The sequence below is a fragment of the Oryctolagus cuniculus genome, chromosome 4 (assembly GCF_964237555.1).
Source record: "Oryctolagus cuniculus chromosome 4, mOryCun1.1, whole genome shotgun sequence".
NCBI lineage: Eukaryota > Metazoa > Chordata > Mammalia > Lagomorpha > Leporidae > Oryctolagus > Oryctolagus cuniculus.
Window position 1 is genome coordinate 65,223,598 of NC_091435.1, and position 72,089 is coordinate 65,295,686.

The 72,089-nt window shown below is 41.0% G+C and overlaps 1 pseudogene; it reads left to right on the plus strand.

Moving 5' to 3' along the window:
- The first annotated feature begins 35,760 nt into the window (after positions 1-35,760).
- LOC100353040 (EKC/KEOPS complex subunit TPRKB pseudogene) lies at positions 35,761-36,283 on the plus strand (annotated as a pseudogene).
- Positions 36,284-72,089: the final 35,806 nt, after the last annotated feature.

Here is a 72,089-nt window from a genome sequence, read left to right on the forward strand (position 1 = left end):
GGTGCTGTGGCGCAGTGGGTTAATCCTCTGCCTGTGGCGCCGGAATCCCATATGGGTGCCCGTTCTAATCCCAGCTGCTCCTCTTCCCATCCAGCTCTCTGCTGTGGCCCAGGAAGGCAGTGGAGGATGGCCTAAGTGCTTGGGCACCTGTGTGGTAGACCTGGAAGAAGCTCCTGGCTCCTGGCTTCAGATCGGCCCAGCTCTGGCCGTTGTGGCCATTGAAAAGTGAACCAGTGGACAGAACATCTTTCTATCTTTCCCTCTCACTGTCTATAACTCTACCTCTCAAATAAATAAGATCTTTTAAAAAAGATTTATTTATTTGAAAGTCAGAGTTACAGAGAGAGAGAGAGAAAGAGAGAGGGGGAGAGAGAGAGAGAAAGGCAGAAAGAGATCATCCATCTGCTGGATTTCTGGATTGTGAGAATTTTTTTAAAAAGATTTATTGATTTATTTGAAAGAGTTACAGAGAAGCAGAAAGAGGTCTTCCCTCCACTGGTTCACTCCCCAGATGGCTGCAATGGCTGGAGCTGCAATGATCCAAAGCCAGGAGCCAGGAGCTTCTTCTGGTCTCCGATGTGGGTACAGAGGCCCAAGCACTTCGGTCATTTTCCACTTTTCCAGGTCATAGCAGAGAGCTGGATCAGAAGCCGAGTAGCTGGGACTTGAATCAGGGCCCATATGGGATGCCAGCACTTCGGGGCCCATATGGGATGCCAGCACTTCGGGGCCCATATGGGATGCCAGCACTGCAGGTGGTGGCTTTACCCACAGTGCCGGCCACATAAGAATGTTCTAATTTTTTGAGGAATCACCACACTGTTTTCCCTAACAGTTGTATCAGTTTACATTCCCACCAACTATTTGAAAGGGTATCCATATCTATCTCTCATCTCTTGAGATTTTTTTATTCATTTCATTTCTTTTTTTTTTTTTTTTTTTTTTTTTTTTGACAGGCAGAGTGGACAGTGAGAGAGAGAGACAGAGAGAAAGGTCTTCCTTTGCCGTTGGTTCACCCTCCAATGGCCGCCGCGGCCGGCGCACCGCGCTGATCTGATGGCAGGAGCCAGGTGCTTCTCCTGGTCTCTCATGGGGTGCAGGGCCCTAGCACTTGGGCCATCTTCCACTGCACTCCCGGGCCACGGCAGAGAGCTGGCCTGGAAGAGGGGCAACCAGGACAGAATCTGGCGCCCCGACCGGGACTAGAACCCAGTGTGCGGGCGCCGCTAGGTGGAGGATTAGCCTATTGAGCCGCGGTGCTGGCCCGTGAATAAACAGTTTTTCAAAAGGACAAACAAATGACCAATCAGTACATGAAAAAAATCACATCACTAATCATCAGGGAAATGTAAATCAAACCACAATGAGAATTCACATTTCTTGAACTAAACTGGCTTTTATCAAAAAGATAAAACAGAATACAAGGTTATGAGGATGTAAAGAAAAAGAAACATGGATATTTTTGGTTGGAATGTAAGTTACTATAGCCATTATGGAGAGACATCATGAAGGTTTCTTAAAAAAACTAAAAATAGAACTGCTAGATGATCCGGCAATCTCACTACAAGGTATATGCACAAAGGAATGAAATCAGTCTATCAAAGAGACATCTGCACCTTCATGGTTATTATAGCAGTAGTCACATAGTCAGGAAAGGGAAACCACCTAAGTGTCCATCAACTGAGGAACAGATAGGAAACATTTGATACATATATAGGATGAAGTTCTGTCATTTACAACAGCAGAGAAATAAGCCAGACAAAGAAAGGTACCTACTGAATATTCTCATGTGTGGAATCTGAAAGCACCAATCTCATAGAATTTGATAGTAGAATGGAGGTTACTGGAGGCTATGGAGAGTATGGGAGATGAAGGGATAGGGAAAATTGACTTATGGGTACTAAGTTATTGCTAAGTTATTGCAAAAAGAAGCATTTGGGAGTGGAAAGAATGGGGCATCAAAGAAGGAGGTACCTTTCTCTGAAAGGAAGAGAAAACTTCCACTTTGAATATGGCTTTGTCTAAATAAGGTCGGAGTTTGTGAACTCAAGAGGCTCCATAGCCTTGGCAACTCATGACAAGAGCCTAGGGTGATTACTGATGCCATAAACAAGAGTGTCAATTGTTAAATCAACAAGAGGAGTCACTGTGCACTTACTCCCCATGTGGGATCTCTGTCCTTAACGTGTTGTACTATGTGAATTAATGGTATAACTAGTACTCAACAGTACTTTATACTTTGTGTTTCTGTGTGGGTGCAAACTGTTGAAATATCTACTTAGTATATACTAAGTTGATCTTCTGTATATAAAGATAATTGAAAATGAATCTTAATGAAGATGGGATGGGAGAGGGTTAGGATGTGGGATGGTTTATGGGTGGGAAGGTGGTTATGGGGGGAAAAACTGCTAAAATCCAAAAGTTGTACTTTTGAAATTTATATTTATTAAATAAAAGTTATCTATACAAAACAAAACAAACAAAAAAAGAAGTATTTAGGAATTCTACTGCGCTGTAGGATGACTATAGATAACAATAATGTTACACATAAGGTGCAATGTATATCACATTAACAGAGGGATGAGTTTTTAGTGCAGTTTTTAAGATGCTGCTTGGGATGCCTGTAACCCAAATTGGAGCTCTTGGGTTCAAGTTCCATCCACTTTTTTTTTTTTTTTTTTTAACTTTTATTTAATGAATATAAATTTCCAAAGTACAGCTTATGGATTACAATGGCTCCCCCCCCATAATTTCCCTTCCACCTGCAACCCTCCCCTTTTCCGCTCCCTCTCCCCTTCCATTCACATCAAGATTCATTTTCAATTCTCTTTATATGCAGAAGATCAGTTTAGCATATATTAAGTAAAGATTTCAACAGTTTGCGCCCACATGGAAACACAAAGTGAAAAACACTGTTTGAGAACTAGTTATAGCATTAAGTCACAATGTACAGCACACTAAGGACAGAGATCCTACATGAGGAGTAAGTGCACAGTGACTCCTGTTGTTGACTTAACAAATTGACACTCTTGTTTATGGCATCAGTAATCACCCTAGGCTCTTGTCATGAGTTGCCAAGGCTATGGAAGCCTTTTGAGTTCACCGACTCTGATCATATTTAGACAAGGTAATAGTCAAAGTGGAAGTTCTCTCCTCCCTTCAGAGAAAGGTACCTCCTTCTTTGATGACCTGTTCTTTCCACTGGGATCTCACTCGCGGAGATCTTTCATTTAGGTCATTAGGAGATGGCAGACGATGGATGGCTCAAGAGGCTAGACCTCTGCCACCCATGTGGGAGACCTGGATTCAATTTCTGGTTCCTACTTCTTCCCTCTGGCCTGGCTTAGTCTCACCTGTTGTGGACCTTTTGGGAATGAATTAGCAGCTGGAAGACATCTCTACCTGTTTGTTGCTATCTCTTTTCAAGGAGGAAAAAAGGTAGAAGAGAAGATTTTTTAATGTTTCACCAAAAAAAAAAAAAAAAAGGATGACAAGTGTTTGAAGAGTTGTTTTTTTTTTTTTTTTTGGACAGGCAAAGTGGATAGTGAGAGAGAGAGACAGAGAGAAAGGTCTTCCTTTTGCTGTTGGTTCACTCTCCAATGGCCGCTGCAGCCGGCGTGCTGCGGCCGACGCATGGCGCTGATCCGATGGCAGGAGCCAGGTGTTTTTCCTGGTCTCCCATGGGGTGCAGGGCCCAAGCACTTGGGCCATCCTCCACTGCACTCCCTGGCCACAGCAGAGAGCTGGCCTGGAAGAGGGGCAACCGGGACAGAATCCGGCGCCCTGACCGGGACTAGAACCCGGTGTGCCGGCGCCGCTAGGTAGAGGATTAGCCTAGTGAGCTGCGGCGCCAGCCTGAAGACATTCTTATATTTACCCTAAATTAAACATTATAACTTTATGTATATATCAAGATACCACTTAGTGCTCCATAAATATGTGCATTTAATGATTCAGTTAAAAATAAAAGAAAACAAAAAAAGTATAAATCCTTCTTGAGTACAGTGGTAGCACCAGATGATGTCAAAGGCAGACAAAAGGTGTTCAACTCAGTATGGAGTTTAGGGAAAGATTACCAGAGGAGATGAAAACTTGAGTTAATCATTGAAAGTTAGCTGGGGATTAATGGAAAGGGGATTTGTAAGCAGAAAAGACTAATGTGCAAAAGTTCATGGGGAGGGGAAACCCAGATCACTGGAGTGCTGCTAGGGATTTTTCAAAGCTCTCCTGGAGCTGGTGATGGGAGAGGTCCGTTGTCTCTGGAGGTGGAGTTGTCACTACGCCCAGTAGCTGAGAGCTAAGGTTTTTGTTTTTTAAAACAGAATAAATCTGGTTGAAATCTTGGTTTTGTCACTGGCACTCTCTGGACTAGAGAAGATTAATTCACTTTTTACACTCAATTTCCTTGAATTCAATTTATAAAATTTATAAAGTGGCAACAATAAGACATGTATTGTAAGAGCACCATGATGATTAAATGGAGGCAAAATGAGGCAATAAATATGTGGTTCTGAACACAGTGCCTGGTAGATTTCAACCAAAAAGTATGCCTAAGAAGACAAGTTTTCCAACTTTGCTTTCTCTCTCTCTCTCTCTTTCCCTCCCTCCCTCCCTTCCTTCCTTCCTTCCTTCCTTCCTTCCTTCCTTCCTTCCTTCCTTCCTTCCTTCCTTCCTTCCTTCCCTTCTTCTTCTTCTTCTTCTTCTCCTTCCTTCCTTCCTTCCTTCCTTCCTTCCTTCCTTCCTTCCTTCCTTCCTTCCTTCCTTCTTTCTTTCTTTCTTTCTTTCTTTCTTTCTTTCTTTCTTTCTTTCTTTCTTAGATTTATTTATTTGAAAGTCTGAGTTACACAGAGAGAGAAGGAGAGGCAGAGAGAAAGAGAAAGAGGTCCTCCATTCGCTGGTTCACTACCCAAATGGCTGCAATGGCAGGAGCTGCACTGATCTGAAGCCAGAAGCCAGAAGCCAGGAGCCAGGAGCTTCTTCTGGTCTCCCATGCAGGTGCAGGGGCCCAAGGACTTAAGCCACCTTCTATTGCTTTCCCAGGCCATAGCAGAGAGCAGGATGGGAAGTGGAACAGCCAGCACTCAAACTGGCGATGTCCACCACAGCGCCGGCCCCCCGCTTTTTCTTTTTCAATTTTAATGGCTACCTAATTCTGATATTGCAGTCAAAGCATTTTTTTTAAAAAAACATTATTTTCAGATAGGAACATTTCAAATAGTGCAAAAGGGTATTCAGGGAAAAGTAAGGGTTTTCTCAAACTCTAGTTACTATTCTGCAATTTATTTTTGCTAGAGGCAACCAGGATATACCAAGTTTTAGTGTACTTTTTAGAGATATTCTGAAGCATATTTATTTAAAATAGTAAAAAAGAAATTGAAACAATCAAAATGCCCATTAGCATGAGAAATGTCAGTGAAATAACCACTCTTTGGATGATATGCCCAAATTAAAGAAAAAAGCAGTTTGCAAAATGATGTGATTATTCTACTATAAAACTCAGGGACTTTTTCATTTAGAATACTATTGTTTTCTAATTTCTCATTCTTAGTTTTCACTCATCTCTTAGTGGAAGAAGGCATTGGTAATATTATTTTCTTTTGCTTACTTTGAACAGCCCAGTTTCTTCAGTATTTAAGAAATTTATTTCCATGTTATTTTAAAGTTGGGGTTGGGGGGAGAGGGAGAGGGAGAGAGATTATCCATCTTCTAATCTGTTGATTCTCCCTCCAAACACCTGCAATAACTAGGGCTGGGCTAGGCCAAAACCAGGAGCCAGGAACTTAATCCAGATGCCCCTTGTGGGTGTCAGGGACTCAAGCATCTGAGCTGTCTTCTGCTGTCTCCTGGTGTGTAACAGCTGAAAACTCCTGAGTTGTCAGGACTTGAACTCACCGCTGACCCGGAGCATCAAAAGCTGTGACTTAACCACTGTGCCAAATTCCCGCCCTTTCTTCATTTTGATTTTTTTGAATATAAAAACATTTATGCATACTCTACTAGATCTGTTTTCCAAGAAGTAGTAATTAATATATACTTTTTGGATATATATTCCACATTACACGACACATTCACTGATGCACTCACTGAGGTCTGGGATGGTATAATTTTTTAAACACGTAATAGTTCACCAGTGAAATATATTTACTTTTTACATTTCTATGATATGTTACATGAAGGTACCTCAAAAAGTTATGGAAACATGAAATTTTAAGTGTGAGCTTATTTTGTTGCAAAAAGTTTTTTGGTACAAACTTTATAATATGTGGAAAATATATATTATGCAAAAAGTAAGCATGGATTTCAAGTTTGTTTCACCAAATTAACTCATACATTTTGTTCCACTTTTCTATTAACTTTTTGAAGTTTCTGCGTATTTCCATAGCAAAAACATCACCACATTTAGCCTGGTACAGTACCAGCGCAGGTTGTGCTGTCAAATAACTTTCTGTCAAATTTACAAAGATATTTATCACTGTTAAACCTATATTCAGTGATTGTATCCTAGATGTAGTTCTTATGTCCATAAGACGTTGAAATAGGTAGCTTCATTATTCAATAAATAAATAAATATAATGTCCGTCTTCATTTAGATGTTTTGCTTTGTTGTCAAGGGCATTTTTCTCCCTGTCAAGGTGCAGTGTGGGAAACTCAGTGATTTGAAGAAATAATTACGCTTTCTTTTTCTTAGCAATCCTGCTATGTCAGTAGGGAATGAAAACAATCATTAAGAACATTTGAAAAGCATAAACTATATAAACAGACCTGGTGCAATCTGAATCCCAGTTCTACCATTAGTTGGCATACTGAAGAAATTTCAGCAGGGACTCATATAAATCAAACTGGAATGCAAGTAGATTATACACTTGGAAGCTGATTTGCTTTAGGAAGTAGGAATGGAGTAGGGACTGGAAGAGAACAAAGGAGGCAGTTAGATGCTAACGCAATCATACACTGCCTAGCAACATTTTGGTCCTCAAAGAACTGTGGATACTTGGTGGTCCCCTGAGATTAAAATGGAACTGAAAAATGCTTATCACCTAGTGAAGTCAAAGTCATTATAGATGGTGCAGTTTAATGCATTACTCACATGTTTGTGGTGGTGCCAGTAAAAGCAGACCTACTGCACTGCTAGTCACACACACACAAAATAGCACATACAACTATGTACCATTCATAATACTTAGTAAGCAACTATTTATTTGAGAAGTAGAATTACAGACAGAGAGAGGGAGAGACAGAGAGAAAGGTCCTCTATCCACTGGTTCACTCCCTGAAGGGCTGCAATGGCAGGAACTGGGTCCATCCAAAGCCAGGAGCCAGGAGATTCCTCTGGGTCCCCCATGTGGGTGTAGGGGCCCAAGCACTTAGGCCAGCTTCCATTGTGTTCCCAGGCCATAGCAATGAGAGCTGAATCAAAAGAGGAGTAGCCAGAACATGAACCAGCATCCATGTGGGATGCCAGCACCTCAGGCGGAGGCCCAGGCAACTGCACCACAGTGCTGGCCCCTTATACATTGATTGTATTGTTTTTTCATCATCATTTTAGAGTGCACTTATATAAAAATATTAACTATAACATCAGCCTAAGGAAGGAAGTTCCTTCAGGAAAAGTCCAGAAGGCATTGTCATCATAGGCGATGAAAGCTCCATGCATTTATATTGCCCCTTAGGACTTTCCAGTGGGACAAGATGTGAAGTGAAAGACAGTGCTATCAACAACCTTTACACTGCATAGGCCTAGGCTAATGTGTGTGTTTGTGTCTTAGTTAAAGTGTTTAAATGAAAACTTTTTTTAAATAGAAAAACTTCATAGAATAAGGATATAAAGAAAGAATATTTTTTATTGTTTTACAAAATGTTTGCATTTTAAGTTGTTATTACAAAAGAGTCAAAACATTTACAAAAATTAAGAGGTTTAGGAGGTAAAAAGTAAGGCAAGGTTAATTTATTTTTTTAATTTTTTAAAAGATTTATTTATTTATTTGAATGTCAGAGTTACACAGGGAGAGAGGAGAGGCAGAGAGAGAGAGAGAGAGGTCTTCCATCCGCTGGTTCACTCCCCAGATGGCCACAATGGCCGGAGCTGCACCAATTGAAGCCAGCAGCCAGGAGCTTCTTCTGGGTTTCCCACATGGGTGCAGGGGCCCAAGGACTTGAGCCATCTTCTACTGCTTTCCCAGGCCATAGCAGAGAGCTGGATGGGAAGTGGAGCAGCCAGGTCTCGAACTGGCGCCCATATAGGATGCCGGCGCTTCAGGCCAGGGCATTAACCCACTGAGCCACAGCATTGGCCCCAGTTAATTTATTTTTGAAGAAACAAAATTTTAAATAAATTTACCATATCCTAAGTGTAAAGAATTTATTAAGTGCACAGTAGTGTAATGTCCTCCACCTTCCCAGTCACTCAGACCTCACTTTACTTCCAGAGCAACTTGCAGTCCTGCAAGCTCCATTCATGATACATGCTCTATGTACATGTACCAGTAAAAAAGATTACTTATATATTTATTTCAGACAGACAGAAGCCCAAAATTCTGCAATAGCCAGGGCTTGGAGAGGCTGAAATCAGAAACTGGGTAATCAGTCTGGTCTTCCAGATGGGTGGCAAGAACCCAAGGTCCACATTGGCAGGAAGCTGGAATTGAGAAAGACAAGGGGGCTGGCTTGCGGCATAGCCACTGAAGCAACTGCCTGAGATGCAGATGCTGGCATCTCATATGGGTGCCAGTCCAAGTCCCAGTTGCTCTATTCTGTAATAATGTGTCTAGGAAAGCAGCAGACAATGGCCCAAGAGCTTGGATCCCTGCATGCATGTGGAACACCCAAAAGAAGCTCCTAGGTCCTCGCTTGGGTACAGCCCTGGGCAGTGAGGCCATCTGGGGAGTTAACTAGAGGATGGAAGATCTCTCTCTCTCTCTGTCTCTCCCTCTCTCTTTGAAACTCTGCCTTTCAGTTAAACAAATAAAGAAATCTTAAAAAAAAAAAGTCAATTAAAATAAAAAAGAGGAGAGCCAGGCACTCTGAGGTGAGATATAGGAGTTCCAAGTTATGTTTTTTTTTTTTTAAAGATTTATTTACTTATTTGAAAGTCAGAGCTACACAGAGAGAGGAGAGGAAGAGAGAGAGAGAGAGAGAGAGAGAGGTCTTTCATCCCTGGTTCACTCCCCAGTTGGCTGCAACAGCTAGAGCTGTGCTGATCCACAGCCAGGAGCCAGGAGCTTCTCCCACGTGGGTGCAGGGGCCTAAGGACATGAGTCATCTTCCACTGCTTTCCCAGGCCATAGTAGAGAGCTGGATAGGAAGTAGAGCAGCCGGGACTCAAACTGGTGCCCGTATGGGATGCCAGCACTGCAGGCGGTGGTTTTACCTGTTACACCACAGCGCTGGCCCCCGTAAGTTATGTTTTAATCCCTGTGTCAAACGGCTGTCTTGAAGGAAGGATTTTAAATATTGCATCACAATGGAAGGATAAATGCTTGATGTTGATTCAGTAATTTCATATTGTGTACATGTAAAGAGACATCATATTGTTCCCCATAAATTTGTACAATTATGAGTTAACTAAAATAATGCCCCTTTAATCCACAGATCCACTGGGGAAATAGGTTTCATAAAAATCCACGTATAAAATCAAAAACATTGACTAATATTACAGATAATGCTAAAATGACATGTACAATACAAGAATCTAATGATCATCAACAAGATAAAATACATCTAGGCATTGGCTGCTATGTGTTATTTATGGGTCAATTTGCAGATTGAATACTACATTCTTTAATAGGAAAAATTTTCATGCTACTCCTGGAATTCTGGGGAATACATCACTAATATTTAGGAGTGGTTATCAAAAATAATAAAAACAACACCATAAATAATTTTGGATTTTATTACATGAATTATAAAAAGCTCAAAAAATTGGAAAGCATCACCTTTTTTGATTCTGAAGACTAGTATTTAAAGGAAAATAGTTATAAAAATGTTAGTTTTGATTTTAATCCTACATGCAAAGGAAAGCCATTTACTATTTTTGTTTTTAAAATGTTGTATTTTTTAATTCGAAAGGCAGAGTTACAGAGAGGCAGAGAGAGAGAGAGAGGGAGAGAGACTGATTGAGGCTGGCATTGTGGTACAGTGGGTTAAAGCCCTGGCCTGCAGGACCAGCATCCCATATAGGCACAGGTTTGAGTTCTGGCTGCTCCACTTCCCATCCAGCTCTCTGCTATGGCCTGGGAAAGCAGTAGAAGACGGCTAGTCCTTGGGCCCCTACACCCACGTGGGAGACCTGGACGAAGCTGTTGGTTCCTGGCTTCGGATAGGTGCAGCTCTGGCTGTTGTGGCCAACTGGGGAGTGAACCATCGGATGGATGGAAGACCTCTCTCTCTTTCTCTTCTCTCTGCAACTCTGTCTTTCAAATAAATACAATAATTCTTGAGAGAGAGAGAGAGAGAGAGAGAGAGAGAGGTCTTCTATCTGCTGGTTCACTCCCCAGATGGCCCCAATGATTGGAGCTGGGCTGATCTGAAGCCATGAACCTGGAGCTTTTTCTGGATCTCTCAGATGCATACAAGGACCCAGGAACCTGGGCCATCTTACACTGCTTTTCCCAGGCCATAGCAGAGAGCTGGATCAGAAGTGGAACAGCCGGGATTCGAACTGCACTGCAGGTGGCGGTTTTACTCACAATGCACAGTGCTGGCACACCATTTACTATTTAAAGATTTGGAATGACAATCTCATTGGCAGTAGACAGGGATGTGAAGGCTGGCACAGAAACAGAGAAATAACAGCAATGAGACTGTTTCAGTAGTTAAAGCAAGATATTATGAGGATGCTATTGAAGTAGAGGAGCAAAGTCATTTGAGAGGAAAGATCTGATACAAGAGATTTCAGGATGATAAAATTGGCAAGTGTGGTGACTGGTGGATATTGTGACCCAATTCAAGACACCTCTGCAAAGAAGTTCAGTTGCTCCACTTTCTGGAAGTGTCATTGACAATTGTAGAGAAATCTTGTCCATATCCAGTAACTAGTGCACAACAGGCACAGTTAACTTCATGTATGTGAGACCTACGCAATCACTAGTGCATTATGCATAGAGAAGGTCTGGTTCATGCTTGAATGCTCTCCTATTAGTGTAGGAGTCTCTTAGATTTCTTACTTTTGAAATAAGCAGTCCTACATCTTCCTTTTGCACTTGGTTTTGAAAACTGGGAGCCAGTACTGATGTGAGAGTATAAAGCTTTACCATCTCTGCCCATCGTAGGGTAAGCAGGAAGAATCACTCTGTTTACAGCCCTCCAGGGAGTCAGATGAGGTGGTCATTGACCTGCAGTACCAGACCGACTTTCCTTCTCTGCCTGCTCACCTCCTCTTTCTTCTACAGGTATTGGTTGCAAAGGCACTCCATAATAAACTTGCTATGCACAGAACACCATCTCAGAGCTAGTGTCTCAAGACATTCAACATGTAACCATGACATTTTTAGATGTCAAAGCTAAAGTGAGAGAGGAGTCAGGGCTACTCCCAGGTTTTTTGCCCTGACTTAATGGACGATGATGCCACTCAGAGAAGAGTGGGGGCCCAAAGGGGGAAAATATGGAAGTTGTTGTAGTAGAATTTAAGATTTGTTTTGTGTATTTATTTTTAAAATATATTTTATTTATTTCTTTTGAAAAGTAGAGTTACAGACAGAGAGAGGGAGAGACAGAGAGGTCTTCCATCTGCTAGTTCACTCCCCACATGGCTGCAATGGCTGGGGCTGGGCTAATCCGAAGCCAGGAGTCAGGAACCTCCTCTGGGTCTCCCATGTGGTGCAGGGGCCCAAGGACTTGGGCCATCTTCTACTGCTTTCCCAGGTCATAGCAGAGAGCCTGATCAGAAGAGGAGCAGCCAGAACTTGAACTGGCACCCAACTGGGGTGCTGGCATGACAAGTGGAGGTTTTAGTCCACTATGACACAATGCCAACCCCTGTTTTGTTCATTTATGCTTGATGTGACTAAAGACCATGTAGGTAGAGATATCCACTTGAGGCATATTAATCTGGAGTTCTGTAGAGAGTTTTGGGCTGGAGTCATGAGCTAATTACAAGGAGAATGTCATTGTCCAAGAATAGTGTATGAGGAGAGAGCTAAGAAGACACAGTCACCATCTAAGAACTGAGAAAAAGATCCAGCAAATGGATGGAGACAGAGAAGCCTGGGAGGAAAACAAATCAAGAGAGAACATATGTGGTTGCAAGTCTGACTAAAGTGATTTAAGGGGCCAGCCCTGTGGTGTAGAGGATAAAACTGCAGCCTGTAGTGCCAGTATCCCACATGGGTGCCAGTTCAAATCCCAGCTGCTCCATTTCTGCATTTCTGTTCCAGCTCTTTGCTAATGCACCTGAGGAAGCAACAGAGGATGGCCGAATAATTGGGTCCTTGCACCCATGTGGGAGACTTGGAAGAAGCTCCTGTCTCTTGTATCTTGGCTCTGGCCTGGCCTACCCAAGACTGTTGTGGCCATTTGGAGAGTGAACCAGTGGATGGAAGATACTCTCTGTCTCTTCTCTCTGTAACTCTGAAAACAAAACAAAACAAAACAAAACAAAACAAAACAAAACAACAAACAGAAAAACCCAAAAACCCAAAACAGTTGAAATGAATGGTATTTGGGGATAAGAAGGGGGAGATCAATGACTCAGGCCATTTCATCCTGAAATGCAGTTATGAAAGGAAGGTAAGGGGCTGGTGGTATGGCATACTGGGTTAAGCCACTGCCTGTAATGCTGGCATCCCATATGGCACTGGTTCGAGTCCCGGCTGCCCCAATTTCAATCTAGCTCTCTGCTGATGTGCCTAGGAGGGCAGTGGAAGATAGCCCCAAGTGCTTGGGTCCCTACACCCAGAGTGCTTGGCCCCTGCACTCATGTGGGAGATCTGGAGGAAACTCCTGGCTCCTGGCTTTGGCTTAGCCCAGTCTTGGCTGTTGTAGCCATTTAGGGAGTGAACCAGAGGATGGAAGATCTCTCTCTCTCTCTGTCTCTCCCTCTTTCTTTTTGTAACTCTACCTTTAAAACAAATAAATCGGCTGGCGCCATGGATCACTAGGCTAATCCTCCGCCTTGCAGCGACGGCACACCGGGTTCTAGTCCCGGTTGGGGCACCAGATTCTGTCCCGGTTGCCCCTCTTCCAGGCCAGCTCTCTGCTGTGGCCAGGGAGTGCAATGGAGGATGGCCCAAGTGCTTGGGCCCTGCACCCCATGAGAGACCAGGAGAAGCACCTGGCTCCGGCTTTCGGATCAGTGCGGTGAGCTGGCTGCGGCGGCCATTGGAGGGTGAACCAATGGCAAAGGAAGACCTTTCTCTCTGTCTCTCTCTGTTACTGTCCACTCTTCCTGTCAAAAAAAAAAAAAAAAAATTAAAAAAAAATAAAACAAATAAATCAATGTTTTTTTTTAAAAAAAGGAAGGAATGGAAGGGATTGGGGCAAATGGAAGGGGTATGATTTTGAAAAAAAAGTTAAAAATTTGTTACAGCTGTTGTTAAGCCAGAAGACAATTGAGTATGGTTATTCTGATACAGAAAACAAAAATACACACTTTTCTGAAAAGACACATGCTAAGATTCTGAAATGACTGGCTCAGAGTTAAATAATAGATCATTTGCTAATCTTTGAATCACGTCTCCACCTATCTCCACTTCCTCCTTCCATTTAAAATAGAGGCTTTTTTTTTTTTTTTTTAATATTTATTTGAAAGGTAGAGTTACAGAGAGAGAAGGAGAGATAGAAAGAGATCTTCCATCTGCTGGTTCACTCCCCAACTGGCTGCAACAGCCGGGGCCTGGGCCAGGCTGAATCCAGGAGCTAGGAATTTCTTCCAGGTCTCCTATATGTGTGTAGGTTTCTAAAAACTTGAACCATCTTCTGTTGCTTTCCCAGTCGCAATAGCAGGACCTGGATCAGAAGTAGAGCAGCCTGGACTCAAACAGGCACTCCTATGGGGTGCTGGCTCATAGGTGGTGGCTTAACCCACTGTGCCACAATTCTGGCCCATAAAATGGTAGTCTTTAATTGTAACTTTTACTATGTTGAAATTTCCTGGAAATCTTTCAAAAAAGATGTAAATTTTAAACCATGGAAAATGATGAGACTATTCGCATAATTCATTCTGGTTTCACAGACTTTTGAAGAGTGGCAAATCACTAGAGGGCAAATGTGATGCTGCCTTAGAAATTGTATTGGTATTGGTAAATTCAAGCAGAGCAAAACAAAGGACAAAAAGGAGGAGCAAGAGGAAAGATTTTAATACCATGCGATGGTGCTCAGGGCTAGGTAATGGTCAATGAGTCCCAGTTGATCATCTTGTGACCTTGGCTATCATACTAGGACATTGTTGACAATCTAGGTGATAATAGAAAAATCCTCTTCCTTTTTGTTTTCAAAAGCTATGTTTTATTGGCCTTCATTTATTTCATTTTGATATGACTCATTTTATCTATAGTTTTTTCTTTCAACAAACAAACAAATTTAGTAAGCACTATCCTGATGAATCAGGCATTCCAGGTGCTGGTGACACAGCCTTGAACAAAATGCACAAAAATCCTAGTCATCATGGAGCATATATTCCAATGTGAGGACACTAAAAAATAAGCAAAGTAAGTTAAATCGGATGGTATATTGCTAAACTGTGGTATGCTATGGGGAAGTATAAAGCAGGGAAAAAGGAGTCAGAGAGATGATGGGGGTTGCAATCAGACTACTTGCTTATATAGTTGTGACCTTCACAAGGATGTTTGAGCAGAGATAAGCATGGGCTGAAATCCAGCCATCTTCTGGTGAGAAGGTGCTTTTTCCTATCTAATGGTAGGGTTTCAGAGGATGCAGGCGGTGACCAAATATCTGCCTTTAAACGGGTACACCTTGAAATGTCCTTCTGGTAATACTAAGTTTTTAAATTTTTGAGCATGTTGGATACAGACTTTTGCTCAGACTTTGTGATCGCTATTGTATAAGTTTAAACCTTTTAGTGGATGAGAAAATCAGATATTCTGGTATGAAAATATACAACATTCCATTGGTTGTGCTTGTCTATGGTGCCTGGCAGGCTGTGGGGAAAACAGTAAATGGGTTTGATGAGCTTTTTCTTACAGAGTCCATGCTGAACATTCTTTCTTATTTGGCACTTGATGATGCTTTTGAATTGATTATGAATAGTTACAATTTATGGGACCATCACATTTCTCATTAAAAATCAACATAACTTGGCCGGCACCACAGCTCACTAGGCTAATCCTCCACCTCTGGCACTGGCACCCCTGGTTCTAGTCCCGGTCGGGGCTCCGGATTCTGTCCCGGTTGCTCCTCTTCCAGGCCAGCTCTCTGCTGTGGCCAGGGAGTGCAGTGGAGGATGGCCCAGGTGCTTGGGCCCTGCACCCCATGGGAGACCAGGAGAAGCACCTGGCTCCTGGCTTCGGATTGGTGCAGCACGCCGGCCGCAACTCGCTGGCAGTAGCGGCCACATGGGGGGTGAACCAATGGAAAAAGGAAGACCTTTCTTTCTGTCTCTCTCTCTCACTGTCTAACTCTGCCTGTCAACAACAACAAAAAATCAACATAACTGTTTTCCTTTTCAACCATAGCGCGTACGATCTGTAGCCCAGTGTTTCTTAGTACAAGCTAATGGGCTAGATGTATAGGCTAATTTCTTGAGAATTTCAAGTTGGATGCCAATTAGTCTTCCCAAATGAAAGCTCATTTCAACACTTTTTCCCAAGACAAGTCACTCTTGACTCTGCCACTCTCTTGGTATGGACGATACATATTACATGAATTAAACTGCATTTACTTAAGAAAAATTAAGACAAAAGTTTGAAAACTTTTGGAGTATGCCATATAAAAAGAATACTGCATTTGCACTGCACTTCTACTTTCTTCTGATATCATTAATAATATATATATATTTAAATGATTTATTTATTTATTTGGAAAGCAGAGTGACAGAGAAATAGCTATGTTCCCTCTGTTGATTTACTCCTATAATGGCTACTACAGCTGGGGCTCAGCCAGTCGAAAGTCAGGAGCCAGGAACTTCAATCCAGTCTTTCACATGGGTGGTAGGGGCCCAAGCACTTGGGGCATCTTCTGTTGCTTCCCCAGGCACTTTTGCTAGAAGCTGGATCAGAAGTTAAGCAGCCAGAAGTTGAACCAGTACTCTGCTATGAGATGCTGGCATATCAGGCATCTCACGCCTAAACTACTGTGCCACAATGCTGGCCCAAATAATACTTTATTTCTTTTATATCTAGCTATTTGCTTTGGTCAAATGATTTTGTCCTTAAAAGTCTCTGTATTCTCTTTCAACGGTGATGAGATCTTATAATAGCAAAATTCAAATAAGAGCTGGTAAAGCAGAGGGGCACTGTAGCTTTTATCCATAGAGAGAATTGGTTATTCATTTTGGAAAGTAAAGATGTTAATGATAATTAGAATTACTAAACCTCAGTTTTTTTTTTTTTTCTGTTTGTTCTATTATTTTCTTCCTCTGTCTCTCTTCACTGTCTTGCTGGAGACCCTCATGATTCCTTTTTCCTGGGTGAGACGAGATCCTTCACTTTAACATACCTACATTTGTCTCTGGATTTTTTTCCCCTGTATCCTTCTCCATTACATTCTTTTTGTGTCTATTGGCTAAGGCATGCAGTTCTTCCCCAAAAAGAATCTAATTGTAGCACAATTAAAATGGAAATGAAAAGGAGAAGCTGACTATGCTGAAAGTATTCCATATTCATCCTGAATTCCTTCAAATACACACACATATGCTTATTTCATTTCACATTTATAAGAAAATGCTTATTTCATTTCACATTTATAAGAAAAGAAAGAGGAAAAAGGTCGGTTCTTCCTTCCCTGAAAAGCGGAGGGACTCAATCTACAAATGAATAATGGTTGGGCCATCCATAAAAATAGAATTCTGATTCAGGACCTGCAGCAACCTGTATAGGAAACCAACTTCTTTATCTATAATAAACAGCCCCGAAAGCTGGTATGTTGTAAGTTATGGGGACCCAGAGTTGATAGGAAGATTATTTTAAACTGAAGACATTTGGGATTCAACAGATGCAGAAAAAAGCCTTCTTGGAGCTTGTCTTAGCTGATTAACAGCAGCAACTTCTGGGAAGTGAAGCTACAATAAACCACCTCCCACCTGCAGGGGAGTTTCATGGCTAAATAAAAGATGGAAAGGTCACTTACACTGGTATAAACTGTCATCATCACAAGCTTTTTATCTCACATGTATTCTCCTACAGCTCAATGCTCTTTCCTAAAGAAACCTATTTGTGCTCTAAGAACCCCTTTCCTTTCTCCCTTTTAACTACTAAGTTTAGCCAGTTATTGAGAAGCCTACTTATTTGTATAAAATCATTTTTTTCTTCTGTTAATCTGTGCTTTGTCAGTTTAATTTGTATGCCTGGGTGTTGAACTTAACAAGATAGAGAAAACGTCTGACATTCTGGAAACCAGATTGCTCTCTCTAGTAACAACCCAAAAAGCTAAGCAACGACTTGACTAACAATTGATAGCTACCCTAATTTTTGTCCTTACTTCCAACTTAGGACCAACCATAGACAATCGAATGTGATCTCCTAGCCCATCACATAGGACCCCCTGTTTTTAGTAAGCCTACCTACAGCTTCCCCAGGCCAACAGCCTCTAACCAGGACACACTTGAAGACTTTCCTTTTTTCCACTATAAAGTTCTCCCATTCCTTTGAAAGTTCTGCCTGCCTTTGAATCTGTGCCAAAACACAACTGATTCCCTTGATTATTAATAAACTCTGAAAATAGGATTTTGCATTTTTTATTTGGTTGGTCTTCATTTATTTACACGCTATGTATTTCATACACTTTAAAAGTTTCTCTTTTTAATTTTGGAAACTACTTATTTTTTAAGGAATTTATTAATACATTAGATTCTTAGGGTCACAGAAAATGCATAATGATTATTACAACACAGTTCTCATCAATTCTCATGGTAATGTGCTATTAATACAAAGAGAACAGATTCCACGTAGTTCATAGATACAATTCTAAGAGTATAATTGTATTTCCCTCTCTCCCTTCTTCCTCCACTTTCTACCTCCCCCTTTGGAAGTTTTTGGAATTACTTGCAGAGTAAAATAAAGATAAATTTGATCTGCTATGATACTTTCTATATTTTTTGTTTCCTCAGGTTTTCTGCTGAGGTTTTGAAATTCTCTCTGATGCTGGTAGTACAAAAATCGTATTTGAAGCAAATCAATTAATCTTGAAGACAACTGAAAGATCAATATGAGATAGCTGCGAATAAACCTAGTATTTTCTAAGCTCTTGAAAAGCCTCAAAGAGCACAAATCTTCTGCATTTTAACAAAGTATTTACACACTGATTTTAGTTGTTAAGGAGAGGAGTAAATTCAAGTATGAAAAGCCTGGGACTATGAAAACCAAGAGTTTTTTAAATACTTTTTTTTTTTTTTTTTTTTTTGCTGAAGGAAAAAGGACTTTGGAAATTCCAGTTTTAAAATAGAAGCGTTCTTTCCCAGTACTCTCCCCACACACACCCCAATACCAACACCACCATCAACAGCACTAAAATAAGATTAGAGAATAAATACCCAGGTTAGCTAAGATTGGAGAAATTAAATATTCTATGACACTAGAGAGAATTGTTTATACTGATAGCCAAACAGTGAAATTCGGAAACCAAGCTTCAATATGCTGAAGTGGATGCGTGCAAATGGACTTGGACCATAGAGGGGATACAGGATCTGTTTTACTTTATATAATTAAGTTCCCAGTTTGATGGTGAGAACACAGGCATAAGTTAGGAGCAACTGATGGGGGCCTGCTCTGTGGCTCAGCAGGTCAAGCTGCTGTCTGAGACACCTGTATGCTATATTGGAGTGCTGTTTCGAGTCCCAGCTGCTCTGCTTCTGACCAAGCTCCCTGCTAATGTGCCTGGGAAGGCAGAAAATGGCCCAAGTGCTGCAGCCTCTGACACCTATGTGGGAGACTCAGATGAAGTTCTTGGCTCTGGGCTTTGGCCTGGCACAACCCTGGCCTTTGTGGCCATTTGAGAAGGGAACCACAACACGGATCTCTGTCTGTCTCTGTCTCTCCTCTCTCTCGTCACTCTGACTTCCAAATAAAATAAATAAATCTTTAAAAAATGATGACATATCTCTCCAAGAATGCTCCAGTCTTAGCTGGCCCAGAGCATTTATTTATCTATTTATTTATTTTTAAACTTTTATTTAATAAATATAAATTTCAAAAATACAACTTTCGGATTATAGCAGTTTTTCCCCCCATAACCACCCTCCCACCCGCAACCATCCCATCTCCCACTCCCTCTCCCATCCCATTCTTCATCAAGATTCATTTTCAATTATCTTTATATACAGAAGATCAACTTAGTATATACTAAGTAAATATTTCAACAGTTTGCACCCACATAGATACACAAAGAATAAAATACTGTTTGAAGACTAGTTTTACTGTTAATTCTCATAGTACAACACATTAAGGACAGAGGTCCTACATGGGGAGCAAGTGCACAGTGACTCCTGTTGTTGATTTAATAATTGGCACTCTTATTTATGACATCAGTAATCACCCGAGGCTCTAGTCATGAGCTGCCAAGGCTATGGAGCCTCTTGAGTTCACAAACTCCAACCTTATTTAGACAAAGCCATAATCAAAGTGGAAGTTCTCTCCTCCCTTCAGAGAAAGGTACCTCCTTTTTTGATGGCCCGTTCTTTCCACTGGGATCTCACTCGTGGAGATCTTTCAGTTAGGTCATTTTATGCCACAGTGTCTTGGCTTTCCATGCCTGAGAAACTCTTATGGGCTTTTTAGCCAGATCTGAATGCCTTAAGGCCTGACTCTGAGGCCCCCCAATAAACATTTATGTTTTATTCCTTTTTAGTGGTGGTACTGGGTGTGCTGTTTGAAATTGATAATTTGATAAATTGATAATTTTTCTAGGGGGCCAAAATGTGACCAAGTTCACAGCCTCTATACACTTCATTTTCATCATTAATTTTTTAAATTTATTTTATTTATTTGAAAGTCATAGTTACAGAGAGAGGTAGAAACAGAAAGAGATCTTACATCCGATGATTCACTCCACAAGTGGCAGCAATGTCCAGGACAGAGCCAGGTGAAGGCCAGGAGCCAGAAGATTCTTCTGGGTCTTCCACATAGGTAGCAGGAGTCCAAGCACTTGGACCATCTTCCACTGCTTTCCCAGGCCATTAGCAGGGAGCTGGATCGGAAATGGAGCAGCCAGTACTCAAATTGGTGCCCATATTGGATGCTGGCCTTGCAGGTGGTGGCTTTATCTGCTGAGCTACAATGCCAGCTCCAATCATCTTTCATATTAATGTAAAAATAGTCATCTCCCAAAAGTTTATGCGAGAATTCTTAAGCACACTAGATTTGCTCAAAGCAAGCAGTAAGAGAGAAATCCTGTGTCCTCATTTTCCTCTCTGTTTTTATCTTTTGGTCTCACAGATGGCTAGCTAGATTTCAAACCTGTTCTCTCAGTTCAAGTCTCAAACATCAGTTGGCTCCATTATAATTAGGTCCTCAAGACCATTTATTATGTGAGACACTCATTGTCACTTGTGGCTTGGTTTTCATTGTTGTCTTCTGGGCATTTCTATTGACTAGAAGGGTTGGGAGAGTAGAGCAATACCTGGTTGTAAGCCTCACACGCACTGGTCAAAATGTGGACTTGTTCAGGTATGGATTATGCTGAGAATACAGCAAATCACTTTGTGTTCCATGACCCCCAGCCCTCTATCCACCCACATACTCCTGTTATGGTCATGAAGCTTAGTTTTGTAGGGTATGACTTTCCAGGTTTCTTTTGTGATAAGGCTAATTCAGTGAGAGCAATGGAGAAACAAGTCTTTTTTTTTTCCCCTCCCCAAAATTATCTCTTAATGAAAACATTCCCATTTTCCAGATGAATGAATTGAACCTGTTGATGAACATGTGTGCTTGCATTTAAAGCTTTGGGAATTATTATCTTAAGCACATGCTCTGATTCTTTGGTGTTAAAGCATAGCTGCTTATCTGCTCTATCACAACATGAAGCTGAGCACTCTCCAGCTAGCACTGACACTTCTAGTGAAGGATTTCAGCTTGAATCACCATTCCCTCAGGCTCAATTCTTTAGGTATTAATATTCTAAATATGCACAGTACAGAGAGGCTTTGTCTGGGGCTTGCAAAACAGTAAATCCTTAGGCATCTTTAAATGTTGAGAATATTGGAATCAATGCAACTGAACTGCAACTTGCTAATATGAAATATTAGATGCACCCTCAGTAACAACAACAGCTTGGAGAGACTCTAATAGTCCCTCTTTAATTTTGTTGCTGACACCTGGCAACATTTGGAGCTATAAATAGAGTAGCAGGGAGGTGGGGAAGAAAGCAGAAATTTCTTGTTGCTGCTTCAGTACATAGAATGAGACAGTCTCCAAAGAAAGAGAAAGAAAAAGTAACATCTGGAAAAGAATAAGGGATTCTGTCTATTAAGTGATGGACCTGCCACAAGCTCTTGTGGGTGTGTTGTGGTTACTCTGAATTCTGGTTGGATTCGCTAGACCCCTCACAATTATGGGGTAGAGGTGCAGGAAGTGGTTTGATGTTTCCAAGGTTAAAATCTGAAGCAAAGCTCCAGGATTTTGGGTCATAAAATTTGGGGGCTGGGGCACAGAATCTTCTAGGAGGTTTCTCTATTCCCAATTATCTAATGTTAGAGAAGGCAGAAACAGTAGAGCTGGGGTGGGGAACGTCCTGCCCATGGGGTAAATAAGGCCCATGAAATCATTTGATTTGGGCTTGCCAAGGCAGGTGCAACTTGAAATTCAATAGATCTATATAGCAGGCTAATTTTTAAGTTGATAATGTTATATGGCCTGCAAATGATGTTATAAATATCCAAACAGGCATTGGCAGAAAACAGATTTTTTTTTTTTTTTTTTTTTTTTTTTTTACTGGCAGAGTGGACAGAGAGAGAGAGACAGAGAGAAAGGTCTTCCTTTGCCGTTGGTTCACCCTCCAATGGCCGCCGCTGCAGCTGGCGCACCGCACTGATCTGATGGCAGGAGCCAGGATCCAGGTGCTTTTCCTGGTCTCCCATGGGGTGCAGGGCCCAAGCACTTGGGCCATCCTCCACTGCACTCCCTGGCTACAGCAGAGAGCTGACCTGGAAGAGGGGCAACCGGGACAGAATCCGGCGCCCCGACCGGGACTAGAACCCGGTGTGCCAGCGCCGCTAGGCGGAGGATTAGCCTATTGAGCAGCAGCGCCGGCCCAGAAAATAGATTTTGATTGAATCCTAATAAAGAATCTAGTTCGTTGGGTCAAAAGTAATCTGCAGTCAGAGAATTCTGAACTTCTGTTTAGTAGATAGACTGTTAATTTTTCATGCAGATAGCAACAGAATATCTTCCTCTGTCTTAATGTGGTTTGCCTTTTCCTCGGTTCCATCTCTTTCAGAAGTCTTGTATTATAGGGAAGCAGAAACCATCACTTTTGGTAGACTAATAATCTGTTAGCAGGTATGAAAGTGTGAACTGATAAACCCAGAAGGCTATGCAGGCTGGGTTCCAACTTCAGCCCTGCTTCCGGTAGTCTCATGATCTCTGCCATTTACTCAGGCTTTGTGAGCACTGGCTTCCAAAAATGCCCACTTGGTGAATATACTGTGAGAATTAAATGAGATGATCCCTGCCAAAAGCCTAGTGTGGGGTCCATACTTATGCATCTTTTAATTTCTTCCCTTCCTCTGGAAAACTAAAAGGCCAACTTATCAGATTTATAGATTTAACTATATTTTTGCCTTATTATTTTAATATTGCTATAATACTAGAAGGGGCAAAATCATGGTGTTCTCTTCTTCAGAGGAAAATTCTTGCAACCTCAAATAGAAGAGTAAATCTAATGATGCAATCAGGAAGCAGAACTCGGTGTCCTGATTTTCTCCTACCTCTCACTCCAGGCATGGCAATTCCTGACCTTGGGACTCTGGAGACAGCCTTTGAACCACTGCAGACCCCTGTCATTGAGGGTTTCAGTCCCAGTGTCTACAGGAATCCAGCAGGCATCAAGGATAAGTTCCTTCTGAAGACCCATGAGGACCGAATGGCCCCCCTGTACAGCCTGGGCGTGGCGGCCGTCCTCACCTACAGCCTCTACTGCTTCCACCGGGACCACAGCTAGTGCTCCCAGTTTTTGAGGCATGCCAGGATCACTCCCAGGGCTTCATGGTCACAGCCATCTTAATGGGTCTAGCTGCATCTGCGGTGGGTCCTGAACCCTCAGCCTGTCCCGGAAAGCTCTGCTGAGAACGTTGTAAAACTCGGAGGCTACCATCAACTCTGCTACAGGACAGATGGTCTCCTCTGCCCATTGTGTAATAGACAGATTTTTTTTTCAGAAATACCAGATTCTGTTCAACTTTGGTGTTGCATACTTCTAATTGTGCTGCAAGCCTTTCATACCCTACTTAATAAACTCTAATCCACTTGTTTGGTTGAAAAAAATTAATGATGTACAGGTCTGAAACAGTTTCTGTAGCTAGGTTTCTAATCCCCATCTTGCACTAAAGGAGGCCAAGAGATTTGCACATAATATCCAGCTATTTTAAAAGGTCTTCTAAGACTGAATTGGCTTGTAATACAGACAGCTCCTTCTTTTCATGCTAGGGCTGAAAAAGTCAACATTTTTTTCCTGAGGATTATAGGATTAAGTTTAATACTATATTTCATAACCCATTATAAGACCTAAGGAACTCTAAATGTTAAATAATGATATCTAATGTGAGTTTTTAAAATACAGACATACTCTAAATTTCTCTATGTAAGCCACCTACGCTCATAACTTAGTCCAACAGAAAAATAAAACTAGAAGATTCACAAAATCTGATACTTTTGCAAGTAGTCAGGTAAAACCAAATTAACCCATGACATTCCTTTTGACCGACCTATGACGTTTTATCTGCACATGGTCTGGCTTGAACAGGGCTCTTGTTTTCATTGACCTCGGCTTTCCCTGTTATCCTCCACAATGTTTTAAAGATCTGTTTCCTAAAATCAAATCTTCTTATGCTATTGAGCAGTAAAAGATAGATTCTGTGTGTCACAGAACTTATCAGGGAGAGTTTCAGTATAACCCATACCAGAAAAAAAAAAAAAACAAAAAGATAATTTCTTATTGTTAACTAATAATTGCAATATGGAGATCGTTACTGTATGTTATTCACGTTAAGACAAAGCTGAGGTGTGTCTAGGGCATCATATGTTAAATGTCTTGCAATCTAGGGTGTCTTACATGAATTGTCAATCAGGGACTAGAGGTGACTGGTTGTAATTACTATGAGTCTTGCATTGCTATTCCTGGTAGTGGGAAACTGTAATTCTTCCACGTGTCACCCACAAGAACAATTCAATAACAACTGAGAAACACTGTGAGTCCTAGCTGTGGATTGGAAACCTTACACTAATGCTTTGTGGTAAGATCAGAAAAGCCTCAGAGATTACAGTGAAGTATTCCTTTGCTCTGTGGCAGAGCAGACAAAATTGGTGGAAAAACATGAGCATCAGTGATTCTAGTTGAAAAGTGATTCAAAAGAGTCTGTGAATTAGGAATATCATGACTAATTTATTTCACTTATATTTTCCTATTAAAGCGCAAGAATGATATATAGCAGATTTTTTTTTCTTTACAGGCAGAGTGGATAGTGAGAGAGAGAGAGAGAGACAGAGAGGAAGATCTTCCTTTTGCCGTTGGTTCACCCTCCAATGGCTGCCGCGACTGGCGTGCTGCGGCTGGCGCATCGTGCTGATCTGAAGCCGGGAGCCAGGTCAGAATTTTTGTCTAAATAAAAAAAAACTCTTCCCATTTTCATAAAATAAAAATTCTTAGGAAAGCCTTTTGTCATTGTTTAATGGATAGTGTTTTCCAATTTTCTATTTGCTTAGTAGTAAAAAATGTTAACAGTGAACTATAAAAAAAAGATGGAATCTTAGATTCAATATAATACAGTATTACTATTCTTGGGAGTATGTGAAATACTCTAGGATTATTTTTTATGTATTATCCCTTCATTTGAAGGGATTAAAAAATCTCACATATTTCACATGTGATTAGTTTTATTTGCATATGTATTATATCAAGTTGAAGTATATGTTAAAATAATATTTTTTCTTGTGTTTTAAATCCAGAAATCCTCTGATGAAAAAATTCATTGGCTTTTTATTTATTTTCATCTTATTCGAACAGCAGAGAGAAAAAGACAGATAGAAACAGATGGAGAGATCTAACTGGTGGTTCACTCCCCAAATGTACAAATCACCAGGCTTGGGACCAGTCACAGCCAGAAGTCAGGAAATGCAACAAGATTTTATACATAGGTGGCAGGGACCCAAGTACTTGAGTCATTACTTGCTACCTCCCTGGGTGTGCATTTGCAGGAAGCTTGAATGGGAAGCAGAGCCAGAAGTCAAACCCAGGAACTCTGAAATGGGATTGGGTATCATAAGCAGCATCTGAGCCACTATGCCAAATATCTGTCCCAGGAATGGAATTTTGGATATGTTAAATATGAGTTGCCTTTGGATATTTGCAGAGACATATTAGGTAGGCTGTTTGATACACAGGTTAGAATTAAGAGGTGCTATCAGTCTGGAGATATTCATGAGGGAGTCATTAGCATGTAGATGGTGTTATAACTATGAGGTAGGATGAAATTATCAATGAAATAAAACAAAAGAGTTTAGTGTCCTGAAAGCCAAAATGGAAAGCATTACATGAAGTGAATTAAATGTTTTGAAGAGGTCAAGCATAATGAAGACTGAGAACTGACCACTAAAGTTAGCTACATGGTTGTCTTTGGGGCCATACTGGAGCAATTTGGTTGGGACCAGGCTGATTGTAGTACAATCTAGAGAGAACTGGAGAACAGAAACCAAAGAAAATTCTTTTCAGAAAATTCTCCATTTAAAAAAGGAGAGAAATTGACCAGCTGGTTTGGAAATAGTCTTTAGTGTTTTAGATGATAGAAAAGCAAACTGAATGTTAATGAAATTGTCCAGTGAAAAGAGGAGAGAAAATGCTGGAGAGGAGAGACTTGCTGAAGCTGGTACAGGTTGTAGTGGGCAGGTGGAGAAATTGGTTTTAACAAGGAGTCACTAAAAAGGCATTGTTCAGATTCCCCAATCATGTTTTATGTCCTTCTTTCTGGCTCTTCTCTTTGCTTGAGACTGTTCTTTCATTGACAGAAACCTACATTTTGTTCCTTCAGTAAAGTGTTCTCACTGTATCCCAGCTCATGAATTCATAGAGATTTCACTCTCCTCTGAATTCATTGCTCTTGTAATCTGTTACATTAAGTTGATTATTAGTCATCTTTCTATGCACAGCTGTCTTTCCCATTAAATGTAGGCCCCTTGATAGCAGTGATCATGCCCTGCCTATGGTAAGTGCTCCATAAAATCCAGCTGACTCTCTCTGCCACTTTGACTGAAAATGATTTCCTTCCTTAAATTCCCTAAGGAGAAGAGCCTATTTTTACACTCCATGTAAAAATTCTTCATGTGTTAAAAAATATTATTAAACTACTTCTTGGCCTTTTCAGTGTTTAAGGCTTTTTCTTTTCTTTCTTCTATTTTTTGTTCTTTCTTTGTTCTTTTATTCCTTTTTGAGCTTAGTTGGGGAATCCGAGTTGTGTGTAGAAAGTGGGCATTGGAACAGAATGAATAGTAGCTGCCTTCTGCAGAGTAAGCAGAAACCATGGGTGCTACCCAGACCATGGAAGGATGTGTGTGTGTGTGTGTGTGTGTGTGTGTTCATATCCCAAGTAGACAGAAGGGCAGGTAAAAAGGTACAGAGATAAAATCATGAAATTCTATTGCATCCATGTTGACTATTCATTCCCTAGACCTCAAATATTTGTTAAATGAATGAATCAATGAATTAATAATCCCCATAATGGTCATTTCTTCTTCCATTGAGGCTGACTATTAATTTTCCTTCTATATAAACATAGGTTCTTCATTTCACTTATAATCTTGCCACTACCTTAAATTTCCATTGGGTCAAAATAATAGATAATATCAAGTGAACACATACATGAGGCACTTGAACAGAGTGATGAAAAGTGTATTGGGGACACATATACCCGTTCAGTTCTTAGGTTCGCCACTTGGTGGTTGTGTGCCTTTGGGCAGATCACTTATCCCCTCATCTGTTTCCTCATTTGTATAATGGGATGCATAATAATACCTATTTAAATAAATAAATACATTTTTAATAAATCTTGTAATAATCTTAAAATTAATCTAAATTGAAGTCAACCTATTTCTAAATCTTATTTCCAAATTTTAAAGATGAGTTAACTCAGGCTTAGAGAGTTTAAATAACTTCCCCACTGCTGTCCAGTTAGTCACACCCTAGCGCTCAGTTCATCTTTTTTTTTGCCACATAGTCTGTGGCAGTAAGGGAGGTCTGACAAGAAACAAGTTACCTCTGTTGACACCTCTGCTTGGCATGGAAAAGCAAGGATGGGGCTTGAGAACACAGAGACTGTAGAAGTAAGGTGGTGATGTTGAGGAAATGATTATGGGGAGTGAATATGACAAGAGGGGAAGTTAATGGAAAAGTAATCAGAATGTCTGGAGGTTAGTGTAAATCCAAGCTAAAGATGCAACAGACAAGAAGATATATGAATGCTCCGATGATTGGTGTACTGCCTACTCCTAGTGTCTGAGTTTGTTTTTAGATGCCTTGTGTTTGAAAGTCTAAAAGACATTTTATGATTAGGATTTCACCAGTGTTTCCAAATTCTGTTTGTGGAGGTATGACTCATTTGAGCGTTGCCTGAAGCAACAAAGCAGGATGGGTGGACTTGTTTTCAACATTGATTTCTGAGGATTTACCTCCTTCTCTTACAAATGACAAAAGTTTTTAGTTACACTACCTGGGAATGGCAGAGCCATAAAGTTCTAAATTCATTGCCAACAATTTACACTTTCAAAGTTGTTACTGCTAAGGCTGGCATCTGGCCTAGTTGTGAAGATGCCACTTGGGATGCCCACATCTCATATTGGAGGGTTTGCCTTTGAGTCCCAGGACTGTCCTAGTTCCAGCTTCCTGCTAATGTACACCACAGGAGGCAGTAGGTTTGGTCCCTCCCATCCATATGGGAAACCTGGCCCAACCTCAGCTGTTGCAGGCATTTGGAGAGTAAAATGGTAAATGGGAAACACTTTTCCCTGCTTCTCAAATAAATACAATAAAGAAAAATGAAGAAAAAAAAATAAAGAAGTCCAGATCCCATAATGGAGTACCTAGGTTTGATACTTAGCACTGGCTCCTGTTTCATAAAAATAATTAACAAACAAACAAATCTGTCACTGAGGTAATGTTTTCATAGTCTTCAGGAGCTATTCTAATACTTGGTTATTCCTGTGTTACTCTCTCTTCATTCATTATAGTCCTGAAGGATGAATTCTAGAAAGAACCCAAAAGAACAGAGAAGAGTGTATCTTTTAAAAACTAGAAGACACTTAGAAAAAACAGCAACAAGGTACAGACTCCCTGGTTCCACTCAGGAGAATGTGATCTTCAATAGATGGAAATGGAGTATAGGGACCATGAAGTGGAAGCATTAAAGGGATCCACCTTCCTTCTTGTCTTCATTGCCCACTTTTAGTTTAATGTTCCCTGAGAAAGGCATTTTCAGGCCTATGGTCAAGAAAGTTGGGCGGTGGCTGAATATTAATTTTATTTGAGAGAGAGAGCGAGAGAGAGCGAGCTCCTATCTACTGTTTTCTCTTCCCAGATACCTTTAACAGCCTGGGCTAGGACAGGCCAAAGCCCTTGTGCAGGAATTCAATCCAAGTCTCCCACATGGGTGGCAGGGGCCCAACTACTTGAGACATCACCTGCTGTCTCCCAGTGTATGCAGTAACAGGAAGCAGGAATGGAGAACGCAGTCAGGTCTTGAATCCAGAACTCTCATTTAGGATGTAGGCTATCCCAAGCAGTAGCCTAAACACTGCCACAAACACGTGGCCCTGGCATGTACAACAGCATAAGCAACAACTCTATGGAATCCTTCAAAATCTTTGTTTCCTAGATAGATATTTGTATTCGGGGTAATGCTTGTAGTACAGTTTTCTGCTCTTCTTTTGCTCACCAGGGAGCAGGACAGATGGCTAGGCAGGAGGGAAAGGTCAATGTGGACTCTAGACTTGCCCAGGGAGGGTTTAGTCTGCAGCTGGTCCTCTGACTCCACCTAGAGGTAAGACCTGGTTATGGCCATTGAGAGTCCTCTAGTTATTTCCCTCTTGGCTACAAGCCTGCAGGTTCAAACTTCCAGCGTTTGTTAAGGAACAAAATATGCTTTGTTCAAAAAGCATGACCATTCTTCTTTTTTCTTTTTTATTATTATATCATATACACAATTAAATGTGTCTCCTTAGGTCCTCCATAAATTTAAACAAAATCCAGATAGAATTATAGAATATAGGAGTCAGAAGGTAATATGATGTCTGTTCGTAGTAAATAACCTCATCCAAAGGCAAACGATATTTACATTTTGTTTCTTAATAAAGCTGGACATTGAGTTGACTGATGGTAAATAAAGCTGCTTTAAATATGTTTACACACACTCTCCTGACAGTCTACTTCTTGTTTCAGTCTTGAGCTCTATATCAACCATATTTCTTTTTTTTTTTTTTAACCATGTTTCTAAATTGGCTTTAGTCATTACTACTCTGCTTTACTTTTGAAAAAAAGCATATGGCATGGTCATTAACACCTTATTCCTCCCATAACCCTTCTCAAATTCTCTTACTTTTTTTTAAATTCAAAAAGAACTGTATCAATGCATTAAAGAACAAAAAATAGTTTATATATATATAAAGTAATAATCAAAAATTACTCCTAATCTACTTCCATTTCATTTCCCAGAAATCATCAAGGTTAAATACAGTTGAGGTCTTGTTTTAGATTGTCTGGGAACAGTGTAACTTAGGTACTGGGCCATATTATCTTTATATGAGAATGCTTCAAATAGTTCACAGAAAGAAGAATTGAAAGATAAATCTGTTTTGATGCAAATGAATAAAAATCCATTTATATGCGTGGTCTTCACAAAGTTTATGGAAAACATACATTAGGAAAAAAACTCACACATGGATATCAAAATTTTTGCATTGAAGTAAATTAATCTTTTCTTAACAATGTGTTTATTTACTCAACAGGTAGAGTTTCACAGAGAGTGGGAGAGACAGAGAAGGAGGGAGAGATTATCCATTCACTGGTTCACTCCCCCAGATGGCTGCAATGGCCAGACTGGACCAGGCTAACAAGAAGCCTGGAACTCTACCTGGGTCTTTCACACAGGTGGCAAGGACCCAGGCACTTGGGCCATCCTCTACTGCTTTCTAAGGTGTGTTAGCTGGGAGCCGGATTGTAAATGGAGCAGCCTAGACTCAAACCAACACTCATATGGGATGGTGGTATCTTTAGCAGCCTAACCTACAGTGCTACAATATTGGCCCTTAAATTTACCTTTTAATTATATCTTCCCATGAACTTTTGAAGTACCCTTTGTATATATTTTGTTTAAAAAAATTCACAATATATATTTTTTCCTGCTACTTGCTTTTTTTTTTTTTTAAATTTCTCCACATGTCCTGAATATCATTTCATAGCACACTCAGTCAACAAAATTTAAATTTCTGGTCTCTTACAGACAGAATTCCTGAACAAAAACTTTCACAAGTGTAGATACACATATTTCTTTGTTTTAACTTTTATTTAATAAATATAAATTTTCAAAGTACAGCTTTTGGATTACAGTGGCTTTTTCCTCCCATAACCCCCTCCCACCCGCAACCCTCCGATCTCCCGCTGCCTCTCCCATCCCATTCACATCAAGATTCATTTTCAATTCTCTTTATATACAGAAGATCAATTTAGTATATACTAAGTAAAGATTTCAACAGTTTGCACCCACACGGAAACACAAAGTATAAAGTACTGTTTGAGTACTAGTTATACTGTTAATTCATATAGTACAACACATTAAGGACAGAGATCCCACATGGGGAGTCAGTGCACAGTGACTCCTGTTGCTGACACTCTAGTTTATGGCATCAGTAATCACCCTTGTCATGAGTTGCCAAGGCTATGGAAGCCTTTTGAGTTCACTGACTGATCTTATTTTGACAAGGTCATAGTCAAAGTGGAAGTTCTCTCCTTCCTTCAAGAAAGGTACCTCCTTCTTTGATGGCCCGTTCTTTCTATTGGGATCTCACTCACAGAGATCTTTCATTTAGAGTTTTTTTTTTTTTTTTTTCCTAGAGTGTCTTGGCTTTCCATGCCTAAAATACTCTCATGGGCTCTTCAGCCAGATCTGAATGTCTTAAGGGCTGATTCTGAGGCCAGAGTGCTGTTTAGGACATCTGCCATTCTATGAGTCTGCTGTGTATCCCACTTCCCATGTTGGATTGTTCTCTCCTTTTTAATTCTATCAGTTAGTATTTGCAGACACTATTCTTGTTTATGTGATCCCTTTGATTCTTAATCCTATCATTATGATCAATTATGAACTGAAACTGATCACTTTGACTAGTGAGATGGCATTGGTACATGTCACCTTGATGGGATTGAATTGGAATCCCCTGGCACATTTCTAACTCTACTGTTTGGGGTAAGTCTGAGTGAGCATGTGCTGAACTGTACATCTCCTCCCTCTCTTATTCCCACTTTTATATTTAATAGGGATCACTTTTCAGTTAAAATTTAAACACCTAAGAATAATTGTGTGTTAATTACAGAGTTCAACCAATATTATTAAGTAGAACAAAAAAAAAATACTAAAAGGGATAAAGTATTAAGTTCATCAACAGTCAGGGCAGGGGATGATCAAGTCACCGTTTCTCATAGTGTCCATTTCACTTCAACAGGTTTCCTTTTTGGTGCTCGGTTTTTGTCACCGATCAGGGAGAACATATGATATTTGTCCCTTTGGGACTGGTTTATTTCACTCAGCATAATATTTTCCAGATTCCTCCATTTTGTTGCAAATGACTGGATTTCATTGTTTTTTTTACTGCTGTATAGTATTCTATAGAGTACATATCCCATACTTTCTTCATCCAGGCTACTGTTGATGGGCATTTAGGTTGATTCCAGGTCTTAGCTATTGTGAATTGAGCTGCAATAAACTTTAAGGTGCAGACAGCTCTTTTATTTGCCAATTTAATATCCTTTGGGTAAATTCCAAGGAGTGGGAATGCTGGGTTGTATGGTAGGGTTATATTCAGGTTTCTGAGGAATCTCCAGACTGACTTCCATAGTGGCTTAACCAGGTTGCATTCCCACCAACAGTGTGTTAGTGTCCCTTTGTCTCACAATCTCGCCAGCATCTGTTGTTGGTAGATTTCTGTATGTGAGCCATTCTAACTGGGGTGAGGTTAAACCTCATTGTGGTTTTGATTTGTAAGAAATTCATATTTCTAAAAAAGTTCCCCTGGATAGAGTTGTAAGGCCAGGTGTGAGGCAGTGGCTGTGATTAATTTCTGGAAAATAGGGACTGGGTTTGCACATTTGAGACAAAGGGCTCCTGTGTAACCTTGACCCTGTATAGTGAATAATTATGGTTTTACTTTATCCTTCATGTTGATTTTTTGAAGTAAATTTTGCATTTGACCTTTCCTGAGAAATGAAAAGGAAAACTGTAGTTACTGATAACTATATAGGTACCATTATAAATGCAAATTAACTAAGGGATCAATTGAGCCATACTAAAATGGATTTAAATCTTTTTCTTCAGGGGCCAGTGCTGTGGTGCAGTGGATTAATCCTCTGCTTGAAGCACTGGCATCCCATATTGGTGTTGGTTCTAATCCCAGCTGTTCCTGTTCTGATCCAGCTCTCTGCTATGGCCTGGGAAAGCAGTAGAAGATGGCCCATGTGCTTGGGTCCTTGCAACCATTTGGGAGACCTGGAAGAAGCTCCTGGCTCCTGGCATTGGATAGGCCCAGCTCTGGCTGTTGCAGCTATTTGGGGAGTGAACCAGTGGATGTAAGACCTTTCTCTGTCTCTCTCTCTCACTGTAACTCTACCTCTCAAATAAATACATAAAATATTTTTAGAAAAATATTTTTCTTCCCTCCTCAGTTTACCAGATCCTCTGGTTACTAGGTAGTTGAAACTGGATTTACAGAGTTATTATATTTATTTTTTGTTGTGATTGCTAAATATGTTGTTATAGGAGCTATTAACAAATCAGGAAGATTGAAAAGCATTTAGAAAAGAGAATTTCAGTGATCTGAAGAAGTTTGGAAAGAAGTAAAAGCACAAGAAAATATATGCCTTGTAATTTATGAAATATGGTATTTTTGGTATAACTTTAAAAAAATTTATTAATCTATTTAAAAGTCAGAGCTAGAGGGAGGGAAGGAGGAGGAGAGGGAGAGAGAGAGGAGGGAGGGAGGGAAGGAGGGAGGGAGGAAGGGAGGAAGGGAAAGAGAGAGAGAAACTTGTGTCTTCTGGTGTGTTCCCCAGATAACTGCATTGGCCAATGCTGAGCCAGGCTGAAGCCAAGAACCAGGAGTTCCATCTGGTTCTCCCACATGGGTGCAGGGGTTCTAGTACTTGGGGCATCTTCTGCTGCTTTTCCCAGGCTGTCTACAGAGCGAGATTGGAAGTGGAACAGCTGGGACTTGAACTGGTCTCTATATGGGATGCTGGCATTACAAGCAGTGGCTTTATCCACTACATCACAATGGTGGCCCCATTCATGTAATTTTTTTATACCATACTTGTGATGATAACTTGTGGTCCACAATCTTGTGAATTTTTAAATTTTTCAGTAGAAATAAATTTTCTTTTCTTAAATATGCTGATGATCTTTTCTCCAGGACTAAATAGATGGGGGATGTGACATCCCTTCATTTATATCCACATGATTTATGCTGGAAGGTGGAATGCATGGCAGATATCAGTAGAAACCTTCACTGTACTTCAGTACTTCAGTAGTACTCTCTCCAGGCAATGGCCAAACTGCAGCACAAAGGACTGTGAAAAACACTCAAGTTTCCAACAAAATGGAGGAATCTGGAACACATCATGCTGAGTGAAGTAAGCCAGTCCCAAAGGGACAAATACCATATGTTCTCCCTGATCGGTGACAACTGACTGAACACCAAAAAGGAAACCTCCTGAAGTGAAATGGACACTATGAGAAATGGTGACTTGATCAGCATAGCCCTGACTGTTAATGAACAACTTAACACATTATCCCTCTTAGTAGTTTTTTTTGTCTGTTCTACTTAATATGACTGGTTTAATTCTGTAATTATCACACAGTTATTCTTAAGTGTTGAAAATTAACTGAAATGTGATCCCTGTTAAACATAAGAGTGGGAATAAGAGAGGGAAGAGATGTATAATTTGGGACATGCTCAAGCTGACTTGCCCCAAATGGTAGAGTTAGAAACATACCAGGGGATTCCAATTCAATCCCATCGAGGTGGCATGTACCAATGCCATCTCACTATTCCAAGTGATTAATTTCAGTTCACAATTGATCATAATGAAAGGACTAAGAGTCAAAGGGAGCACATAAACAAGTCTAGTACCTGCTAACACTAACCAATAGAATAAATAAAGGGGAGAGTGATCCAACATGGGAAGTGAGATACTCAGCAGACTCATAGAATGGCAGATGTCCTAAATAGCACTCTGGCCTCAGAATCAGCCCTAAAGGCATTCAGATCTGGCTGAAGAGCCCATGAGAGTATTTTAGGCATGGAAAGCCAAGACACTCTGGCAAAAGATCTCTGTGAGTGAGATCCCGGTGGAAAGAACAGGTCTTCAAAGAAGGAGGTACCTTTCTCTGAAGGGAGGAGAGAACCTCCACTTTGACTATGAGCTTGTCTAAACAAGATAAGAGTCGGAGAACTCAGAGGGCTTCCATAGCCTTGGAAACTCATGACTGGAGCATAGGGAGATTACTGATGCCATAGACAGGAGTGTCAATTGGTAAAGTCAACAACAGGAGTCACTGTGCACTTACTCCTCATGTAGGATCTCTGTCCTTAATGTGCTGTGCATTGAGATTTAATGCTATAACGAGTACTCAAACAATATATTTCACTTTGTGTTTCTATGGGGGTGCAAACTGTTGAAATCTTTACTTAATGCATACTAAACTGATCTTCTGTAAAAAAAAAAAAAAAAAGAAATTATCAATTCCCAACTTGACTCTCACTGGGATTAAACATGACAATAGGTCTGATCTGATTTCATCATCATTTAAAAAAATCATCTATTATCTTTCACTTTATGTTTCTGTGTGGGAGCAAACTGTTGAAATCCTTACTTAATGTATACTAAGCTGATCTTCTGTAGATAAAGATAATTGAAAATGAATCTTGATGTGAATGGAAGGGGAGAGGGAGTGGGAAAGGGGAGGGTTGTGGGTGGGAGGGACGGTATTGGGGGGAAGCCATTGTAATCCATAAGTCGTACTTTGGAAATTCATATTCATTAAATAAAAGTTAAAAAAAAAACCCTCAAGTTTCTTTTCAGCAGTCACTGGATCCCTTTTTTCCAGTACAGATCCTTTTATGAAAATCATATCGAGTGGGAGTTCTTCGGGGACGGACCAGAGGGGACTGTGGAATCCTGCTTATCAGTGAAATGCAGTTAGTGCACCAGCTGGACTTGTTTCCCCAATGCAGGGTGACCCTTTTGTTGTTTAAAGACTTAAAAAATGCAGGAGACCTGAGGAAAAAGACCGTGGAAGGCACCACTGATGGTTCACTGAGAAATCCTACAGTGATTGCTGATCTGTTTCAGACACTTGTGGCAGCAAACAAGGCCATTCACTTCTACAGACTTGGAAAAATGAAGACAAGAATGCTGTTTACAGAAATTATTTTCAGTCTTTCCCCAAACCACAATATTTCAGAAGCTTTGAAAAATTTTGTGTCTCAGGAAATGATACTTCAATTCTAATTGTTTACGTTGAAGAGGGAGAAAAACAAACAGATCAACATCTAATAGTTCGAGTGGAAGGGCAGCAGGTTTCTCTGGAAAATCTCCCTGAAATAACAAATATTACAGAAGTCAAAAAGATACATAAACTGTCCTCACAAGAAGAAATATTGGGAGATTATTAGATGGTATTGCTTGTAGAATGCCAACAAAAGATGTTTTGTGAAATGTCAGAAATATCAACAAGTTTTCAGCATTAAAAAATATTGATTTTCCTTTTCTGATTATAAAATTAATATATATTAATTGCATAAAATTTTAAAATGCAGAATTGTGGTGGAATGAGAAGGCCATGCAAAGATGGCCACTGGCAAGCCAGTGTCATTTACTCAGGAATGGCTTAGGAACCCACCTGGCAATGGAGCCTGCTTGGCAACAGGCTGTGACTGGTTAGGGCATAAACTGATCCTTGACCTGATTGGCTGCCTCAGCTATATAAGCTGCTGTATCAACGGAAATAAACGAGTCTGTGGGCTGCTCGCTTCTGGCCCTCTTTCACCCAACTCCCGGTGTCTGTGTGGTGACTCCGTGCCTCTTGTCCCCACCGCGCTCCTCTTCTCAGAACAAATCCACAGCAACACAGAATGATATAAAAAGAAAATAAGGCCACTCCTATTCTTTCTTCTTCTTCTTTTTATTTTTTATTTTTTTGACAGGCAGAGTTAGACAGTGAGAGAGAGAGACAGAGAGAAGGGTCTTCCTTTTCCGTTGGTTCACCCTCCAAGTGGTCACTACGGCCAATGCGCTGTGGCCAGCGTGCTGTGCCAATCCGTAGCCAGGAGTCAGGTGCTTCCTCCTGCGGGTACAGGGCGCAAAGACCTGGGCCATCCTCCACTGCCTTCCCAGGCCACAGCAGAGAGCTGGACCAGAAGAGGAGCAACTGGGACAGAATCCGCCGCCCTGATCAGGACTAGAACCTGGAAAAGGAAGACCTTTCTCTCTGTCTCTCTCTCTCACTGTCCACTCTGCCTGTCAAAAAAAAAAAAAAAAAAAAAAAAAAAAAAAAAGGAAACAGAGTGAGAGGAAAGAGAGAGACGGAGAGAGAGAGAAGCTTGCCTTAGTCCATTTGGATTGCTATGACAAAAAACTGTAGCCTGGGTGGCTTAAACAACAGACATTTCTTACTTTTCTTTTCTTTTTAAAAAGATTTATTTATTTATTTGAAATTCAGAGTTACATGGAGAGAGGAGAGGCAGAGAGAGAGAGAGGTCTTCTATCTGCTGGTTTACTCCCAAATTAGCCGCAACAGCTGGAACTGTGTGGATCCGAAGCCAGGAGCCAGGAGCTTCTTCCGGGTCTCCCACGTGGGTGCAGGAGCCCAAAGACTTGGGACATCTTCTACTGCTTTCCCAGGCCATAGCAGAGAGCTGGATGGGAAGTGGAGCAGCCAGGACATGAACTGGTGCCCATATTAGATGCGTACACTGCAGGCGGCAGCTTTACCCATTATGCCATAGCGCTGACCCTAACAGACACTTATTTCTTATGTTTCTGGGGGTTCAAACATCCAAGAAAAAAGTGTAGGCAGATTGCTTCCTGGTGAAGGTACGCCTGACTTCAGATGGCCATCTTCTCTCTGTGTCCTCATAGGGTAGAGAGGAAGAGAAGAAGCTCTCTGGTTTCCTTTTTTTTTTTTTTTTTTTTTTGACAGGCAGAGTGGACAGTGAGAGAGAGAGAGAGAAAGGTCTTCCTTGCTTTTTCTATTGGTTCACCCCCCCACCCCCACCCCCAATGGCTGCTATGGCCGGTGTAATGCGCTGATCCGAAGCCAGGAGCCAGGTGCTTCTCTTGGTCTCCCCTGCTGGTGCAGGGCCCAAGCACTTGGGCCATCCTCCACTGCACTCCTGGGCCACAGCAGAGAGCTGGCCTGGAAGAGGAGCAACTGGGACAGACTCTGGCACCCCGACCAGGACTAGAACCCGGGGTGCCAGCACCACAGGCGGAGGATTAGCCTAGTGAGCCGCGGCGCCGGCCTCTGGTTTCCTTTTATAAGGGCACCCTACCTTCATAACCTAATTACCTCCCCTAATCGCCATTTCCAAATGATATTAAATTGGGGATTAGAGCTTCAACATATGAACCTGGGAGGAATACAATTCAGTCTACATAATGGCTGGGTAGTATGTGGTTACTATCTCCTGGACTCAGGGAAGTTGACAGCAATGAATTTAATGTTCACAGGAAATGATTTTAGTTACCTTTGTCAAAAAGCTTTCCTTGTATCTTTAAATTATAAAGAACTTTCAGTTGATATCTAATGTTCTATTCCATACATATCTAAATTTGAAGATTAAAACATTTATTTAAAATTTATTTATTTGAAAGGCAGAAATGGAGGAGAGAGTGAGAGGGAGAGGGAAAGGGAGAGGGTGTTTTGGGCTGGGCCAGGCTGAACTCATGAGTTAGGAACTCCATCTGGATCTAGCACATAGGTAGCAGGGACCCAAGTAGTTGAACCATCACTTAATTCTTTTCAGGGTTGGTATTAGCAGGAGCTGGATAGGGAAGCAAAGCCTGGACTTGACTCTAGGCACTCCAGCATGGGTTGTGGGCACCCTGAGTGGTGGTTAACCTGCTGTGAACACCCTGCCACCCAGACATAACTTTTTAAATTGAAAGATATTTTCTTTTTGTAGAAATGGCTATTCATAAATATACAGTATTATATTCTTTTTTTCTCCAATTTTCTTTAAGTTGTAAAAGTTTGATGTACAGATTTAGGAACATAGTGATTTAAAAGATTTATTTATTTGAAATCAGAGTTATAGAATGAGAAGGAGAGGCAGAGAGAGAAAGTGAAAGAGAGAGAGAGAGAGAGAGATCTTCTATCAGTTGATTCACTTCCCAAATGTCTGCAATGGCCAGGGTTGGGCCAGGATGAAGGCAGGAGCCAGAAGCTTCACCTGGGTCTCGCAGGTGGATGGCAGGAACCGAGACACTTGGACCATCTTCTGCAACTTTTCCCAGGCTGTTAGCAGGGAGCTGGATCAGATGTGGAACAGCACTATGATCCTAGAATCAGCCCTTAAGGCATTCTGATCTGGCTGAAAAGCCCATGAGAGCATTTCAGGCATGGAAAGCAAGACATTGTGGCAAAAATTGTCCTACATGAAGGATCTCTGTGAATGAGACCCCAGTGGAAAGAAGTCGACATCAAAGAAGGATGTGCTTTTCTCTGAAGGCAGGAGAGAACTTCCACTTTGCTCATGGCCTTGTCTAATGAGATTGTGGATTCAAAAGGCTTCCATAGCCTAGGTAGCTCATATCAAGAGCCTCAGGTGATCACTGACATCATTCATAAGAGTTTAATTGTTAAATTAACAACAGGAGTCACTAACCTCCCATGCAGGACCTCTGTCCTCAAAGAGTTGTATTATGATAATTAACAGTAAAACTTGTTTCTCAAAGATTTATTTCATTTTAATGTATTACTGGATGATATGTTTATGTCTCATAAGTTTTAATTATGCCTAAGTGTCCAACTCCATTGCTTGTTTTCTTAGGTGTTTCCTTAATGATAAAACTCATTCTCAAGGACTTACTTTCTTTTTAATTTTTTTTTTTTTTTTGACAGGCAGAGTGGACAGTGAGAGAGAGAGACAGAGAGAAAGGTCTTCCTTTGCCGTTGGTTCACCCTCCAATGGCTGCCGCGGCCGGTGCGCTGCGGCTGGCGCACCGCGCTGATCCGATGGCAGGAGCCAGGAGCCAGGTGCTTTTCCTGGTCTCCCATGCGGGTGCAGGGCCCAAGCACCTGGGCCATCCTCCACTGCACTCCCTGGCCACAGCAGAGAGCTGGCCTGGAAGAGGGGCAACTGGGACAGAATCCGGCGCCCCAACTGGGACTAGAACCTGGTGTGCCGGCGCCGCTAGGCGGAGGATTAGCCTAGTGAGCCGCGGCGCCGGCTGACTTACTTTCTTTTAATATGTTAAGTGGAGGATGTTCTTACGTTTCATAAGTTCAAGTTATATCTAAGTGATCACAAAAGATGTATCATTCTTGAGTGCTTCTTTAAAGTTAATTAAGTCCTAAAAGAAAAAAAGAAGAGAAATTATTTTCAAGTTGCAATGATTTTGAACAGCCCTTGTCTAGACTGTTGAGGAACAGTTCTTTTTCTCTTTTCTGTGCAAATTTTTGAACTCTTTACTTAGTATAGAGTTGGCTTTCTATGCATGAAGTTAATGCGACTGGGAATGAGAAAGGGATGAGGAGGAGGGGTAGGAGTGTGGGTGGGTGGGTGCGTATTCCTAAAATTGTACTTATGAAATGTATGAAATTTGTATTCCTTAAATAAAATGTTTCTTTGGGGAAAAAACTAATCTAAAATTTTAAATTAAAAAAATTCTCCCTATCCCTACCTCCACCCTAAGAAAAGCACAATAATGGGAATACTGTGACTATGAAGGGATATTTCTAGGACTCTGTAAAGACCCAATCCATTAATCCATAAGTCCATACATACAGCACATATAAATCAAATTGTTATCCTGTGCCAAGCATCAGCTTAACATCTGGAGATTTAGACTTGAATGGAATGGGCATGATCTGGAGCTTATTAGTAACTTAGGAGGTCAAAGGTAGTCAACCACCCACAGAACTGTTCCTTGCAGAAACCAAACAAAAAGAAGAGAAAATCAGCAGACTAGGAAGTCATCCCACCTCAATGTCTGAACAATGCTCCTAATATTTGAAGCTCTTAAATATATCCAGTTCTGGGGCCGGCATTGTGGTGTAGTAGGGTAAACTTCTGCCTGTGGCACCAGCATCCTATATGAGCACCGGCTGCTCCTCTTCTGATCCAGCTCTCTGTTTATGACTTGGGAAGCCAGTAGAAGATTGCCCAAGTGCTTGGGCCCCTGACCTTGTGTGGGAGACTGGGAAGATGCTCCTGGATCCTGGCTTCAGATCAGCTCAGCTCTAGCCATTAAGGCCATTTGGGGAGTGAACCAGCAGATGCAAGACTGATATTCTCTCCCTCTCCCTCTCCCTCTCTCTCTCTTTCTCTCTCTCTCTCCCCCCTTCTGCCTCTCTCTAACTCTCTGACAGCCTTATGAACATGTAATTAGCAGGGAAGTGGTTAGAAGGAAGAGGAATAGACAATCTAAAAAAAAAAAAAACTTTGGGGTGACAACCAGTACATTGAAGGCTTAGATGGTCAATCTAATTAAATTCCCCCTACAATACATGAAGCAAGTTCTACTACCATTTTTTGTCACCCAGTTTGTTAATGACTTAGAGCAGTGAACTTACTATTGCAAAGTCATAACAACCTTTAAGTGGCAGAACTAAGGAGAAATCTCTAGAAGAGAACTTCTGAAATATACATAAAGTCACTGAGGGATCTTGTTAAAATTCAGATAATGATCCTGTATGTCTGGAAGAAGACTAAGATTCTGCATATCTAATGAGCTTCCAGGTGATTTTGCGGCTGGTTCCACTGAATACACTTAGAATAACAAGGCTCTAGAAGGATGTAACAGCTAAGTGTATCTGATACTTCAGTGCTTACTAGATATTTCTTGAATTGTTCAACAATAGGAGAGATAAAGAGGGAGAAGGAAAAAGATTAAAAAGCTCTGTTATTGATCTCATTGAAAACAAACAAGTCCTAATTACTATACTTTTTATTCACAAGGAGATTGCAAAATTGAAGTCATTCATGGGGTAGCTAGATGTTTTGCACAAGATGCTTCATTATTACAGAGGACAACACAATGTTAGAAAGTCAAGAGCAACCATCACCACACGGGGAATGCCTTGTCTACTTAGTTGGGCATAATTTCAGCAAGACTCCATTCCTTCTCCATATTTTTTTTCACTGACATAGCTGATAAGAATGTGTTGATTTAAGGGGCTTCCATAGCCTAGACAGCTCATAGCAAGAGTCTCGGGTGATTGCTGACGTCATAAATAAGAGTGCCAATTGTTAAATCAACAACGGGAGTCACTGGGTTCATGCTCCCCACGCAGGATCTCTGTCCTTAATATGTTTAACTATGAAACTCAAAAACAACACTACTAGTCGAACAATACACTATACCTGGTTCGGTTGTGTGAGTGCAACCTGTTGAAATCCCTGCTTAGTATATACTAAATTGATCTTCGGTATATGAAGATAATTGAAAATGAAACGTGATGAAGGGCGGGATGGGAGAGGAAGTGGGTGAGGGGAGGGCCACGGGAGGGAGAGAGTTCGGGGGGAAGCCACAACAATACAAAAGATGCATTTTATATTCTACTTAAAACTATTGGTTGAACTCTGTAATTAATACACAATTACTCTTAGGTGTTTAATCAATGCTATAACTAGTACTCAAATAGTATTTTACACTTTGTGTTTCTGTGTGGGAGCAAAATGTGGAAATCTTTACTTAACATACGCTAAATTGATCTTCTGTATATAAAGATAATTGAAAATTAATCGTGATGTGAAGGGGAAGGGGAGAGGGAGTGGGAGAGGGGAGCGTTGTGGATGGGAGGGAAGACACGGCGGGGGGGGGGGGGGAGGAGGCTATTGTGGTCCATAAGCTGTACTTTGGAAATTTATGCTCATTAAATAAAAAAAAAAAAAAAAGAATGTGTTGATTTAATTAAATCCCTCACCTTCTAAACATTAAATGAAGCTACTGGACCTACAAAATTCTGTCAGGATGGGACTGGTACTGTGGTGTAGTGGATATAATCACCGCTTACAGTGCCGGCATTTCATATGGGTGCTGGTATGAGACCAGTTGTTCCACTTTTGATCCAGCTCCCTCCTAAGGTGTCCCAGAAAGCAGAGAAGGATAGTGCAAGTTCTTGGGCCCCTGTCCCCATTTGGGAGATCCAGAAAAAGCTCCCAACTCCTGGCTTTGGCCTTGGCCCAACCCAGCCATTGCTGTCATTTGGGAAGTGAACCAGTGGATGAAAGATCTGTCTCTCTCTCTCTCTTTCCCATCTGTCTCTTCCTATCCCTGTGTAACTCTGACATTCAAATGAATAAATAAATCTTTTTTTAAAAAATCATTTCAGGAAGAGAAGATCCACTGGAAAACAAAGTCTACAGCAAACACTGGCTAAAACTCCTACTAAGAGTCTGTGAGGCCGGCACTGTAGCTCAATAGGCTAATCCTCCGCCTGCGGTGCCGGCACACCGGGTTCTAGTCCCAGTCGGGGCGCGGAATTCTGTCCCGGTTGCCCCTCTTCCTGTCCAACTCTCTCTTATGGCCCAGGAGTGCAGTGGAGGATGGCCCAAGTGCTTGGGCCCTGCACCTGCATGGGCGACCAGAAGAAGCACCTGGCTTCTGGCTCCAGATCAGAGCTATGCGCCGGCTGCAGTATGCCAGCCGCAGCGGCCATTGGAGGGTGAACCAATGGAAAAAGGAAGACCTTTCTCTCTGTCTCTCTCTCTCACTGTCCACTCTGCCTGTCAAAAAAAAAAATTAAAAAAAAAAGTCTGTGAGGGGGCTGGCCCTGTGGTGTAGCGGGTTAATGCTCTGGCATGAAGCGCCAGCATCCCATATGGGCGCCAGTTTGAGACATCCACTTCCCATCCGGTTCTGTGCTATGGCCTGGGAAAGCAGTAGAAGATGGCTCAAGTCCTTGGACCCCTTCACCCATGTGGGAGACTTGGAAGAAGCTCCTGGCTCCTGGCTTTGGAACGGCGCAGCTTCGGCCATTGTGACCAATTGGGGAGTGAACTATCGGATGAAAGACCTCTCTCTCTTTCTCTCTCTCTCTCGCCTCTCCTCCCCTCTTCTCTCCTCTCCTCTCTTCTCCCACTCATCTCTCTGTGTAACTCTGAATTTCAAATAAATAAATAAATCTTTAAAAAAAAAAAAAGAGTCTGTGAGGAGGGCAGGCACTGTGGTGCAGTGGGTAAAGCTGCCAACTGCAGTGCCAGCATCCCATATGGGCTCTGGTTCGAGTCCCGGCTGTTCCACTTCCAATCCAGCTCTCTGCTATGGCCTGGGAAAGCAATAGAAGATGGCCCAAGTCCTTGGGCCCCTGTTCCCATGTGGGAGACCCAGAAAAAGCTCCTGGCTCCTGGCTTTGGACCAGTGCAACTCCAGCCGTTGCAGCCAATTGGGGACTGAACCAGCAGATGGAAAACCGACTTCTCTCTCTCTCTCTCTCTCTCTCTCTCTGTATGTGTGTAACTGTAATGTTCAAGTAAATAAATAAATATTTTTTTAAAAATAGAGCCTGTGAGGGGCCAGCATTTGGAGCAAGGTTTAAGAGGCTGCTTGAAATGCCTGCATCCCATATTGGAGTGCCCGGATTAGAATTCTGGCTATGCTTGATTCCAGCTTCCTGACAAGCGCTTTCTGGAGGCAGCAGGTGATGGCTCAAGTACTTGGGTCCCAGCCGCCCACATGGGAGACTCAGATTGAGCATCAGTATCCTGTCTTCAGCTTGGTCTAAAGCCCCAGATGTTGCAGGCATTTGCAGAGTAAACCAGGGAGTGAAAAATCTATTTGTCACTGTATCTCTCTCCATCTCCCTACCTTTCAAATAAAAGAAAAATGAATAAATAATTAAAACTTGAAGAAAAAAATCTAAAATCTATGGGGCTGGCATCTGGCATAGTGAGTAAAAGCTACCACCTGCAATCCCAACATCCAATATGGGCACAGATCTGTGTTCCAGTGGTTGCTCCACTTCCAATCCAGCTCCCTGATAATAGTCTGGGAAAGCAGCGAAAGATGGCCCAAGTGCTTGGGCCTCTGCCATCCACATCAGAGACCATGAAGAAGCTCCTGGCAGTCATCTAGGGAGTGAACCAATGGATGGAAGATCTCTCTCTGTCTCTCTGTAACTCTGACTTTCTAATACATAAGTAAACCTTTTAAAAAAGATATGTGAGTTGAAAACTACACAGAAAAGTAAGTCACTGATGTAGCAACTACACATTAGTGTTTCAGAGTACAAACTAAGTGCAAGTTAGTATACAACAGCTTTCAGAACAAGGCCAGTTTTGAGAGATGATCTTGAATATTCCCATCAATAATTATAACTTAAAAAAAAAAGCTTTACTGGGGCTGGCTCTGTGGCACAGTGGGTTAAAGTCCCAGCCTGTAATGCCACCTGGGAGACCCGGAAGAAGCTCCTGACTCCTGGCTTCAGATTGGTCCAGCTCTGGCCATCATGGCCATCTGAGGAGTAAACTAGTGGATGAAAGACCTTTCTGTGTCTCTACCACTCTCTGTAACTTTCTGTCTTTCAAATAAATAAAATAAACTTTAAAAAAAACTTTACTAAGATATAATTGACATATCATAAACTGCATATCACATAGTTAAAATATTCAATTTTATAAGTTTTGGTAACTGTATATGCTCATGAAATCATTACCAAAATCAAGAAAATGAACTTACACATCACCTCCTGAATCGTTTCATCACAACCTGATGTAATCCTGCCTATTTTCATCTCCAGGAAACCATTAATCTACTTTTCTTTAAAGATTTATGTATTTTTTGAAAGACTTACAATGAGAGAGAGAGGTCTGCCATCCACTGGTTCACTCTCCAAGTGGCCATAATGGCCAGGGCTGGTCCAGGCTGCAGCCAGGAGCCCGGAGCTTCATCAGGGTCTCCCACATGAGTGGCAGGGGCCCAAACACTTGAGCCATCTTCTGCTGCTTTCCCAAGCCATTAGCAGGGACCTCAATCATACGTGGAGCAGCCAGGAAACCAACTGGAGCTCGCATGGCATGCTGGTATGGCAGGTGGCAGCTTAACCTGCTGAGCCACAAAGCTTACAAAGCCCCTTCCCCCCCTTTTTTTTTTTTCTTTAAAAAGAGGAAGTGAAAATAACCAGACCAAGTTGGTGATGTGAGCCCCCAGAGGCTCCAGCACAGGCTCCAGGCAGAGGGACTGCAGCTTTGGGAGAGCTCGCTAAAGTTTTGTTTGGCAGCATTTCAATGAATCTATCTTCACGCCAGCACCTGCCTCCTTCCTGCCCACAGAAGGCTCACCCACCTCCCTCCCTGCACACCCTCCATGCTGCTCCCTCTAGAAAAAAAGTCAGCAGAGCACAAGGGGCCTTGGCTGCCTGGTGTATACGTGGATATCCCACCCAGCTGGTGGTCTGTATCAGTTCTTGATCCAGATCATTTGATTTTGTTCTCCTAATTCTTCACCGTTTTTTTCCTACTATTTTGTATGCCTGCTAAAATTGTGAATTTCACCTTGGTGAGTCTTGGGTAGTTTTGTGTTTCTATAAATATACTTCAGCTTTGTTCTCACTTAATCTTAGCAGAAAGGCCAAGAAGCAATTGAGCTTTGCTCTCAAGTAATTTAGAAATGGTTGAATCTTTTTGGTCTTCCCTTTAATCTTTATTAGGAATAACCAGAGTGTGATTAGTCCAGGACTAATTATTCCTCACCACCAAGGCAAGAGCCTTCTCTGTATTGTCGCCAGTGTTCCACGAATTGTGAACTTCCCTGGGCTGGTTGCTGGGGATGGCACTTTTTCTGGCCCTGTGTGAATGTTTTATGTTCCCTCTGATCCTTTCAGCTGTCCTATCTTCAATTTTAAATCATTTCTTCACATGTGTGTGCTGACCTTTGTTCTCCTGAATACACAAGAGAAACCATCTACAGCTTTCCATAGTTCTCACTGAGCAATTCCCAACTCTGGTCTGCAAACTCCAACTGCCCCAGTATCCCCAAACTCTTGCCTGTGTCCTCAACAGGGAGGCTCTGCCAGCCTCTATCTGGGTTCCCTTCCCTTACCCACAAGCTGAAATCTCTCTCAAGTCAGCACGCTGGGTCAAAAACTCTACTCATTTTATTCAAGATTAGAATCCTTCATTTCTTGATATCTCAAAAACTGGTTTGAAGGGTCCAGCACTATGGAGTAGAGGGCTAAACCTTCACCTGAGGTTTCAGCACCCCATATGGATGTGGTTCAAATCCTGGCTGCTCCACTTCCAATCCAGCTCCCTGCTAATGTACCTGGAAAAGCAGCAAAAGATGGCCCAAGTCCCTGGCCCCTGCGTCCATGTGGGAGACCCGAAGAAGCCCCTGGCTCCCAACTTCAGCCTTGCCCAGCCCTGGCCATTGCAGCCATTTGGGGAGTGAACTAGCAGATGGAATATTTCTCTCTCTCTCTCTCTCTCTCTCTCTCTCTGTGTGTGTGTGTATCTCTGCCTTTCATATAAATAAATTTTTAAAAAGTGGTTCGATATGTTTTGTGTACTTTATAGTTTTTTTGTTGCTTTGTTTTTCAAAGAGGAGAGTAAATCTGATTCTTCTTACTCTGTCTAGACAGTAGCAGAAGTGCATACTTATGTGTTAATTTGTGCTATAGTTTAGGTTTTTGAGTTCATAGACTTAAGTACCAGATTAACTCCACCCTTTTCTTAAGTGTCTGAGTGTTAATTCTGTAGGAACTTTTCTCTAAGTTTTTAAAATTTAATTTGTTTTTATGTATTTGAAAGGCAAAGAAACAGAAAGACAGAGAGAGAAACAGAAAGAAAGAGATCTTCCATCTGCTGGTTCATGCCCACAACTACCCGCAAGAGCTAGACTAACTACCCAAGGTAGTAACATGCCACAACTACCCACAATGCCAGACCAAACTCAGGAGTCATCAGGAGTCATCAGGAGTCGGGAACTCAATCCAGGTCTCCCAAATGGGTGTCAGGGACCCAAGTACTTGAGCAATCAGATGCTTCCTCCCATTGTGCACATTAGCAGGAAGTTGGAATTGGAAGCAATCTGATGTGGGGTGTGGGTATCCCAAGCAGCTTCTTAACTGCTGTGCCAAATGCCCACCTCAATCTCTAAGCATTTAGTGGTTAAAATTTTTCAAAGTCTTCTCTTTGTTTCTCCAGCCATGGGGCTATGGTGTGGCCTAAGCTGTTTCCCCCAACCCCCCTCCTTCCGAAAAAAAAAAAAAAATCATATGTACCTCTCAAGCTATCTGGAGATAGAGTCTTTAAAGAACTAATTAGGTTGAAATTATGTCATTAAAGTGGATATTAATCCAATATGACTGGTGCTTTTATAAGAAAAGAATATCATTAAGCTCACCCTGTTTTCACAGTGCTGGATGTCAGTCTATTTCTTTGTGGTTTGTCTTCACATACAGATGCACAACACTGTTTTCTTCACCTCTCTCCTTTTTTTTATAATTTCTTTTGACAGGCAGAGTTAGACTAAGAGAGAGAGAGAGAGAGAGACAGAAAGAAAGGTCTTCCTTTCCGTTGGTTCACCCCCAGAATGGCCATTACGGCCAGCGCGCTGCGCCAATCCGAAGCCAGGGGCCAGGTGCTTCCTTCTGGTCTCCCATGCGGGTGCTTGGGCCATCCTTCACTGCCTTTCCCCGGCCACAGCAGAGAGCTGGACTGGAAGAGGAGCAACCAGGACAGAATCCGGCGCCCCAACTGGGACTAGAACCCGGGGTGCCAGAGCCGCAGGCAGAGGATTAGCCCAGTGAGCCGCGGCACTGGCCCTCACCTCTCTCCTTTAAACTGGAAATATATATATATATATATATATATATATATATATATGATTGTAAAAGCTGATCAAAGAATCTGAGTAGGGACTGGCACTGTAGCGCAGAAGGTTAAGCCTCTGCCTGCAGTACAGGCATCCCGTATGGGCACCAATTCAAGTCCCAGCTGCAGCTCCCTGCTAATAGCCTGGGAAAGCAGCAGAAGATGGCAAAAGTCCTTGGGCCCCTGCACCCACTTGGGAGACTCTGAAGGAGCGCCTCCCTCCTGGCTTCAGATCAGCCCAGCTCTGGTCACTGCGGCCATTTGGAAAGTGAACCAGTGAATGGAAGACCTCTCTCTCTCCCCTTCTTTGTAACTCTTCCTGTCAAATAAATAAATCCTCAAAAAAATCTGAGTAGGAATATTAACAAGATAGTAAACTCTAAATACTTATTGTCTGTTTTTGATGAGCATATGGCAATGTGGGGCTATTATACTAAATCAAGAAAATAAATTTACATCAGTGTAACTAAATTAAAAGAAATGAAAATAATCAGAAAATGACACTAAAATAGCAGTCTTATATCCTCAGGCTATGACTGATTACCTTCTGGTAATCACAAAGCTGATTATTATATCAGCTCCAAATATGATCATTTTCTGGATTGCTTAGGACCTAGAAATTAGAACCTAGTAGAATGTAAAAAATAGTAGCAATGACCATGTTGTTATTCAAACTGTGAATTAACAAAAGAGGAAAAAAATCTAGTTAGACATTTTTTTAATTTATCTATTTGATTTATCAATTTGAAAGATAGAGAGTTACTACTTTACTCGCCAAATGCCCACAATGTCCATGTCTGGACTAGGCCAAAACCAAAATTGGGGCACTCAATCCAGGTCTCCCACGCAGGTTGCAGGAACCAATTTACCTGAGCCATCATCACTGATTCATAGGGACTGAATTAGCAGGAAACTAGAATTAGGAGCCTGAGCAGTGGATACTAAAATGTGGGATGCTGACATGTTAAACGGAGTCTTAATCAGCATCATAACCTCTAGATTACATGCTTACCCCAAAATATTCTATTTGAATCTCAGAAACGCCTAACTTCTGACAGTGTCCAAACTGACCTAAAAGTGTCACTAAGTAGTCACTTGAGCTGTCCACATCCCATGTTGAAGTACCTGGTCAAGTGCCAGCTACTCTGATTCTGATTTGGCTAATGCATACCTTGGGAGGCAACAGGTGGCTGGTTGAGTACATGGGTTCCTGCCACCCACATGGGAAACTCAAATGGCATTCCAAGTTCCTGAACTGGGCTTGTCTCTGCCATGGCTGATGCAGGCTTTAAGGAAATGAACCAGCAGTTTCTATTCTCTCTCTCTCTCTCTCTCTCTCTATCTCTTTCTGCTCTCTCACATTCAAATTAAAAACAAAAAGGGGGTGGGGAAACTGGTGCTGTAGCATTTTGTGTAAAGACGCTGCCTGAGACACTGGCATCCCATATGGATACCATTCAAGTCCTGGCTGCTCCATTTCCAATCCAGTTCCCTGCTAATGGCCTGGGAAAAGCAGCAGAAGATGGCCCAAGTGCCTGGACCCTGCCACCTGTAGCAGAGACTCAAAAGAAGCTCCTGGCTTCTGGTTCCTGACTTTGTCCTGGCCCCATTCAGGCTGTTGTGACCATTTAGAGAGTGAACCAGAGGATAGAAGATCTCTCTCTCTCTCTGTCTCTGTCTCTCTCTTTCTCTGTAACGCCACCTTTCAAATAAATAAAATAAATCTTTTAAGGAAAAAAAGGAGTAAAAGTGACCACAAAGAAATAGACTGACATCCAGCACTGTGAAAACAGGGTGAGTTTAATGATATTCTTTTCTTATAAAAGCACCAGTCATATTGGATTAATATCCACTTTAATGACATAATTTCAACCTAATTAGTTCTTTAAAGACTCTATCTCCAGATAGCTTGGGAGGTACATATGACTTTTTTTTTTTTGCTTCTTAAAGTGTCAATTTCACTTCTACAGATTGCCTTTGAGATGCTCTATTAGTTTTCACAGATCAGGGAGAACATATGGTATTTGTTCATTTTAGACTGGCTTATTTCACTAAGTATGATGCTTTCCAGATTCACCCATTTTGTTGCAAATGACTGCATCTCATTTTTTTTTTTTAAATTTCTTTTTGGGTAAGTTCCCAGGCGTGGGATGGCTGGGTCTTATGGTAGGTCTATATTCAGATTTCTGAGGTATCTCCAGACTGTCTTTCACAGTGGCTTTACCAGTTTACATTCTCACCAACAGTGGATTAGGGTACCTTTTTCCCCACATCCTCACCAACATTTGTTGTTTGTTGGTTTCAGTATGAAAACCATTCTAACTGAGATGAGGTGAAACTTCATTACGGTTTTGATTTGCATTTCCTTGATGGCTAGTGATTCTGAACATTGTTTCATGTGTCAGTTGGCCATTTGGATTTTCTCTTTTGGAAAAATGTTTTAAGTCCTTTGCCCATTTTCTAACTGGGTTGTTTGTTTTATTGTTGTTGAGTTTCTTGATCTCTTTATGTAATCTTTTCTGAGTGTTTCTTTTGCAGTAAAGAAGCTTCTCAATTTGATGTAATCCTATTTGTTAATGTTGGCTTTGATTGCTTGTGCCTCTGGGGTCTTTTCCAAGAACTCTTTGCCTGCGCCAATGTCTTGCAGAGTTTCTCCGATGTTCTCTAATAATTTGATGGTGTTGGGTCCTTGCTCCAGGGTTTGGTTTAAACTCCTTTGTCAAGTATAAGCTTGGATTGATTTCTGGCATTTCTATTTTGGTCCATTTGTTTATCCATCTGTTTTTATACCAGTACCAGGCTGATCTGATTACAACTGCCTCATAGTATGTCTTGAAATCTAGTGTTGTGATGTCTCCAGCTTTGTTTTTGTTATATATGATTGCTTTAGCTATTTGGGGTTTCTTGTGTTTTCTTATGAGTTTCAGCAGGTTTGTTCAGGAGTATGTTGTTCAGTCTCCATGTGTTTGCATATGTTCTAGAGATTCCTGAATTGCTGATTTCCAGCTTCATTTCCTTGCAGTCCCAGAAGTTGCATGGTATGATTTCGATATTTTTGATTTTGCTGACACTTGCTTTATGGCCTAACATGTTCTGGCTCATTTTTTCTGATGTTCTTTCCTTGGCCATGTTAGTTTCCTTACACATAGTTGTTCATCCACAAATAATTGAAGAATCAAGGACAATGCTTCCTAGATCTCTGGAACTCTCCTTCCATCACCTCTCTCCTGTATGGAAACCTGCTCTATAAATTCTCTCTCTCTCTATTTATCTATTTAGAGATTTGTTTTAAAGGTAGAGTTACACATAGAGTAGAGACACAGAGATATTTTCCAACTGATGGTTTACTTCCCAAATGGTAACAGTGACTTGGGCTGGAGCTGAAGCTAGGAGTCTGGGGCTCCATTCAGGTTTCACACATGGGTGGGAAGGGCACAAGTACACTAACAGGCAGCTGTATGGGAAGAGGAGCAGCTGGGACCTGAACTAGCACTCTGATATGGGATGACAGTGTCACAAGTGGTGATTTCATTGGATGCACTCTGTGCTAAAAATTCTAACTGGGGCCGGTTCTGTGGCACAGTAGGCTAAGCCTCCCTCTGTGGTGCTGGTTCGTGTCCCCACTGCTCTTCTTCCAATCCTGCTCTCTGCTATGGCCTGGGAAAACAGTGAAGGTTGGCCCAAGTGTATGTGTGCCTGCACCTGCATGGGAGACCTGGAAGAAGCTCCTGACTCCTGACTTCAGATTGGCTCAGCTGCTGTTGCAGCCATCTGGGGAGTGGATAACTTTGTGTCTCTCCCTCCCTCTCTGTAGCTCTACCTTCAAGTAAATAAATAAAATCTAAAAACAAAACAAAAACCTTCTAACTATCTTCTTGTCCCTTAACTCTGAACATTTTCATATTATTTTGTTTTTATTTTTTATTTATATATTTATTTATTTGAAAGTCGGAGTTACACAGAGAGAGGAGACGCAGAGAGAGAGACAGAGGTTTTCCATCCGATGGTTCACTCCCCAATTGGCCACAATGGCCGGAGCTGCGCTGATCTGAAGCCAGGAGCCAGGAGCTTCTTCTGGGTCTCCCATGTGGGTGCAGGGACCCAAGGACTTGGGCCACTTTCCATTGCTTTCCCAGGCCATAGCAGAGAGTTGGATTGGAAGAGAAGCAGCTGGGACTAGAACTGGTGCCCATGTGAGATGCCAGCGCTTCAGTCCAGGGCATTAACTTGCTGTGCCACAGCGCCGGGCCCTTTTCATATTATCTTGAAGTATAGTCACCTCACTGCTCTGGGATATTGGAAGTAGTTACTTCTTTCTAATTGTTTCTGAGTTCCAGTCTTTTTATCTGAACATTGGACTAATCATACCTACTTGATAGAGTTCTTTTTTTATTTTTTATTATTTTTTTTGACAGGCAGAGTTAGTGAGAGAGAGAGAGACAGAAAGAAAGGTCTTCCTTTTTCTGTTGGTTCACCCCCCAAGTGGCTGCCACGGCCGGCGCGCTGTGTCAATTTGAAGCCAGGAGCCACCTGCTTCCATGTGGGTGCAAGGCCCAAGGACCTGGGCCATCCTCCACTGCACTCCCTGGCCACAGCAGAGAGCTGGACTGGAAGAGGGGCAACCAGGACAGAATCCGGTGTCCCGATCGGGACTAGAACCCGGGGTGCCGGTGCTACAGGCGGAGGATTAGCCAAGTGAGCTGTGGCGCCGGCCTATAGAGCTCTTAATTATATTTGTAAGGGGCTGAATTTAGTTCCTGAAGCTAATTGCTCAGTGAATGGTTACTGTTATTATTTTTGAGTTTCACTAGTGGTTGAGTATAAAATACTAAACTGTTTAATATATTTCAATGTCATTCATTCAAGTTCACCTCAAATATGAGATGGAAGTAAAAAGAGTACAAGAGAAAGAATTGTCTTTCTTTGTCATTCTCCACTTCCAATTATCTGGGTAGGTTCACTGTCAAAAAAGTATTGTTTCTTATTTCACCAACTAGTCTGTGGAAAAAATTTTCTTCTTACTTTTCCTAGAAATTGAAATTAAATTTTTAGAGAATAAATAGTATTGTTTGCTTTTTCCACCAACAATTACTATATTGGAGGTCCTTCAAGTATTTAAATAATTTAGTGAAGTTTTTGTAAATAGTTAATTTGTATTCTGAGAAGAAAATCTTAAACAAGGATGAGATTCTTTGTACTTTAAGAAGAAAACCTTAAACAAGGATGTAATTCCAAATAATTCTAAGTGACATTTTGGCAGTAAAAGAGGACATTTTTCTCTACCAAAGTTGCATTTGTCAATGGGTATTTAACCAGGGTAATCAAATGTGACTACTATCATCAAAATTAGCAAAGCGTGAAAAACCTTTATCAAATCATTCACTACGTTGCCTTTTTGGAAATATGCTCTCTTGTCCCTTGTTAAGAGTTACTACTTGATGTTTCCTCTAACAAAGTGAGGACTTTACTGCTTCAGGACAATGTTAAACAGACCAAATTTATTAATACCCATGATTGTGTTTCCAAAGGAACTACTGTCCTCATGTATTTGGGCAGTTCCATAATTAAAATTATTTCTCTTGTACTCTCTTTAATTTGGGCAGTTTGTAAATAATTTAGTAGTACTTTCACCAGAGGTCATATTCTTTTTTTTAAAAGTTATTTCTTTATTTGAAAGGCAGAGTTTCAGAAGGAGAAAAAGAGAGAGAGAGAGAGAAAGAGAGAGAGAGAGAGAGAGAGAGAGATATCTTCAACTGGAGTCAGAAGCTTCCTCCAGATCTCCCACATAGGCACAGATGCCCAAGCACTTGGGCCAGCCTCTGCTCATCTCACATGCCATTAGCAGGGAGCTGGATTGGATGCAGAGCAGCTCGTACTTGAACTAGCATCCATTTGGGATGCCTTTGTTGCAGATGGTGGCTAATGCTGACCCCCCAAAGGTAATATTGTTTGCCAACTTTATATTCCTGATTTTCACTAGTGCTTATCTAGAAGAGGGAAATCTCTGATACACACTGTTATAGTTTGAACATGTATTGGCTCTTGAAGTTGTTTAGGACTTTGAAATACAAAAGTGTTTAAAGAGACAAATAAGGGCATTAAGTAATTATTAAGAAGTTAATTCAATAGGAAGATGTGACTATAGTAAATGTATATTCACCCAATGACAGGGTGCCTGGCTATTTAAAATAAACATTGAATTTCAAGTCACACCTGTGGTTGCCTTGGCTGGGCCAGATCAGATAATTTCATGGGCTTTATTTGGCCCTCAAGCCATACATTCCCCACCCCTGTGTGTGAGCTGCCATAAACTTTCTTCTTAATAAGTAGCATGTCGTTGGTATTTTGTTATACTGTGAGAAAAGCTGGCATATACAATCTCAGTAGAGGTAACTTAGAAAAATAGGTACACAAGTGTTTCCAAATAGTCTAATCAATTTTTTTGCCTTTTCTATTCAACAAATATGGCCGTGAAGTCCCAGATGTTACAGTATAACTGAGGACATATAAAAAGTTGATATATTATATTATTTTTATTTTAGTTTTTTTAAGATTTACTTATTTATTTGAAAGGCAGAGTTATAGGAGAGAAGGAGGGAGCAAGAGAGGGAGAGAAGGAGAGAGGGACAGATGGAGAGACGGAGAGAGGGAGAGGATCTTCCACCCTCTGGTTCATTCTGTAAATGGCTGCAAAGGGCAGGGCTGGCCTAAGCGGTAGCCAGGAGCCTCGGACTCTATATGGCTCTATCACCTGGGTAGAAGGGGCACAGGTATTTGTGCCATCTTTGGTTGTTTTTCCATTCATATTGACAGGAAACTGGATCAGAAGTGGAGCAGCCAAGATTTGAACTGGTATGCCGGTGTTGCAGGTGGCAGCTTACCCAGCTGCACCAGAATACTGGCCCTATATATTTTTTTTATTTTGAGCTTTGATTTTCATCCCCACATAGTGGTGAGTTTTTAAATCAACCTCTAATGTGACCAAAACATCATTCATTTTTTATAATTAGTTATCATGCAATGGTGTTTGCCCTATTTATGTCTCATTTTTATAATTTAACAAGAGATTTCTAGCTAAATAATTCCCTTGTTAAATTATAAAATGTGAGACATAACCCCAGTCAGCTTGTTATTCACTTGGGAAAAATGCATAATGCATCTAATTGGTGAATCAATCTTTGTTTATCACATAGCCTCATGAAGTACAAAGTCTAGAAAATAATTTTATACCACAACTGCCAGTTTGGGTAAAAATGCTCTTGAGGTCCTTTTGAAATACATGTATGGTGGCTCACTGCGCCTTGTTCCTGAAGTCCAGCATACACAGCCTTAACAAATATCACTTGTAGTGCTAGATAAGTTGCAAACTAGCTGCAAGGTTTTCAATCACTGTCCATGAGTGTAATGTGGACATCCACAAACTTCAGGTTTTGACATCTATCATTTGGAGAGATAGTATTAGACTTTGAAGGAAAGAATAAAACTAAATGTTTGATAATATCAAATGGTCCTGGAATTTCCCAACAGTTGCTAATCTCATATTCATTTGATTGCACAAAATTTATTAATTCTAACTTAATAAATAAAAATATTTTGGAGGAAGAAGATTTATTAGAAAGAAATTTGATTTTGTTCCTCTAGATGCTGGATTGATATGGAGTATCTTATTTACCTTCTATGTGTATGGGTATGTATATGTATATATATGTGTGAGCTGTGTATTATTTCTCATAAAAATCTGACTACTTTTGTGTCATGCAACATAGTATGCAGATAATTTTCTTTAATTAATTAATTTTTAAGGAATTCAAATTTTATAAGTACAACTTTAGGAATATAGTTGTTTTTCCCACCATCTCCACCCTCCCAACCACACTCCCATCCCTCCTCTTCCTCTCTCCCCTTCCCAGTCTCATTCTTCATTTAGATTCATTTTCACTTAACTTTGTACACAGAAGTCCAACCCTATACTAAGTAAAGATTTCAACAATTTGCACATACACACATACACAAAAAATGACTGAGAACTAGTTTTAGAGTTAACTCTCATAATGCAACTCATTGAGGACCAAGGTCCTGCATGGTAAGTTAGTGAACAGTGACTTCTGTAGTTATTTAACAATTAACACTTTTTTTTTTGACAGGCAGAGTGGACAGTGAGAGAGAGAGACAGAGAGAGAAAGGTCTTCCTTTGCCGTTGGTTCACCCTCCAATGGCCGCCGCTGCAGCCGGCGCACCGCGCTGATCCGATGGCAGGAGCCAGGATCCAGGTGCTTTTCCTGGTCTCCCATGGGGTGCAGGGCCCAAGCACTTGGGCCATCCTCCACTGCACTCCCTGGCCATAGCAGAGAGCTGGCCTGGAAGAGGGGCAACCGGGACAGAATCCGGCGCCCCGACTGGGACTAGAACCTGGTGTGCTGGCGCCGCAAGGTGGAGGATTAGCCTATTGAGCCACGGTGCCGGCCCAACAATTAACACTTTTAAGTATGATGTCAGTGACCAGTTGAGGCTCTTGACATGAGCTTCTAGGCTACGTAAGCCTTTTGAATCCACAAACTCTATCAGTATTTGGACAAGGCCATAAACAAAGTGGAAGTTCTCTCCTCCTTTTAGAGAAAAGTACATCCTTATTTGATGGCTGCTTCTTTCCTCTGGGGTCTCACTCACAGAGATCTTTCATGTAGAACATCTTTTGTCATGGTGTCTTGGCTTTCCATTCCTGAAATGTTCTCATGGGCTTTTCAGCCAGACCAGGAAGTCTTAAGGGCTGATTCTGAGGTCAGAGTGTTATGTAGAGAAGTTGTCATTCTATGAATCTGCTGTGAGGACTGCTTCCCATGTTGAAACATTTGCTTCTTTTTTTGTTTCTTGAATTGTTTTTTTTGTTATTCAGAATCATTTGTAGAAATAATTCTTCTTCTTCTTCTTCTTCTTCTTCTCCTTTTCCTTCTCCTCCTCCTCCTCCCCCTCCCCCTTCCCTCCCCCTCCCCCTCCCACTCCTCCTCCTCCTCCTTCTCCTCCTTCTGCTGCTGTGACAGCTTTCATATTTGTATTGTGGCTCTGTAGATAAGTGGAATGTCTACTTTCAGTGAATATCTAGAGGTGTGGCCAGGGAGCTCTGTTCAGCTCTCCAGTTTTAAGGGCATGCCTAAAGTGACACACCCAGGTTTAGTTTTGTAAATATTCTCTCATTTTTTTTCAATCAGAAGGAAAATTTATTCCGCTCAGTTGAGCGCCTCTCCTCAAAGGAGACCAGTGCCTGAGTGCTAGCCCTAGTGGGTATAATATTCATTTGCTCTGTTCCAAGGATCATATAAAGTACCTGTGCAGTCCTTAGTGTAAGTTCAGATTCCTCAGAAATGTCTTTCACCATGTAACTAGGAAGCCCTGAGCATGTGGAGCCTCCCGCTGTGACTGCCCAAAGTCCTGGCCACACCGTAAGTCTTCCCACACACCCTGTGACTGTAAGTCCCAATACAGAAACCTCACACAGTCACAAGCTCTGAGCCTTTTGTTAGTTCTCCTCACCAGAGTCAGGAGTCTCCACTAGCTGGTTGATGGGCACAGACATGAGGTGGCACAGCTGTTACATATGTCCAAAATGGTGCCTGCATATTGGCTTGTTACAGAATGCCACTGTAATGTGATTGAGAGAGAGAAACATGTCCATCCTTTTTTTTCCCCCTCTAATTTGGCAGGTACACTATCCCCCATGGGGCTCCAAGCTGAATTCCTTCTAGGCTCTTCTTACAACTTTATCATCAGTGGCTTGGCTTGCTCTAGTCTGGTCTCCCCTCACTTTCCAATCTTGGTGCATAGGTTCTTGGCTGTTGCATTCCTGAATTGTGGGCATCCACACCCTCCATGTAGGCCCACTTTGTCCTTCTAATTTCAATAGAGTTTCCTCTGCCATTTTATCAGTAACTCTTCCCTGAGACTGCGCTCTCTCCATTCTTTTTAACCTATTTCATCTTGGACTAGGGCAGTAATCTCCCTCATTACTCTGCCTTCTTGTTACTGCCTCATTTCTTTCCTTTTTTTATTCTATCTGTTATTGTTACCAGGCACTTGATCCTATTTATATGATCACTTTAACATTTAATCTTATGTACTTTCACTTTAACACTTAATATGATCATTTTAATAATTTTTAAAAGCTTTTATTTAATGAATGCAAATTTCATAGGTACAACTTTACAAATATAGTGGTTCTTCTTTCCATAACCACCCTCCCACCTCCACTCCTGTCCCACCTCCTACTCCCACTCCCATCCCATTCTTCATTAAGATTCATTTTTTTAAAATATTTTTTAACTTTTATTTAATGAATATAAATTCCAAAGTACAGCTTATGGATTACAATGGCTTCCCCCCCCCCAATAACGTCCCTCCCACCCGCAACCCTCCCCTCTCCCACTCCCTCTCCCCTTCCATTCACATCAAGATTCATTTTCGATTCTCTTTATCTACAGAAGATCAGTTTAGCAAACATTAAGTAAAGATTTCAACAGTTTGCTCCCACACAGAAACATAAAGTGAAAAATAATAGATGATTTTTTAAATGATGATGAAATCAGATCAGACCTATTGTCATGTTTAATCCCAGTGAGAGTCAAGTTGGGAATTGATAATTTCTTCTTCTTTTTTTTTTTTTTTAACAGATGATCAGTTTAGTATACATTAAGTAAAGCTTTCAACAGTTTGCACCCCCATAGAAACACAAAGTGAAATATACTGTCTGAGTACTCGTTATAGCATTAAGTCTCAATGTACAGCATGCTAAGGACAGAGATCCTACATGAGGAGTAAGTGCACAGTGACTCCTGTTGTTGACTTTACAAATTGACACTCTTGTTTATGGCCTAAGTAATCTCCCCATGCTCCAGTCATGAGTTTCCAAGGCTATGGAAGCCCCTTGAGTTCTCCGACTCTTATCTTGTTTAGACAAGGTCATAGTCAAAGTGGAGGTTCTCTCCTCCCTTCAGAGAAAGGTACCTCCTTTTTTGAAGACCTGTTCTTTCCACTGGGATCTCACTCACAGAGATCTTTCATTTAGGTGTGTGGTTTTTTTTTTTTTTTTTTTTTTTTTTTTTTTCAGAGTGTCTTGGCTTTCCATGCTTCCATGCTTGAAATACTCTCATGGGCTTTTCAGCCAGATCCGAATGCCTTTAGGGCTGATTCTGAGGCCAGAGTGCTGTTTAGGACATCCGCCATTCTATGAGTCTGCTGAGTATCTCGCTTCCCATGTTGGATCACTCTCCCCTTTATTTATTCTATCGGTTAGTATTAGCAGGTACTAGACTTGTTTATGTGCTCCCTTTGACTCTTAGTTCTTTCATTATGATCAATTGTGAACTGAAATTGATCACTTGGACTAGTGAGATGGCATTGGTACATGCCACCTTGATGGGATTGAATTGGAATCCCCTGGTATGTTTCTAACTCTACCATTTGGGGCAAGTCAGCCTGAGCATGTCCCAAATTGTACATCCATTAAGATTCATTTTTAACTAACTTTTTTTTTTTGACAGGCAGAGTTAGATAGTGAGAGAGAGACAGAGAGAGAGTTATAGAAAGTGAGAGACAGAGAAAAATGTCTTCCCTCCACTGGATCACTCCCCCAATGGCTGCCACGGCCAGTGCCGCGCCAATCTGAAGCCAGAAGCCGGGTGGTTTCTCCCTGTCTACCATGTGAGTCCAGGGACCCAAGCACTTAGGCCATCCTCTGCTGCCCTCCTGGGCCACAGCAGAGAGCTGGACTGGAAGAGGAGCAACCGGGACTAGTACCTGGTGCCCCAACTGGGAGTAGAACCCGGGGTGCTGGTGCCACAGGTGGAGGATTAGCCAATTGAGCCATGGCACTGGCCATTTTTAATTAATTTTATATACAGAAGAACAACTCTATATTAAATAAGGATTTCAACAGTTTGCACCCCCCCCACATAATGTATAAAGTACTGTTTGAGAACAAGTTTTGCAATTAATTCTCATAGTACAACTCATTAAGAACAGAGGTCCTACATGGGGAGTAAGTGCCCAGTGACTTCTGTTGTTAATTTAACAATTAGCACTCTTATTTATGACATCAGTGATCACCCAAAGCTCTTGCCATGAGATGCGAAAGGTATGGGCGCATTTTGTGACTATAAACTCCTTTAGTATTTAGGCAAGGCCATAAGCAAAGTGGAAGTTCTCTCTTCCCTTCAGAGAAAAGTACATCCTTCTTTGATAGCTCCTTCTTTTCACTGGGGTCTTACTCACAACGATCCTTCATGTAGGATTTTTTTTTGTGCCACAGTGTCTTGGTTTTTCATGCCTGAACAGCTCTCATGGGATCTTCAGCCAGATCTGAATTGCTTAAAGGCTGATTCTGAGGTCAAATATTACTTAAAGCAATTGTCATTCTATGATCTACTGTATGGACTGCTTCTCATGTTGGAACGTTCTTTCATTTTTAACTCTATCTATTATTATTACCAGGCACTTGATCCTATTTATATAATCACATTAACACTTAATCCTATCTATATGTCCACTTTAACACTAAATATGATCACTTTAACAATTAAGATGGCATTTTTATCACCAGGCTTGATGGGATTTAGAGTCTCATGACAAGTTTTTAAACTGTACCCTTAGAAGTAAGTCCAGGCTGGCGCCATGGCTCACTAGGCTAATCCTCTGCCTTGCGGTGCCAGCACACCGGGTTCTAGTCCCGGTTGGGGCACCGGATTCTGTCCTGGTTGCCCCTCTTCCAGGCCAGCTCTCTGCTATGGCCCGGGAGTGCAGTGGAGGATGGCCCAAGTGCTTGGGCCCTGCACCCCATGGGAGACCAGGAAAAGCACCTGGCTCCTGCCTTCGGATCAGTGTGATGCGCCGGCCACAGCGCGCTAGCCGTGGTGGCCATTGGAGGGTGAACCAATGGCAAAAGGAAGACCTTTCTCTCTGTCTCTCTCACTGTCCACTCTGCCTGTCAAAAAAAAAAAAAAAAAAAAAAAGAAGAAGTAAGTCCATAGGAATTTATGCAGAACTATACGACTTTACAGTTATAAATTTCCTCCTCCCTCTCTTATTTTCACAATTATTTTTTTACTGAGATCCATTTTCAACTGACTTCATACACATATGATTAACTCTATGTTAAGTAGAGTTCAACAAATATTATGAAGACATAAAACAAATATTATGAATGAAGAAACAACCAAAAAATCAAACTTCCTTGATGGTCAAGACAAAGGCAGCTCAAGTCATCACTACTCAAAGTGTCAATTTCATTTTTACAGATTTAGTTTTAGGTGCTCTATTAGTTGCCACATATCAGGGAGAACATATGGTATTTGTCCCTTTGTGACTGGCTTATTTCACTAAGTATGATGTTTTCCAGATTAATCAATTTTGTTGAAAATGACTAGGTTTCATTTTTTTTACTGCTGTGTAATATTTCATGGTGTACATATCCCATAATTTCTTTATACAGTCTTTGGTTGATGGACATTTAAGTTGATTCTGTGTCTTAGCTATTGTGAATTGAGCTGCAATGTGCAGCTGCGATGTGCAGGTGCAGGTAACTCTTGTTTACTGATTTCATTTCCCTTAGATAAATTCAAAGGAGTGGGATGGCTAGGTCATATGGGAGGTCTATATTCAGATTTTTGAGGTATCTCCATACTGTCTTCCATAGTGGCTTACCTGGTTACATTCTTGTAACCTATTTTAGTGGATTAGGGTACCTTTTTCCTCACATCCTCACCAACATTTGTTGTTTGGTTAATTTCTGTATGAAAGCCATTCTAACTGGGGAGAGGCTAAACTGCATTGTGATTTTGATTTTGATTTCCCTGACAGTTAGTCATCCTGAGCTTTTTTTCATATTTCTGTTGGCCATTTGGATTTCTTCATTTGAAAAATATCTGTTTAAGTCCTTGTCCCATCTCTTAAGTGGGTTGTTTGTTTTGTTGTTGTTGGGTTTCTTGATCTCTTTGTATATTCTAGTTATTAATCCTTATCAGTTGCATAGTTTGCAAATAATTTCTCCCATTTTCTTGGTTGCCTTTTCACTCTCCTGAGGGTTTTCTTGCCATACAAAAACTTCTTTATCTATCTATCTATCTATCTATCTATCTATTTTTAACTTTTATTTAATAAATATAAATTTTCAAAGTGCAACTTTTAGATTATAGCAACTTTTTCCTCCCATAACCTCCCTCCCACCCGTAACCCTCCCATCTCCCACTCCCTCTCCCATACCATTCATATCAAAATTCATTTTCAATTATCTTTATATACAGAAAATCAATCTATTATATATTAAGTAAAGATTTCAACAGTTTGCACCCACACAGAAACACAAAGTATAAAGTATTGTTTGAGTACTAGTTATACTGTTAATTCGCATAGTACAACACATTAAGGACAGAGATCCTACATGAGGAGTAAGTGCACAGTGACTCCTGTTATTGATTTAACAATTGACACTCTTATGGCATCAGTAATCACCCTTGTCATGAGCTGCCAAGGCTATGGAAGCCTCTTGAGTTCACAAACTCCGATTTTATTTAGACAAGGCCATAATCAAAGTGGAAGTTCTCTCCTCCCTTCAGAGAAAGGTACCTCCTTCGGCCTGTTCTTTGCACTGGGATCTCACTCACAGAGATCTTTCATTTAGGTCATTTTATGCCACAGTGTCTTGGCTTTCCATGCCTGAGATACTCTCATGGGCTTTTCAGCCAGATCTGAATGCCTTAAGGGCTGATTCTGAGGCCAGAGTGCTGTTTAGGACCTCTGCCATTCTATGAGTCCTGCTTCCCATGTTGGATCGTTCTCTCCCTTTTTTATTCTATCAGTTAGTATTAGCAGTCATTAGTCTTGTTTATGTGACCCCTTGGACTCTTAGTCCTATCATTATGTTCAATTGTGAACAGAAATTGATCATTTTTCCCCATTACACTTGAGATAGAAAATGAGAATGAGAATAGATGGTCATGTAGAGGAGTCATGGTCAAGGTTTGGAGACGTATGATTCTAGCTCTTTTCTTTCGAATTTCCTTCCTCTTCCCATGAAGCCATACATCCACTGATGACATTTTTCTTTGTCTATGCCTCTTAATTTTTGAGACTATTTTCCAAAATCCAATAGCTGTTTTCTACTCTACCACTTTGGTTCATTTTTCTTTGAAACGATGTTCAGTATGAAATCAAACGAAAGTCACAATGATGTTATTGGTTATAAAGTGCATGACACTCTTACTCACATCATACTTGTATAACTTTTTTAAAAAAGATTTATTTATTTATTTGAAAGTCAGTGTTACACAGAGAGAAGAGAGGCAGAGAGAGAGAGAGAGAGAGAGACAGAGAGAGAGGTCTTCTTTCCAATGGTTCACTCCTCAATTGGCTGCAGCAGCTGGAGCTGCGTGGATCTGAAGCCAGGAGCCAGGAGCTTCCATTGGGTCTTCCATGTGGCGCCAGCCCCTATAACATTTTTTTATTCTTTTAGTCTAGTTAACATTTTTAGGAAATACCCTTTTGAGAATTTTCTTCTTTGCTTTTGATTTTGTTCTGTGGTGCTCAAATACACAAATCATAGAATTAAAATTAATATTGGTACCATTTCTTTTCAAAGACTTATTTATTTTATTTATTTGAAAGACAGAGTACAGAAAGAGAAAGAGGTCTTCCATCCGCTGGTTCACTCCTTACACGGCTGCAACGGCCGGATCTGCGCCAATCTGAAGCTAGGAGCCAGGAGCTTCTTCTGGGTCTCCAGGTCCCCTACATGGGTGCAAGAGCCCATGGACTTGGGCCATCTACTACTGCTATCCCAGACTATAGCAGAGAGCTGGATTGGAAGAGGAGCAGCTGGGACTAGAACCAGAGCCCATATGAGATACCGGTGCTTCATTCCAGGGCTTTAACCCTGTACCACAGTGCCAGCCCCAATATTGGTTCCATTTAAAATCAGATCTGATGAGACTGGATTCATATACATATTTTTTAAAGATTGATTTGTTTACTTGAGAGGCTGAGTTACAGAGAGAGGGGGAAACAGAGAGGGAAGTTTTCCATCTACTAGTTCACTCCCCAAATAGCTGCAACGTCAGGAGCCAGGATCTTCTTCTGGGTCTCCCATGTAGGTGTCAGCCCTTGTCTCTAGTTTAAAGAGCAGTATACTTTTCTTTTTATTATTTTTTGAATTCTGTTTTTGCTGGAGGCTTAATATTATTAATATAAAATCAACTGAAAGTATGTCATTATAAAAATTAAAAGAATAAACATGAAGGTGAGATGGTGGGAGCATGGGTGGGATGGTGTGTAGCGTGTGTTCCTAATTTTGTGTATATGAAATACACGAAAGGTGTTCACCTTGTATAACTAAATAACTATATAAATTAATTAATTAAAAAAAATAGGTGGTACACTTCAAGGAATTGGTGTGACTTCTTAGATAAGATCCCAAAACCCAGTCAAGAAAAGCAAAACTATACAAATGGTATTGTATCAGTCTCAGAAGTTTTTGTGCAGCAAAGAATAAATCTGTAGAGTGAAGAGACACCCAAAGGAATAGGAAAAATATTTGTGTTCTATTTATCTGACAAAGGATTAATATCCAGATAATATAAGCAACTCTAGAATAGAAAACAACCAATCCAGGGACCAGCATTGTTGTATATTAGGTTAAGCTACCATCTGTGACTTCAGCATCCCATATTTGTCCCTATTCTTGGAGCAGTCAGGACTTGGGCTGACACTGTGGTATGGGATGCTGGCATCCAGAGCAGTGGCTTCATTCACTGGCTACAAGGCTGGCCCCTGCATTGCCAGTATTTAGAGATGCTGTGTATATTCAACAGACAAAACATAGCAAATAAAAAACATAAAGAAACAACCAAAAAGAAAAAGTATAAAGCCATATATCCTCTATTAACCAAGTCTGGTGGTGGAACATGGGGAGTGCGATTCTATTCCTCTGAAAATCATTATCTCTCTGTGAGGAAACTTGGTTAGTAATTATTTTTCAGGGCCCACATAAAGGCTTAGATAATATTAAGAAAGAGTGGCATATGTGTTTATTTTTATTATTATTATTTGGTATTCTGATTATTTCAATAGGTGTTATTTGTAGAATATTGAAGGAGGCAGTTAGAGGCCTTGACACCCTCTGTATGTAATAGAAACAGAACAATTTAATGGGGGAAACTTTCTTTTGGTAGAGCTTAAAATGAAATTACAGTTGGAAAATTTAGTTTATTAAACTGAAAATAATGACTATGGAGCAATAATAATTAAAATTCTGACAAAAGCTATTTCAGGAGTGAGATCCTCATTAAAAAAGCTGAATTTATTCTTTATTATATATGAAACATATAGAGTGTATAAAATGTTAAATATAATTGTAAATGTTAGTTATTTTAAAGTTCAAGACTATGATATTTTTATGTTTTTTTTTCCCTAAGGTAGTATAACTAATATCTAAACGTACTGAAATTGTTATGGAAATAGTTATTTCCTGTTAATTAATAGTGCATTAGTATATTCACTGTATCTTGTGGTCTCTCACCATTTTAGTTAAACTCTTTTTTAATGTATTTGAATTTACAATTGTGCAATGAATGTCAAGTAAATGAATGACTTACAATCACTAGATAGAAAAAGTGGCATTAGATTCAATATTCCAATTGTTTGAACATGGTGATTTTTCTCTTTCTCTGTGTTTTCTAAAGGCTATGTGAATGGGAAGAATGCTAATTGCTAGGAAAATACCATTCAGCTGAGGGCTGCTTAGCCACAAAAAGCAAAGACCAGAATTTGATTGGGTTCTGGGATCATTACTCTGCCACTGGCAGTGGGGGAAGGTGCTTAGAGGGGACAAAAATGACTTCAAAGAGATACTCTGACCAAGGCAGAGGACCAGTGTCTAAGGTCAGGCTGAGAAGCTGAATTAATTCTATACAAGGTCCTAGTCAAGGAGAGATTAGCTACTAGGAAGGGGAAGAGAAAATAAATACAGAAGGAACTTAAAAGAGGGCTTAGGGGAATATTCTTTCAGAGTGGTCCTGTGACTTTCAAAGAACAGTTAAAATTTGATAAAATGTGATATTCTTTTTTCTCCATATGATTGCACAATTTTAACCTTTCTATAACATCGGACAATTCATATTAAGGTGGGCACTGAACCTTGTAGTATTCATACAGAATGAAGAATTCTCACTTAATTCCAATTGACTAGGTTGGATCTGTTGCATTACATTTAAAGTTGGCAGTGAACTTGAAGTCTCAGCTCATCTTTTCACTAACCTAGAATTCTTTGACAAATCCCTTTACTTCTCAATAGCTGCAGTTACATCACATGCAGAATGATTTCTAAGGGTAGGAGAGAAGAGATAGCAAATTTGAATCTGAAGAATATTTTAGAGCTGTAAAATACCATGATTATATAAACAGAATACAGAATTGATCTGTGTGTCACTTCTCAATCTTTATAGCTATTAGGCAAACTAGTGATTTCCATTTATAAAATCAGAACAATGCCCCTTTATGTAGTAGGTGTTAGCTTCTATGTAATGTGCATCAAACTCAATTTAGCATACAGCATGAACTTAAAAATCATGGCTATAAGTATTATTCACTTTTTGTTGTTATTACCAATGTGGGGCACTTTTGCATCTTCAGGGTGTTATAAAAATAGTAGCATTTGGCAAATTATGTCACAATAATGAAGGAATTTTTCCTTTGTGAAAAAAATCTATTTTATATGAAATTCTAATTTTCTCCAAGGTTTATTATCTGGGTAAGTGCTCACAAGGCAGTTTAATACAAACATAGAGACAGCCAATAAATCTATAAGAATATAGCAACATGAACTTTAGAAAAAATCCTGTCGTTATCATCTTTTTCTCTACTGTTTATGTGTTAAAGGGCCTTGTATAAATAGTATTTTTACTACACACTCAAAATATATATCATATCTATACTACATATATACTCTGTACTGTGGCAAACTACTTTTTTTTTTGATAGGCAGAGTGGACAGTGAGAGAGAGAGACAGAGAGAAAGGTCTTCCTTTGCCGTTGGTTCACCCTGCAATGGCCGCCGCGGCCGGCGTGCTGCGGATGGCGCATCGTGCTGATTCTATGGCAGGAGCCAGGTGCTTATCCTGATCTCCCATGGGGTGCAGGGCCCAAGCACTTGGGCCATCCTCCACTGCACTCCCTGGCCACAGCAGAGAGCTGGCCTGGTAGAGGGGCAACTGGGACAGAATCCGGCGCCCCAACCTGGACTAGAACCCGGTGTGCCGGCTCCGCAAGGCAGAGGATTAGCCTAGTGAGCCCCGGCGCCGGCCGGCAAACTTGGTTAACCATTGTTTTTTTAAATAAAGGTTTTTTTTTTTTTTTTTTTTTTTTTTTTTTTTTTTTTTTTTTGGCCAGGCAGAGTGGACAGTGAGAGAGAGAGAGACAGAGAGAAAGGTCTTCCTTTTGCCATTGGTTCACCCTCCAATGGCCGCTGCAGTTGGCGCACCGTGCTGATCCAAAGGCAGGAGCCAGGTGCTTCTCCTGGTCTCCCATGGGGTGCAGGGCCCAAGCACTTGGGCCATCCTCCACTGCCTTCCCGGGCCACAGCAGAGAGCTGGCCTGGAATAGGGGCAACCGGGACAGAATCCGGCGCCCCGACCAGGACTAGAACCCGGTGTGCTGGCGCTGCAAGGCAGAGGATTAGCCTAGTGAGCCGTGGTGCCAGCCTTAATTTGTTTTTAATCTTTCTTTTATAAGACATTCTTATATTTTAAAAATTTATTTGACAGGTAAAGTTATAGACAGTGAGAGAGACAGAGAGACAGAGAAAGGTCTTCCTTCCATTGGGTTCACTCCCCAAATGGCTGCTATGGCAGGCGCTGTGCTGATCTGAAGCCAGGAGCCAGGTGCTTCCTCCAGGTCTCCCATGGGGTGCAGGGCCCAAGCACTTGGGCCATCCTCCACTGCACTCCTGGGCCACAGCAGAGAGCTGGACTGGAAGAGAAGCAACCGGACTAGAACCCGGTGCCCATATGGGATGCCAGCGCTGCAGGTGGAGGATTAACCAAGTGAGCCACAGTGCCGGCCCCCCTTTAATCTTTCTTCATTAATTTTCTTAATTTGTTTTTGAAGTAATATATTTAAACACTGTATAACAATAAAAAGGCTTAATATTTCACTGAATAAGATATTTGACATTTTTATTTTATTTTATTTTATTTTATTTTTGACAGGCAGAGTGGACAGTGAGAGAGAGAGACAGAGAGAAAGGTCTTCCTTTTTGCCGTTGGTTCACCCCCTAATGGCCGCTGCGGCCGGCGCGCTGTGCTGATCCGAAGCCAGGAGCCAAGTGCTTTTCCTGGTCTCCCATGTGGGTGCAGGGCCTGAGGACTTGGGCCATCCTCCACTGCACTCCTGGGCCATAGCAGAGAGCTGGACAGGAAGAGGAGCGACTGGGACAGAATCCGGCGCCCTGACCGGGACTAGAACCAGGTGTTCTGAGGCCGCAGGTGGAGGATTAGCCTATTGAACCAGCCAATATTTTACAAGTTAAAAAACAAAAAGACCCTAGTTTAGTAGAAATACAGACAATGGCTGGATATAATATTTGAATGGACAAATGACTATCTCACCCATATATAGTAGATTTTAAAATAATCAGATCATTAAAAAGATAGTAGTATAATATTGTTAACTATTAGTTTGACAATTTTAATACAAAATTTAAAACACTGTATTTGCAGCAGTACTAACACACACATTTCTATCTGTTTTTTAACTTTCATTTCTCACGTAAAGGGAGAACATGTGGTATTTGTCTCTTGGGATCCAGTTTATTTCACTCAACATGATGTCTTCCAGTTGCATCCATTTTGCTGCAAATGATAGAATTGTATTCTCTTTTATAGCTGAATAATAGCCATTGTGTATATATACCACATTTTCTTTCTCCATTCTTTTCATGATGGACACCTTTGTTGGTTCTAAATTTTGGTTTTTGTGAACAGTGCTGCAGGTATCTCTTGGATACACTTTTTAAAAAAGTGGTCAACTGATATTAATGTCTGGAACACAGTGAAGCATTTTTTGTTTATATATTTTCTATTGTCATTTTTGAGCTACAATGGAAGATTACAGTAGATGTGCTAGATACTGTGTGGCCCTCCAATCCTAATACTTATTAACATTTTATACAAAGATTGTTGACCACTGGCATATATTATGTGTACACACACACACACAAATACATAATGAGGGGTCCTAAGAAGTTCATGGATGAGGCTGGCACTGTAGCATAGTAGGTTAATCCTCCACCTGTGGCGTTGGCATCCATGTGGGCATGATTTCGAGTTCTGATTTCTACTCTTCTGATACAGCTCTCTGCTTATAGTCTGGGAATCCAGTGGAAGATAGCCCCAGTACTTTGGCCCCTGAACCCACATGGAGACCTGGGAGAAACTCCTGGCTCTTGGCTTTGGATAGGCCCACCTCTGGCCATTGCAGTCATTTAGGTAGTGAACCAGCAGATGGAAGACCTCTTTCTCCCTGTCTCTCCCTCTCTCGGTGTATAATTGTGCCTTTCAGATGAATGAATCTTAAAAAAAGTTCATGAAAATGCATATTATCCAAAGCTGCATATATTTGCACTAAAATAAACTTATGTTTCAATTTTATTTCCTACATATACATGGATATATGCATGTTTATATGTATTATATTTATAAATGCATAAAGATATATATATATTTATATATAAATGCATAAAGATACATTTAAGTAAGTATACATTATATACATAGCTTAGTAATAGTGTATATGAATATCTATATGTATGTATACGTATATGTATACACACAGAAAGAAAAAGTGGTAGTTGCTATTTATTATTTTCTTGTACTAAGCATTTTGTATGCATATTTATGAAACAGTTAAAATTATATCCATTTTGTAGGGACAAAGAAATTGAAGCTCAGAGATATTAAGTGATGTAGTCAAGGTCACACAGTAAGTAAATAACAGAGATGTGTTTTAATTCAGTGCTGTGTGGACCTAATGCTCCAGCTGGCAAAAAGTGGTACAGCTTCATACTGTGGTCCACTACATGAATTCCTTGTGGGAAAGGGGCCGTGGGAATTTGCAGTTTCTCAGCCACAAGTAGGACTTTTGGTTGAGGAAGAAAAGGGATGGTCTGCTGTCCTTGTCATTAGGAAAAGGTGTGTATGTTTGTGTAGGTATTGTCTGTGTGCATGCTTCAGAGTGTGCTCCGATCATTCACAATCCCCAGCAGGCATCTGTATGCTCTAAAGGAAAGCTGTATTTTACCAAGTTTCTCTGAGGTTGGAATGAGTTTGGGCCAGCATATGAACACACAAGCATCTTTGGTCACAAGGAAATGCTGTCTGTTAGTTTATGAATTCAACACTAAAAGTGGTAGTGAGGTCATGACTTTTTAAAGATAAGAATTATGTACAATTCTGAACCATTATCTATTTATATTAAAAAAAATTTCTATCAGCATGTAACATTAACTGTGTGTTACCTATCTCATAGTTTATACATTGAGCAAAGATTTACAAATTGAACAACCTAGTCAGTCTGTACAAAAGAACAGACTTGATAGAATATGTTTTTATATTCCAAAATTTGTAGTTAGCTATATTTAGTTGTGTGTATCACTTGAAATATAAGTATTATATCTGAAAAGAAAAAATAATGAGTGTTTTTATGTACAAGGAAATGTGCACTTAGTGTTAAAAGTGAGCTAATGTTTCATTAATACTGCTAAGAAATGCAAGTGCTACTAGGTGTAGGGCTAAATTTTATAAAGCCCTGACACTGGTCCTATTTTTATCGCATATATTTGCGCATCTGATATATTCCTTTGAGTATCCCATTGCAAAAACAATTGCTTAAAAATGATATTTATTTGAAAGCCAGAGTGACAGAGAAAGAGGGAGAGGCAGAGGGAGAGGGAGAGGGAGAGGGAGAGGGGGAGGGAGAGGGGGAGGGAGAGGGAAAGGGAGATGGAGAGAGAGAGAGAGAGAGAGAGAAAATGAGAGAGATCTTCTGTCTGCTGGTTCACTCCCACGTTGGCCACAAATAGCTAGGTCTGAACCAGGCTGAAGCCAGGAGCTAGGAGCCAGGAGCCAGGAGCCAGGAGCCAGAACCCAGAAACTCCTTCCAGGTCTCCCACATCAGGACGTCTTGTGTCTCCCTCTCAGGCACATTAGCAGGAAGCTGGATTCTAAGCAGGGTGGCCAGGACTTGAAACAACATTCTGGTGTGGGATAGTGGCATCAGAAGTGGCAGCTTAACCTGCTGCACCACAATGCTCACCCTGCAAAAATAACTTAAAAACTCAGGCCAATTCTAAAAGTGTGCTATAGGTGGTTAATTACTTCTTAATTATTGGGACTAATCAATAATGACATACCTTATAACAATAATCATAATTTAAAAAGGATGGTAGTAGCT